This window comes from Dipodomys spectabilis, unplaced genomic scaffold, assembly GCF_019054845.1.
Source record: "Dipodomys spectabilis isolate Male_0828 unplaced genomic scaffold, ASM1905484v1 ptg000342l, whole genome shotgun sequence".
NCBI lineage: Eukaryota > Metazoa > Chordata > Mammalia > Rodentia > Heteromyidae > Dipodomys > Dipodomys spectabilis.
Window position 1 is genome coordinate 1,609,196 of NW_024871019.1, and position 69,979 is coordinate 1,679,174.

The following is a 69,979-nucleotide window of genomic DNA, read 5'->3' on the forward strand; positions in this document are numbered from 1 at the left end:
CTTCCTCTCGGGCGTTCCTCCGTCCTTTCATTTCCCGCAGCGTTCCGACCCAAGTCCACTCGCGGACTCGGTCAGCACACCGCCGAGCTACTCCAGGCCGGCTTCCGGCGTCCTCCCAGGCCGCGTTGCCTAGGCGACGGGGGCGGGGGGAAACGACGGGGGCTGGGGAAACCCTGTGCGCAGGCGCTTCGTCTTAAATCTCGCGGGAGCCCTCAGACGATCGCGAGAACGGACTCCCGGAAGTTCCACGTCAGTGTGGGCGACCGGTCAGCGCCGCCGGCGGGTCTCTGAGGAAGCTGCGTCGCCGGGAGCCAGCGAGGGCGCCGGGGCTCGGACCCACGCCGCCATGGTAGGTGGAGGCCCCAGCGGAGCCCCGCGCGGCCCTGGCCGGCTCCGCGGGCCGCGGCCTGACGTGGCGGTGAGGCCCGGAGGACGCCGGGCGCGGCCCGGCCTGAGGCCCTGCCTGTGGAAGTCGGGGGGGGGTCCCCGGCCCCCCGGCCCCCCTCGCCCGCGGCCGCGCGGCCCTGGGGCCGGTGGTGTGCGGGAAGGTCGAGACGCCGAAAACAGCTTTTTTTTGGGTGGTGGGCGCAGTAAAACCCCGAATTCTACCGTGAAACGGCGACTCGGGTCGGGCCCTCCAGGTGGGGCTGGTTCTTTGAAATGTCGAGCGATGGTGGGTGGACGGACGGACCGACGGACGGACTGACTGCAAAGCGGAATTGTTGTTGTTGTTGTCGGTCTGGGCCTGGTCTCTGTCCCTCAGCTCTTCAGCCCAAGGCCAGCGTTCTACCCCTTGAGCCACAGCGCCACTTCCGGTTTTCTGGTGGTTCATTGGAGCTCAGAGTCTCACGGACTTTGATGCCCGGGCTGGCTTTGAACCGCGACCCTCAGAGCTCAGCCTCCTGAGTAGCTGGGGTGACAGGCGCGAGCCACCGGCGCCCGGCGTGGCAGCAGGTTTTCATGAAAAAATACTCTCGCTCTCGAACATGCGCCTTGCCCCCCACCCCCAACCCCAAATACCGTTGCAGCAGAGCGTTAAGGTAATAAAGGAGAAAATGCAAGACGGTAAGGATACCTTTACCGAAACCGTTATGGGAATCTGTGTACGTGTAAGTGTATGTATGTAATGGTATATAGTGGTACTGAGAGCAGGCGCTCCACCACTACCACACCACACCAGTCTTTTTACTTGGGTTAATTTTCAAATTGAGTGTTGCTTTTCACCCCCAGGTGCACCACCTCTTGAGCCAAATCACCAGCCCTTTTCACTTTGGTCAATTTTCAAATAGGGTCTTGCTTTTTGCCCAAATGAGCCTGGAAGCGCTTCTCCTGTGTGAGCTTGAATCACTACACCCAGCTTTTATCGGTTGAGTGGGGAGGAGGGAGGGGTGGTGTCTCACTAACGTTTTGGCAGGGCAGGCCTGGAAGCAGGATCCTCTCAGACCTCATCTTCCGGGATACCTAGGATTCTGCCCAGCTAAAGTCAGAATTTTGATATTTGAATATTTTTTTTCTCCTTTTTTTATACTTGTTCTGAAGCATGAGCAAAGGTTTGGAGCTTGAGACTACAAGGAACAAGAATTAGAAATGTCTTATTTTCCAGTTAAAACATTAACATTTGTACAAAGCTACTTGTAGGGGAGCTGGGATGAAACAAAAGTTGATCCCTGGGGGAAACTGGTGAACGTTAGGGATATTCCCTTAGGATAACCAGAGAACTGTTGGTGCAAGGAGCATTTAAGCTGTGAATGGTCCATCTTCAAGATGGAAGGAGACATTGGGAGCTGATTCAGTGAACACCTAATCCTTTGGGTCCCAAAGTACAAAAAAGTCGTCACTGACATGTTGAAGGGAGTGTTAGAGCAGAAGCGCTTCCCTGAAGTGATGGTCGGTTTTTTGAATTGTAGTTACATGGTTATTTGGTGGTGCACAGAGGGGTTTCCATTTCATGTCAGGTCACGAGTACATTTCTTTTTTTGGCAGTGTAACCGCTTTGTTTCCCCCTAGTTTCTTCCTCCTGTCCCTGTCCACAGTTGCATAGTTCATTTTCCACATCGTGTATACTGAATACTATTACTGTATTTGCTCACCCTTCTTTCTGTGCCCCTATTTTGCCCCACCCCCATCCACCACCAACAACAAAAACTATGTTTCCATTTCCTGGAATTCATTTTGATAATTTTTTTGTGTGTGGGTTGTGGAGCTTGAATTCTGGACCTGGGTGCTGTCCCTCAGCTCTTCAGCTCGAGGCTAGTGCTCTACCACTTGAGCCACGGCACCACTTCTGATTTTCTGGTGGTTTCTTGGAGATAAGAGTCTCACAGTCTTACCTGCCTGGGCTGGCTTTGAACCTCGATCCTCAGATCTCAGCCTCCTGAGTAGCTAGGATTACAGGTGTGAGCCACCGGCGCCCAGCTGATTAATATTATTTTAAATGTTTAAAGGAGTTGCACCTTTGGGTTTCTCCCTTGGTGCATCCTCCTTTAGTCAATTTTTGTGAATGTGTAGCGTCTGTATAAGTTATCATGTCCACTTGTATTTTAGATCTAGCTTCCACATATGAGAGAAAATAACAGTTTGTTTCTCTGAGCTTGACTAACTTAATGTAACTTGATTTGTTATAGGTCCATCCATTTCCCTACAAATAACTTAATGTTCTTTCTGATGGATTAGTAAAAATGTGTATATGTGCCACATTTTCTTGATCCACTCATCTATTGTAGGGCATCTAGGCTGTGTCCTTAAGTTGTGAATAGTGCAGCAATAAACATGGATATACAAATTGCTTTACCATATCCTGACTTGTATTGTTGGGGTATATGCCCTGGAGTGGTACAGACAGGTCATAGGGAAGTTCTATGTTTAGTTTTTTGAGGAACCTCCAATTGCTTTTTGTGTCATTGGACTAGTTTGCATTGCCACCAACAGTGCAATAGGGTTTCTTTTTCTCCACATCCCCACTAGCATTTGTTGTTATTTGAATTCACTATGTTGGCCAGTTTGGGTGAAATGGAATCTCAGTTGTTTTGATGTGCATTTTTTTTTATGGGCAGGGATATTGAGCATTTCCTCAGGCATTACCATTTTTCTGAGAAGTCTCTCTTTAGCTTCTTTGCTTATTTATTGATTGGTTTATTAGTTTTGTGGGGGTGTTAATTTTTTAGCTTCTTGTATATTTTGGATGTTAGGCTTTTGTCCAGTGGATTGCTGGTAAAGATCTTCTAGTCTGTTGGCTTGGGGTGGGGGGTGGCGGGGAGGGCGGTCATGGAGCTTGCTGTCCCTGAGCTTTTTCACTCAAAGCTAGTGCTTTACCACTTTGAACCACAGAGCCATTTCTAGTCTTCTGGTGGTTAGTTGGAGATAAGAGTCTCAAGGACTTGGATCCTCAGACCTCAGCCACCTGCGTAGCTAGAATTACAGGCATGAGCCAATGGCACCTGGCTGTTGGCTGTCTTTCTTTTTTGTGTGTGTGTGGGGAGGTCCTGTCGTGGGGCCTGAACTCTGGGCCTGGGCGCCGTCCCTCAGCTCTTCAGCTCAAGGCTAGCACTCTACCACTTAAGCCACAGCGCCACTTCCGGCTTTTTTCTTTTTGCTTATGTGGTGCTGAGGAATCGAACCCAGGGCCTCAGGCTTGCAAGGCAAGCGCTGTGCTACTGAGCCACCTTCCCAGCCCCTTTTGGCTGTCTTTCTAGTTTAGCAACTGGATCCTTTGCTGTGCAGAATTTTTTTATTTTGATGCAATCCCATTTATCATTTATCCCATTTCTCTCTCTCCTGTATGCTGTGCCCCTGGGACTTTTTTTCAAAGAGTTCCTGCCTATTCTTATAAGTTCTATGGTTTCTCCCACTCCATTTTGAAATAGTTTCAAAGTTTCAGGTCTGACATTGATCCACTTTGAATTGATATTGGTGCATGGTGACAAACAAGGATCCAGTTTTCTACATGTAGATGTATTAATGGACTTCTTTTTTTTTTTTTTTTTTTAATAACTGGGGTGTGTGCTGTGGAAGTATGTTGAGGTTGTTCGGAGTTCCTGGTCCACTTTCTGAAGCATCATTTTTACCCAGCAATCAACATTGCTTTTTGACAAAATGCATGGTTTACATGGTTAATGAAGGAAAGTATTATGTAGTGGCTGCCACCAAGGTTCCTGGCACAGACACTTTGTGTTTATTGGCTTGGAGGAGTCCAGAAAAAAAATAGTTAAAATTTGTGATATTCATTAGTAGGGGGGAAAAAGTCTGGGATGTTTAAAGTAAAAGGTTCCACTGTCCTTAAATCAGCAATGGCTACATGACAGCTAGGAAGTTTTAGGACAGAAAGATAAAACAGTGGGAACATTTTTGAGGCAATTGATGAGTTAGAGAACTCAGACCCTGTAAGGTAAAAGTTGTGCCTAACGGTGACGGAGGTGTGTAGAGAAGTTAAAAGCAAGTCTGAAGTATCAGTGACCCAGAATTGATAGACAAGCAGGACGCCTGTGAGGTGATCGGCTCAGGATAGTGTTCATCTCTGCTAGATAGGTCTTCACTTTACATGGAAAAGTGACCTTCCATTTCTGCCGCATTCCAGGAAGGGCATAGCATGGGGACAGGATAGGATCTCAGACTTGCCAGAGAAGCTGTTAGCTTGTGTTTAAGACCTGTTGAAGGGAATTTATTTTTATTTTATTTGTGGGTCATGGGGTTTGAATTCAGGGCCTGGGCTCTTTTGCTCAAGGCTAGTGCTCTATCACGTGGAGCCATAGGACCACTTCTGGTTTTTGAGTGGTTAATTGGAGATAAGAGTCTCACTGGACCTTTTTTTTTTTTTGGCCCTGGCTGGCTTTGAACCATAATCCTCAGATCTCAGTCTCTTGAGTAGCTAGGATTACAGGCATGAGCCACCAGGGCCCAGCTGGAAATGTAGTATAAGTTGGTCTTTTTTCAGCTTGCCTGCCAAGACATTTAAACCTGTTGGCCCTAGGGCATCATGATCTGCAACAAATTAATGTTTCTTCTAGAATGGCATCCTGGAGAGAACTGAGAAGATAAGTTATTTTCTATTTTGGTATGCAGAAAGGGAATCTGGTTGAAAAGGGCTGTTTTAAGCTTACAGTTTCATGTCTAGAAAATATTTTTGTTTAAAATTGTTCGGTGGGTTTTTGTAAGTTACTCATTAAAATAGTACAGACATTTCCTTTGACTCCAGAGACCTACATGGACTCATCAGTCATGCACTAGGTACCTAGCTAGCATTTACTAATAATTTTTGCTAAAACGGCTCTTCTGTGAATAGCCAATTTAATATTATGGTTACTATATAATTCTAGGGTTTCATGAATAACAATGAGTAATATTCTCTAATACACCTGTGACTTTGGCACAGTTACGATCTAGAAAGTAAAATTTGTTTAATAGTTTATAAACTACAGGCACTTAAGTGTGATCTGCAGCCCCTTAGAAGTCCCTGTTACTCTTGTAAGAGGTCCACAGATTGAAGCATTTTTCTCATACTAATATTCAATCAGCCGGGCACAGTGGCTCACAGTAGCTGTTACCCTAGCTACCCAGGAGACTGAGATCTGAAGATCGTGGTGCAAAGTTAACCCAGGCAGGAAAGTCCATGAGACTCTTCTCTCTAATTAACCACCGAAAGACTTCAATTGGAGCTGTGCTCAAGTGGTAAAATGCGAGCCTTGAGCAAAAAAGCTCACACATAGCACCCAGGACCTGAGTTCAAGCCCCAGGACTAGCACACACAGATAGAAAGATGCTATGTCAGCTGTTTTCTTTCTTTCTTTCTTTTTAATACTGACTGGTGGTATAGAAGGAAAACCTGCTCATCTGAGCACCAAATCATACTGGGAAAAGAAAAAGATACATATAAAGCTGGTCTGGTAGGCAGTTAGAGAGAGAATGCAGGCCGGAGAGGAGAGAGAGGAGGAGGAGGAAGGGGAAAGAGGAGGGGGGGAAGAGGAAGAAGGAGAGGGAGGGAGGGAAGGAGGGAGGGAGGGAAGGGGAGTTAGTGATTCCAGGGTGGCCTCATAAATACAAGTAGATAAGAGTCCAAGCTGGCCTCAGACTTACTATGGAGCTCAGACTAGCTTTGAACTTGAAATCCTCCTGCCTCAGCCTGTCAATACTATATTTTTGGCTGCCATACTTTTCAGTAAGGCATTGGTGAAACAAGAAAGTGTGATGGTTAAGAAAAAGGTTGTTGCAAGACTCACTAGAAACAATGACAAGGGTGCTGAGACTGGATTATTGGGTAGACATATTCTAAAACTGAAAGAAGTTTACTAGTTCCCCTTACGGTATTTGTTGCTGATAAAGTTAGAGCTTTCAAGTGAATATCTACTATCCTTGAATTGTATGGATTTCTAATGAAAGTAGAAGTGGGCGGGGTAGTGATACAGTTTAACGATATGTCAACATTTGCAAAACTTCCATGCCTGTGAACCAATTCAAATCAGGCAGGAGTAAAAGACCCACTAGAAGCACTGGAATTTAACAGTATAAACAGTTCATTGATGTGGTTTCAGATTCTGAAGTGTATCTTTTAAGAATCTGTTGCTTCCAGAAGTTAAATGTGGTATAGAAGAAAGTCCTGTTCTTTCAGAAATGATCATTCATTTTTCTGACTCCCATTGGTGTGGAGATGGGTGTTTGGTGCTTGTTTTTGGACACAGCAAATTTACCACAGAGTTGGGAAGTGGCTCACATCTGTAATCCTAGCTCCTCAAGAGGCCGAGATCTGAGGATTGAGGTTTGAAGTCTGCCGGGGGCGGGCAAAGACACTCCAGCAAACGAGCAAAAAGTCTGAAGTGGAGAGGCCGGAGTTGGTCCTAAGTGGTAGAATCCAAAAGCTAATGGGCAAAAATGTGAGGTCCCGAATTCAAGCTCCTGTACTGGTACTAACACACACACACACACACACACACACACACACACACACACACACACACACACACACACACACACACACACACACACACACACACACACACACACACACACACACACACACACACACACACACACACACACACACACACACACACACACACACACACACACACACACCTACTACCAAACACACACAGTTTATAGGCCTATTAATACAGGGTTTGTAGTTGAGCTCTCACTGACATGTTTTGTTTGACTCAGCAATTTAGTTTTCTTCTTGTCGTCTCCATAGCCTCTCCGCCTTGATATCAAGAGAAAGCTGACTGCTAGATCAGACCGCGTGAAGAGTGTGGACTTGCACCCCACAGAGCCATGGATGTTGGCGAGTCTCTACAATGGCAGCGTGTGCGTCTGGAACCATGAAACCCAGGTGGGACTTCGCGAGGTGTTTATTAGGAGCAAAATACTGGGTAGTCAGTAGAAGAGCTCTGACAGTGATCCTGCAGCCAAGTGCTGCCTGCATTCCCAACAGTGAGGGCTAGCTCCTGGAAGAGCTGTGTGGGACATGTCACGTACACAGGGTGTTGAGTGAGGAACCTGACGGCTTGCATTAGATAAAGTTAATACTGTTAGTTCATAGTTAATTTTCTATTGTGACTCTTGTATCATTAGAATTTTTATTTTCACTTATTTTTCTTTTTCCAAATATAATGATAGCAGGAAGCTTCAACCACACAGAAATACCTGTTGTCATGTCAGTATGTCACTTCTGGTGACATCCTGGAGTCTGCCTCTTGCAGTGTGCTCACTGCAGGCCACATTGTTTCCCCTACGTATGTAAGGGAGCTGCAAGCCAGCCTATCTTGCATTTGTCACAGTCTGTTAATATTTTTTGCTTCAAACCAGATAGCATATTGGTAGCACTGACCTATACAGTTATGTATTTACTTACGGAGTTGTTAGTCCCAGCTTCCAGAGTGAAATTCTGGAAATCTAGATAAAACTCAAAATTAAGGAATTTTAAGATGGCAAAAATAGGATCAGAGATCCACGGCCAGGAGTTAACCTAAAGCACCTGTACATCTTACACTAACTGCAGTGGTACCACAGTGACCACCTCCAGCCCATTCTGCAGTGTGCTGTCCTCTGCCACATTCAGGGCTGATGACATTGCCTGGCACATAGTAAGTGCTCAGTATTTGTTGAGTTGCTAGAGTAAGGCCATCGCTAATTCAGAATTTCTCGTCAAGTGCTTTTTTTTTTTTCTTTTTGCCAGTCCTGGGGCTTGAACTTAAGGCCTGGGTGCTGTTCCTGAGCCTTTTTGCGATTAAGGCGAGCACTCTACCATTTGAGCCACAGCACCACTTTCAGCTTTTTCTGAGTAGTTTATTGAAGATAAGAGCCCCAAGAGGACTTTTCTATCTGGGCTGGCTTCAAACTGTGATCCTCAGATCTCAGCCTCCTAAATAGCTAGGATTACAGGCATGAGACACGGGCATCCAACAGAAGTCTTTATTTTCTAACTGACATTGGGTGTTGGTTGTTTTTGAGCACGTAGCTTTTCCTCTTCGCTAGAAGCTTGGCTGCCAGGCTGTGGCAACCACATTTGTGCCAATGAAGGCACAGTTCAGTGCTGTTCTGTAACTGGCTTGTTGACTACTCTATATGGATACAGATGGATGTCTTGTTTGAGTCATTTCTGGCTCAGAAATACACCACACACCAGTTCTTGGGATGCATGGTGGAGATGATCTATATCTTTGTTGAGCTGAGAGAAAGAGTGAAGTTAATCGCATAATCATGGCGTATGGTTACAAAGGGAGCAAGTTTCCATGGGTAGGTTTTCCAGGGAGAGGGCCAGGAGTAAAGATGAGACTGGGAGTAGCCAAAGGAAAGAGGCTGAGGTGGAGAGGGAGAAGGGCCAGAGCATGAAGACCTGGGACACTCTCGGAGACATTGCCTACTTGTTTTAATGTCTTCTTTTCAGACCTGTTAAAGGACAGGTGATTGGTCTTTTATTTTCATGTTGGATTTTCATCATTTGGGCTGAGCATTTTAGAGGTGATCTAACTCAGGTGTTTTAAGTACAGCAGACAGATTTTTCAGTTATTTTCTCATAACTCAGTGTATATGTTCTTGTTCAATTTTGAAGACCCTGGTGAAAACGTTTGAAGTGTGTGACCTTCCTGTTCGAGCCGCCAAATTCGTCGCAAGGAAGAACTGGGTTGTCACCGGAGCGGTACGTAATTAAAAGTCACGAATCTTGAGTTGGTCAGCAGTGGTGTAAGCTAGTTGCAGTGTCCTGATGTGTTCATTTTAGTGACTGATTTGAAGCATGGGAGTTAATCTTTCATTCAGCTCACTACAGCAATGGTGATGGCTTTTTCATTCCCACTGCCAGGATGACATGCAGATCAGAGTGTTCAATTACAACACCCTGGAGAGAGTTCATATGTTTGAAGCACACTCGGACTACATCCGCTGTATTGCCGTTCATCCCACCCAGCCGTTCATTCTGACTAGCAGTGGTAAGAGATGACCTCTTTTGGTCACACTGGGGAATCCATTTTCCTTCAGTGACACTGGGCTATTCTTTAACTGCTGTTATACGTAGATTTCTTTTTTTTTTTTTTTTTTTGTCGGCCGTGGGACTTGAACTCTGGGCCTGGGCGCTGTCCCTCAGCTCTTCAGCTCAAGGCGAGCACTCTACCACTTGAGCTACAGCGCCACTTCCGGTTTTCTGGTGGTTTATTGGAGATAGGAGTCTCACGGTCTCTCCTGCCCGGGCTGGCTTTGAACCGCGATCCTCAGATCTCAGCCTCCTGAGTAGCTAGGATTACAGGCGTGAGCCACCAGCGCCCGGCTTGTACGTAGATTTCTAATTCCAGGCAGAGCCTTTAAGCCATTCTTGTCCATTACTGGGCTATTGATTCTGCTCGCTTTTGTATTGTAATGAAATATCAGCTGCATTTAGGATTGTATAGCAGTGGCTTGAATCCTGTCAGAAAAGATCTGCAGGTCTAGATGTTGAAGCCTCTGCTGAACACAGAGCTTGTTAACAAGCTCAGGAGTGAGTTGGCTGATGGCCACAGATGTGGCTGTCTTACCCTATTTCAGATGAGTTTGCTCCGTGGTGGTCTGTGTGAAACAGTAGACCTTGGGGAGTATAATTAAAACAAGTAGTGCTGAGCTGATAATAGCTCTTTGAAACACTCTCAAATTAAAAATTGAAAACTTTTAGCCTGGCACCAGTGGCTCACGCCTGACTGTGGTTTGAAGTCAACTCAGACAGACAAATCTGAGAGACTCTTATCTCCAGTTAACCACCAAAAAGCTGCAAGTGGAATTATGGCTCAAGTGGTAGAGCATCAGCTTTGAGTGAAAAAGCTAAGGGACAACACCTAGGCCCTTGTCAGGCACCAATGGCTCATGCCTATAATCCTAGCTACCCAGGAAGCTGAGATGTGAGGATTACCATTCAAAGCTAGCCTGGGTAGAAAACTGGAAGCAGCACTGTGGCTGAGGTGGTAGAGCGCTAGCCTTGAGCTGAAGAGCTGAGGGACAGCGCCCAGGCCCAGAGTTCACCTACAATCCACCAAGAAAAAAAAGCACCCAGGCCCTGAGCTCAAGCCCCAATACCAGCATGCACACACATACACACAAAATTGAGTTTATTACCAGTCTTAAAAGAGCACATACTTATTCTCTCAATAGTTATTACCATGTTTCAATTATACTTAGATTCTAATAAAACTTGTATTATTGTTTGTATAATTCTTTGAAGCCCACTTAGTTCTTTTATTTTTATGGAATTTGTGTCAGTAATTTATTTTATCTACATTTTTCTACAGAGTTAAATTTGTACCTAGGATAGATAGGAATTGAGAGCAGTTTTTCAATTTTGATTTTATTCTATAAGTCACGAAGTGTGAGATTTGAGTTAGGTTGGCCCAAAGACTCTCTCTGAGTCTTACGTTGCAGCTAACTCGAGACTTTCTTTTGACCTAGATGACATGCTTATTAAGCTCTGGGACTGGGATAAAAAATGGTCCTGCTCACAAGTGTTTGAAGGCCACACACACTACGTAATGCAGATTGTGATTAACCCCAAAGATAACAACCAGTTTGCCAGCGCATCTCTGGACAGGACCATCAAGGTGCGTGTTCTCTGTGTTTGTGAAGTAAACTTGGCCATCTTAAGGTTTGTTTCAGAAGCTCATCATGATCAGAAAGGCTTGTTCTATTGAGAAGAATATTGTGGCAGCTCTGCTTTTACTGAAGGAACATTTCTCTATGAGGCACAATCCACAGTAAGACATTTTTAGCCTCTAGAAACACCAAATTAGAAAAGTTCTTAGTCCTCTCTGTCCTTTCCCGCTAGTGTATACACTGTTGATCTCTCTCATTAATCTCTCTCTTGTATTGAAATTCTGTCAGCGTCCAGCCTTCCTTTCCCCCTACTCTCCCAGCTGTCTGCCTGCTTCGATTCCACAGTCCAGAAGCTGCAGTGTGGAATAAGACCTTATTGTGGGGCTAGTCTAATGTTATGAGAAATCTCTACAACTGTTTTTGCTATTTTCCATAGAACCTTCCCTTCACCAGCTCTTGCCTCTGCCTGCAAGCCTTAGAACTCTACCTGTTTGATTTATTTTTCTCTGGAGAGCTACCCAGCTTTGAGGACTTAGTGTAAAAATCTATTCTGTCAGGCCCCACTGCCTCTAGACTCGGTTTTGCTCGCCTCATTCATCCCATTGCTTCTGCGATGCCCTTTCTTACATGGTGTCACGATTATCCTGTTTGGGGAAGTCTGTACCCCCAAAATACTGGATGTCTGGGGCAGGATCTGTGTGCTTCCTCCCGCTCCCAAGCAGATGTTCAGCAGCAAACAGAGCTGTCTCCCCTCTACCAGGTGCTCAGTGTGGTGAGAACAGTTAACTCCAGTTTCCATGATAAGATTTAAAACAAGTCTAAATGCATCAACTTAAAAGTACATTCACTTTTGCTTATACATTTGTTTATGTAGATATAACATTTTTATTAATTTCTCTCTAGCTTGCACAAACTGTTTCATATCTGATCTTCCCTTTTCTCTCCCTATTTGTGGAATTGTCCTTTTGATACAGGTTGGAATCTTTGAAATTAGCTTTAAATTTTACTAAATTAGGTTTATTGTGAGCACAGGAGTTACCTTTGGCTCAAGAAATGTTTGCATGGTGAACATTTTATTCCCTATCTCTAAGCTCCCCACAGGCCTTTCTGTGTGGAACAATTGTGGGAACTCAGTTGTAACAGTGAAACTCATTAATATTTAAAATTTCTCCAATTAAGTGGTGTTTCCTCCCCCCTCCCCCCAGTACATGTAACTACACCTAGTCTCATTAGGTTTATAGTAATAAGCCTTCCACAAAACCATCACATCGCTTTAAAGTTTTAGCACCAGCTAAATTCACAGTGAGGAAGAAAGCCTGGAAGTCAGCGTTTTCAGGAAGCATTAGTGATTCTTCCTCCTAAAAGTTCGAGTGAATCGAGAAAGAAAATCAACTAATAGCTGAATCAGAGAGCATTCCTTAGCTTCTCTCTGCTGGGCTTTGGCATGTCCTCTGGTCTATCAGAAGGGTGTGGTGGGGAAGGGGGAGTCTCCCATCCCAGAGGGCTGATGTGACTTGACCCTGTTGCTCTCTGCAGGTGTGGCAGCTCGGCTCCTCCTCACCAAACTTCACTCTGGAGGGACACGAGAAAGGCGTGAACTGCATCGATTACTACAGCGGTGGTGACAAGCCATACCTCATTTCAGGTGCAGATGACCGGCTTGTTAAAATATGGGATTATCAGGTACAGTTTCTTCATAACATTCCTTTCTGTGTGATACACGTGGTATTTGCTGTTTCTACTAATGTTTGAATCTTACAACTCCCATGACGTAACGTACGTCTCTATTTAACTAAAACCGTGGTTCCAGAATTCCCCTCATAAAAATTACAGCACCCAGGCCAAGTTCAAGCCCCACAACCAACCAAAAAAATAAAGCCGGGCATTGGTGGCTCATTCCTGTAATCCTAGCTACTCAGGAGGCTGAGATCTGAGGATCTTGGTTCAAGGCCAGCCCGGGCAGGAAAGTTCATGAGACTCTTTTTTTTTTTTTTTTTTTTAACCTTTTTTTTTTTTTTTATTGTAAAGCTACTATACAGAGGGTCACAGTTACATGAGTGAGGTTATGAGTACACTTCCTCTTGAACATTGTTACCCCCTCCATTGTTTTCCCCCTACCATCCCCTCCCTCCCTCCCTTCCCCGAGGTTCTTTTTTTTTTTTTTTTTTTTTGATTGTGATTAAATGATTACATAATTTCAAAGTCACAAGTTCATTCTAACTTCCCTGGAGCAAATTGTCTACCACAGTCTGTAATATATAACAGTGTTCACATGTTATATACCATATTTGTGATCAGCAGCATGAGGATATTTAGTAGTGGTTCAACCAGATGAGCGGGAGTTCTTTGTTTCTTAAGTCCTGTTAGTTTTGTCGTATCACTAACCTTTTGGATTTAGCATCCACTTATGAGGGAGACCATGTACCGTTTGTCTCTTCGTTCTTGGCTTACCTCGCTCAACATGATTCCTTCTAGCTCCATCCATTTCCCTGCAAATGCCATTATTTTGTCATTTCTAATGGCTGCATAATATTCCATTGTGTATAGATACCACAATTTTTGGATCCATTCATCTGTGGTGGGGCACCTAGGTTGTTTCCATATCCTAGCTATTGCGAACAGTGCTGCAATAAACATGGAGGTGCACGTGTCCTTGTATATTGGTTCCTGTTGTTCAGGGTAGATGCCTAGAAGTGGTATGACTGGGTCGTAAGGGAGGTCAATCTTTAGCTTTCTAAGGACCCTCCAGACTGCTTTCCAAAGTGGTTGTATAAGTGTACATTCCCACCAGCAGTGTAATAGGGTTCCTCTTTCTCCACATCCCCTCCAGCATTTGTCGTTGGCTGATTTGTGGATGTGGGACATTCTGACTGGGGTAAGGTGGTATCTCAGGGTTGTCTTTATTTGCATTTCCTTCACCACCAGGGATGATGAACATTTCCTCATGTGTTTCTTTGCCATTTTTATTTCTTCATTTGAGAAGTCCCTCTTTAGTTCCCTTGCCCATTTAGTAATTGGTTTGTTAGGTTTGGGAGGGATTAGTTTCTTGAGTTCCCTGTATATACAGGATGTTAACCCCTTGTCTGATATATTGCTGGTAAATATTTTTTCCCAATTAGTTGGTTGTCTTTCTAGCTTAGTTGCGATAGATTTAGCTGTGCAGAAGCTTTTTATTTTAAGGTAGTCCCATTTGTCGAGTCTCTCTCCAACTTGTTGTGACCCTGGGACTCTGTTCAGGAAGTTCCTTCCTGTGCCTATTAGTTCAAGTGTCTCTCCTACTCTGTCCTGCAGTAGTTTCAGAGATTCAGGTTTAATGTTAAGGTCTTTAATCCATTTTGAGTTGATGTTGGTGCATGGTGATAGGCTGGGGTCCACTTTTAGTTTTCTGCATGTGGCTGCCCAGTTTTCCCAGCACCAGCGGTTGAAGAGGCTGTGTTTCTTCCATTGTATGTCTTTGGCTCCTTTGTCGAATATCAGCTGGCTGTAGGCCTGTGGATTTATATCTGGATCTTCTATTCTGTTCCATTGGTCTTCGGGTCTGTTTTTGTGCCAGTACCATGCTGTCTTTGTGATTATAGCTCTGTAGTAGAGTTTGAAGTTCGGCATGGATAGCCCTCCCATATTGTCTTTATCCCCTAGAATTGTTTTGGCTATTCTAGGTCTTTTGTTGTTCCATATAAATTTTTGGACTGTTTTCTGTATTTCAGTGATGTACGTCATTGGGATTTTAATAGGAATTGCATTGAATTTGTATATTAATTTTGGAAGTATCACCATCTTTACTATATTAAGTCGGCCTATCCAGGAGCATGGGAGGTCTTTCCATTTCCTAGTGTCTTCTGCAATTTCTTTCTTTAACTTTTTATAGTTCTCATTAAATAGTTCTTTTACATCTTTGGTTAGGTTAATTCCTAAATATTTTATTTTTTGGGAGGTTATTGTGAATGGGGTTGCTCCCTTTATTTCCCTCTCTTCCTGTGCGTTATCAGTGTATAGGAAGGCAACTGATTTTTGTGGGTTTATTTTGTATCCTGCTATTTTGCCGAAGTGACTTATGATTTCTAAAAGTTTGGGGATGGAGTTTTTGGGATCGTGGAGGTATAGTATCATGTCGTCTGCAAAAAGGGATAGTTTCACTTCTTCTTTCCCTATGCGGATCCCTTTAATGTCTTTTTCTTGCCTTATTGCCCTGGCTAAGGGTTCTAGGACTATGTTGAAGAGGAGTGGAGACAGTGGACATCCTTGCCTTGTTCCTGTTTTTAGGAGGATTGGTTGTAGCTTTTCCCCATTAAGTATAATATTGGCTATTGGTCTGTCATAAATGGCTTTTATTGTTTTTAGAAATGTTCCTTCTATTCCTATTTTCTCCAGAGCTTTTAGCATGAATGAATGTTGAATTTTATCAAAGGCCTTTTCTGCATCTGTGGCGATAATCATGTGATTCTTGACCTTGGCTCTGTTGATATGCTGGATTACATTTATTGACTTACGTATGTTAAACCATCCCTGTGTCTCTGGGATGAAGCCTACCTGATCATAGTGTATTATTTTTTTTATGTGTTTCTGGATTCTGTTAGCTAGAATCTTGTTAAGGATCTTTGCATCTGTGTTCATCAAGGAGATGGGCCTGTAATTCTCCTTTTTGGTTGGGTCTTTGCCTGGTTTGGGGATGAGTGTGATATTGGCTTCGTAGAATGAGTTTGGGATAGCTCCCTCCTTCTCTGTTTCTCTGAAGAGCTTGAGGAGTATGGGTATTAGTTCTTCTTTAAAGGTCTTATAGAATTCTGCTGTGAATCCATCTGGTCCTGGGCTTTTTTTTGTTGGAAGACTTTTGATAGCTTCCTGTATCTCATTATAGGATATTGGCTTATTTAATTGGTTAACTTCTTCTTTGCTCAGTTTGGGTAACTTGTATTTCTCTAAAAATGCATCCATTTCCGCCAGATTTTCTTCCTTTAGAGAGTATAGCTTTTGAAAGTAGTCTGTTAGAATTGTTTGGATATCTTGGGTACGTGTTGTGATGTTTCCCGTGGCATCCCTAATCCTATTAATATGGGTTTCCTCTCTTCTTTTTTTAATTAATCTTGCCAACGGGCCATCAATTTTGTTTATTTTTTCAAAGAACCAGCTTTTTGTTTGGTTTATTTTGGTTATGGTTTTCTGATTTTCTAATTGGTTAATCTCTGCTCTCAATTTGGTTATCTGGCTTCGTCTAGTAGCTTTAGGTCCCATTTTTTCTTGTTTTTCTAGCTGTTTTAGTTGCAACATGAGATTATTTACTTGGTCTGTCTCCATTCTCTTGATGTGGGCACTGAGGGCAATAAATTTGCCCCTCAGGACTGCTTTTGCTGTGTCCCACAAGTTTCTTTGTGAGGTGTTTTCATTTTCATTGAGTTCTAGGAAATGCTTTATTTCTTCTCTGATCTCTTCTGTTACCCAGGCCTTGTTAAGGAGTGTGCTGTTCAATTTCCATGTATTAGAGAAATTTCTGCGGTATGCTTTGTTATTGAGAGCTAGCTTGATTCCACTGTGGTCAGATAGGATACAGGGGATTATGTCGATCCCTTTGTATTTGCTTAAGTTCCTTGAATGAACTATGATATGGTCTATTTTGGAGAAAGTTCCATGAGCTGCTGAGAAGAATGTGTACTGTGTTGTTTTAGGGTGAAATACTCGGTAGATGTCAGTTAATTCCGCTTGAAGTATGGCCTCACTTAATTCGGTAGCTTCTTTGCCAATCCTCTGGTTGGTAGACCTGTCCTTTGGTGAGAGTGGCGTGTTAAAGTCTCCTAGTATTATCGTATTGGGATCTATTTTATTCTGTAAGTTTGAGAGCATTTGTTTAACATATCTGGGTGCACCGATATTTGGGGCATATAAGTTGATGATGGTTATATCCTCCTCTTGGATTGTTCCCTTTATTAATATGTAATGTCCGTCCTTGTCTTTCTGTACTGATTTTAATGAAAAGTTTATTTTGTCAGATATCAGGATAGCTACACCTGCTTTCTTATTGGGGGAATTTGATTGGTAGATCCTTTTCCACCCCTTCACTCTGAGTTTGTTTGTATGTTTGGCTGAGAGGTGGGTCTCCTGAAGGCAACAGATGGATGGGTCTTGTTTTCTGATCCAGTCCTCAGTTCGTTTTCTTTTAATTGGCGAATTCAGCCCATTTATATTAAGAGAAAGTATAGAGAGATGCATTGTTGTCCCTGCCATTCCGTTTTCCTAAGTTTTTCTTCTTTCCTTTCCTCCTGTGCTTGCTCAGTTAGACTTTGAGTAATGCCTGTTTGGGGCAGGTCCCAGTTCCTGGTTGCTTTCTTCAGGTTGTGTCCCCCCTCTTAGAATTCTTTGTAATGCTGGCTTAATGTTTATGTATTCATTTAGTTTTTCTTTGCTATTAAAAGTTTTCAGTTCTCCATCGAATGTGAATGCTAGCTTTGCCGGGTATATCAGTCTGGGTTGGCAGTTATTGGCTCTCAGGGCTCGTATGGTGCTTTCCCAGGCTTTTCTTGCATTCATTGTTTGTGTGGAGAGATCTGCAGTGATTCTAATTTTTTTCCCGTTGTAGTATAGCTCCTTCTTCATTTTTGCTGCATGCAGGATTGTTTCCTTATTATTCAGATCCATCATTGTTACTATTATGTGCCTAGAAGTGTTTCTCCTGGGATCTTGCTTGTTGGGTGTTCGATAAGCTTTTGTGATGTAGTTAAGATGGTCGTTTTTGAGGTGGGGAAAATTTTCATTGACTATCTTGTTAAATAGGTGTTGCATTCCCTTGCTCTGGAATTCCTCACCTTCGTCCACTCCGATTATGCGAAGGTTAAATTTTTTAGCATTATCTGCTTGCTCTTGAATTTCCCTTTGGTTTAATTTGAGTGATTTTTCCATATCTGTCACTTTTTGGTCCAGTTGGTGTATTCTGTCTTCTGTATCTGACACTCTACCTTCCATTTCATTCACTCTGTTGACCGTGGCTTCTATTGTGGTTTGCATGATGGAAATGGATCCCTTTATGGATTCAATGTTGGTTCTCAGAGTACTGATCTCACCTCTCAATGAGGTGATATCAGTATGCATTACCTCTAATTTGGCGTTTATCTCACTTCTTACTGAGGTTTGTGCAGCTTCTATTTTTGCATCCAATTTTTGTTTGATATCCTGTATATCTTTTGATAGTTCATCCTTGTGCTCTTTCAATTTCTGATCCATTTCTCGCTTTATTTCTTGAGTCATTGCCTCCAGCAACCCTTGGATGTAGTTTTTGTCTTCCATTCCTGCTTTGCTCCCACTGGGGCTCTCCCCTGCGTGGCTGCTGGCTTTTGAGGTGAGCTTGCTGTCCTGGGTAGTGGTAAACCTTGTGATTTTTCTCTGTGATTTTCGCATGGGGGTTCAGGAGACTGCTCTTCAATCTTGTTTTGGTGTGTCTGTCTTTGCTTGGTTGCTGATTCTGTATTGGTAGAGAGAGTCTGTGCCTGATCTGGATTCTGTTGGGAGCCTATTTCCAGCTGCTATTCACTTAGGATTCTCAGCTCTCTGCTGTAGCAATTCCCGCCTTTGGAAGGGTTGAGCAGCCTAGACTGCTTGTGTTTGCTCCTGCGGGTGCTCTTGGGAAGATCAGATGCTCTGGATGCACTCTCCCAAATACTGGAGTCTGCTATGGGCTCCTGATGTGTTTTTGTTTGTTTGTTTTGGGCTGGTTGTGGGCTTGAGCTCTAGGTTTGGGTGCTGTCCCTCAGCTCTTCAGCTCAGGGCTGGCACCCTACCATTTGAGCCACAGCCCCACTTCTGACCCTTTTTGCTTTGTTCAGGCGCCGGTCCCCTGGCCTGGTTCCGGCCCCAGCCTGGAGCGCGCTCGTTAGGCCTGTGCTAATGTGTATACCACCTTGGTTATGCAGCCTGGAGGACACAGTTCAAATTTCTTCTACTGTTGGTAGTCTTGACCCAGGGGCACTGTTCCTGGCTTGAGCATTTAAGCTCCCTTCCCGGGGCGCTCTTGCTCTGGCCTGGCCAGCAGAGTGTGCTCCACCGGCTGGTGGGGCTCTCGAACAGTTCCCAGTTTTAGTGGGTCCTGTGGTCCGGGTGTTGGGGTAGGGAGTCTAGGTCAGGGTCTGGGGATTCCCTCCAGCTCTGGTCTCCCTTGATGGATTCCCTGTCCCCTGATGGGTACTCACCCTGTAGGTCGTCAGTTGTTGTTGCAGTCCGTCAGTTGTTGTTGCAGTCCGAGTTCAGTTGGGGTGGTTGCGGGCTGGGTTGGGCGGCCCCCCGCCGGGTCGTTGCGATCGCGACAGGTCCCTTTGTGGCGCTGCTGGTGCCGGGCGGCTTTGGCGGGATGGAGCCTCTCCGCTCCGGTGGAGAGTGATGGGTGGGGTGGGATCCTCCTGGAGACTCCCGGCTGGTAGGTTTCTCTGTTCCTGGCGATCCGCTGTTCTGCAATCCCGTACCTGGTGATCTGCAAGCAGCCCCCTGTGTCTCTGTGGCTCCGGCAGCCCCCGCCGGGCCGGCTGGCCGGCGGCTTGGCACACTGCCGCGCGGCCAGTAAAGGTTGGGGGAGGGGTCTTCGCTCTTCTCTGTTCTGAAATTCTTCTTTTCCTCTCTTTCTTTTTTTGTTATTTTCCACCTCTGGTTTTTCTCTGAGTGTTCGTCTTTTTGTTGTTGTCGGTCTCTTGGGGAGATTAAAGGTTGGAACTCGAACTCTCTTTTTGGTTGGAGAGAGCTGTGGCGTTTCCCTACTGCCCCGTCGCCATCTTGAGAACTCCACCTCATGAGACTCTTATCTCCAATAAACCACTAGAAAACCAAAAATAGCCCTGTGGCTCAAGCGGTAGAGCGCTAGCCTTGAGCTGAAGAGCGCAGGGACAGTGCCCAAACCCAGAGTTCAAGCCCCATGACCGGCCAAAAATAAATAAATAATAAATAAATAACACCAGCATATTTTTTATTCAGTAACTTAGAAAATTTTACATTGTAATGTAAATTACACATGCTTGACTATTCTAATTGACTAACTTGCATATATAGTGAGTCATGTCATGCCTTTTTTCTCACATAGAACTCTTGTAAATGCAGTTATGAGCTCTCCCTACCATGTCTTCTGTCTCTAACCTTTCCCTATACTTTTTTTTGTATCTCACACCAAAAATTCCTATGAACAGTTAATAAAGTTAGGCCTAAAAAAACAGGTATGCTTTGAAACTTTTTCAAGTTCTTAAATTTCGAATGAAAGTATTACTAGCTAAAGCAGCTCTATCTTAATTCATAGATGGAAGGGTTGAAGAGTGAGGAGAAAGCCGTAAGAGTTAGAGAAGTTATGTTTAGGTGAAAAACATAAATCTCTTGATCCTTCTTCAAACACGATGATTATATGTACAGTAAGTCTTAAATATGAATACAGGAGGTAATAAGTTGTTTTGTATTGGATCCATTTAGGTCACCATAATCACTATCGTTTACATAGTGTCTCTGGGTTAAGAAAACTGAAGTTGTACAACGTGTTCCACTAGTGAACTCTTCCTCTATGTCATGTTACAGAACAAAACGTGCGTGCAGACACTGGAGGGCCACGCCCAGAACGTATCCTGCGCCAGCTTTCACCCTGAGCTGCCCATCATCATCACGGGCTCCGAAGATGGTAAGCTGCAGCGCAGCGCTCTGTGTTTAAACCAAGTGGTGGCCCTGAGCCACGGGGGAGGATTCCGATGATTATTCAAGTTCTAGACTTACACTATCAGAGCATAGAGGGGCGGCATCATCATCATCATCATGCTAATGTGTTTTTGTCTCTGTCACTTACACAAGGGGACACCCAGGGGTTCTAAAGAAAAACGGAGCAAGCATGTGCTTGGGAGACAACCCTGGGTTTGTTTTCAGGCTCTGCCCTTTGTGAATGTGTGGTTTGGGCACTTGCTATGATACAGCACTGTGGGCCACCGCCTAGCTTTCTAGGCCCACACCCAAAGCAGCTGGCACACAGCACTCTACCCAGAGAGCCCCGTCACTACTTTACATCTAAAGTCACTTTTCTAGTTTTGGCTTCTTGCAGGTTTTCTACTCTCGTGTTTCTGTTGCTTTGTAAGTCCTATAAATAGAGTATTAGACCATGGTAAGGAAGTGCTTTCTCCTGGAATGGGGAATCTTCCATGAAACCTGACATAAAAAGTTCACCTGACACTTGATTGATGGCTGCTCACATCTTTTTAGGCACGGTGCGCATCTGGCACTCCAGCACCTACCGGCTTGAGAGCACACTGAATTACGGAATGGAGCGGGTGTGGTGTGTGGCCAGTCTGCGAGGGTCCAACAATGTGGCTCTGGGCTACGATGAGGGGAGCATCATCGTTAAGGTACTGGTGCTGCTGTCTCTCGCAGACGACAGGCGAAGCCATCGCTGTCCTCTTTCATCACGCACTAGACATCACTTGCCTGGCAAGAAGGGCGTAGACCTCTCTGAAGGTTTGTTTGTGGTGTTTTCCTTTTCATTGCTAAGAGCCATCTGTAACTCTTGCAGCTCGGTCGGGAGGAACCTGCCATGTCCATGGATGCCAATGGGAAGATAATTTGGGCCAAGCATTCAGAGGTCCAGCAGGCCAATCTCAAAGCAATGGGAGATGCCGAAATTAAAGATGGAGAAAGGTTGCCTCTGGCAGTGAAGGACATGGGCAGTTGTGAAATATACCCTCAGACCATACAGCACAATCCCAATGGGCGGTAAGCCATCCCCAGCGGTGCACATGAGCTCCTGCGGGTGTTAAGAGCAGGCGCTTCCACTAATCCCCGCTGCCTTTTCCCGGGCCTCAGCATCCCCACCAGATGCAGACGGCAGGGCCAGCTGACATAGACAACATGCAGGTGGACAGTTCAGTGGGGTTGCATGTTTATTTAGTGCTTCACCACCTCAGGTACTTAGTAGATGCTCACTAGCACTTGCTGACCCCGTGCTCTTAAGAAGGTTGGTAACTGTTGGGGAAGGTGGACTAACTTGAATACATTCTGCAATGGGTAATAAAAAATGGTTTTCCTTCATGTATCTTAAAACTGTTGGCAGCCATCTGGTGACCGCCATTACAGTCTTGTGAAAAGTCTGAGGAGAGTTGTTTATGTCTACTGGGAAATTCCATACTGCAGTCTACTTTTCCCATTGTTAAACCGTCCTGCTAATTTTGATGAATTGAACAGTCTTAAAAAGCCGAGGTACTTTTATTTACTGCGATGACATCACAGAGGGGTTACAGTTCCAAGGTATGAGTGCTTCTTGGTCAGCATCATCCCTTTTTCCCCTGAAGGTATTTCTAATAAAGTCGTTAGTGCCCTCTTGTGGTGAGGTCTCCCAGGCAGTGTGCAGGGCATCTTGGTGCCCAGCCCAGAGCACTGATGGTTAAGTCCTCCACCTGTGTCCACTGCGCTCCTCCTCCTCTCCCCAGTCCCCTTGCTCCCAAGCCAAGGCCACTGCAGTGACTCTCTCCACAGCAACTCCATGTAACAGAACTTTAGTCGATTCTAAGTTGTTAATAATTGGCCAAAATAGCATGTAATCCAAACTGTTTACCCTAAATGAGAATTACTGCTTTCTAACTCCTCTGTCCTCTTCCTCCCTGCCTTGTGTAACTTGTAGGTTTGTTGTGGTCTGCGGTGATGGGGAATACATCATCTACACAGCAATGGCCTTGAGAAACAAGAGCTTTGGCTCTGCCCAGGAGTTTGCCTGGGCTCACGACTCCTCAGAGTAAGTTCACACTGCTTGATGTTCCATTTGCCCCAATTGTAGATGGCTGTCGGGAGCCGCTGTGTAGAGGATGTTTATGGTTCAGTAGCTGCCCAGTAGAAGGCAGCTGGTGTAATCAAGAGCTTTTTGTCCTTTCTCCATTTAGTATGAGCTGTCAGGCTGATCTAATAGCACACTAAAATTGGGGCTCAGCACCGTTTCTACGATGAAGCCTATGGCAGGACTGGGTGCTGACGGGCTCAAGTCAAAGTAGGCCTGACATGACAGGTTCTAGGTGTCCGTGGTGCTGCCTTTCCCCAGCTAGGTTGGAGAGGTGCTGTATGGATGGCATCAGTGTGTCTTTCAAAAAAGCCACCCTCTGATGTCACCACCTCCTCCTCTTCACACATTTCTGTCTGAATCTGGGATACTATAAACCGTTCTCATGGATGGGGAAGCACATGACTAACGTGCCAGTCACTGTTCCCTTGAGAAGCCTGTCAAGTTCGTGTGACACAGTTGGGGCTTTGGCATCTCCTGTGTCTTCACGGTGTGGGCAGATGTTCTGCTGCTTCCTGCTCCCAGCTGTAAGGTGACGTTAGCCAGAGCACCATGTAAGAGATGCATTTAAGATGCTTAACACAACCTGTACTGAAGGAGAGCGCCGTTGCGATCGCTTCATATCCCCCATCAACGCACTGGTGGACACGCAGTTCTCCACACTGTAGGGAACCTTGTGGTCACTTCAGCACGGCGTGGCTCGGGCTCCTCACTTCTCAGCCCTGTGCTGGTCCCACCTTTCAGCTTTGTCCTCAGTGCTTGGCATCTGTCCCAAGCAGAGCACTCTGCGTAGAGTGCACACCTCACATGGTCACAGACATCCAGGCAGTCCTGAAGACGGCAAATGGGGCGCTGTGGCAGGCTTCCCGTCAGGCATACACACATTTCCAGGATTTGGACAGATGTATGTAATTTATCATACACAAAGTACAGAATACAAATTCATAGAGCACTTCTGTTGTCCCCTGCATATACCTTAACCATCAACCCATTTCCATACCCACCCCAGGCCTCATCAATCTGCTTTTCTTACGATCTAAACCATGGTCTTGGAGTTGTGCATTAGTGGCATCCTGTGCATGCTGGCCCTCTCCACTCAGCCTCCATGATGGGCCCCTGTGTGTGAAGAGTGCACCAGTCTAGCTGCTCACCCATTGGTGTTGGAGCCTTCTCCAACTTTAAGATGGTTTGCAAGCCACTTATGATTGAAATGAAGTAACTATTGAGAGTCCTTTCGTATTTTTTCATCATTACTGAAAAGTATTCAAAGGCATTTCCCATGTTTCATGGAGTTAGGGTCTAGTATATAACATGCTGTTTGCCTTTTCCCCCTTCAGATATGCAATAAGAGAGAGCAACAGTGTTGTAAAGATATTTAAGAACTTCAAGGAAAAAAAATCGTTTAAACCAGACTTTGGAGCTGAAAGTGAGTACTTGATTTCTGACGCATTTGTAGAAGTGTGGCAATGGCTCCAGAGCATCTAACTCAGTCTTCCTCTGTCCTTGGAGGTATCTATGGAGGCTTCCTGTTGGGGGTGAGGTCTGTCAATGGCCTAGCCTTCTATGACTGGGACAATACAGAGCTCATACGCAGAATTGAAATTCAGCCCAAACACGTGAGTTTTCCTCCCCTTGCTGCTTGTAGTGTGTGCATCTTTGCTTGCTCTCCCTAACCCCTGGTGTTCAACATGATGCCAGGCACCTCAGGATGGTGGCATTTGAGTGAGTTGGTGTTTGAATGAGGCAGTGAACACTGGATATTCTGAAAAGCGTAAAAAGTTACACAAATTCCGTTCCTATTCTAAATGGCTTTTGGTGGAGTAAAAAAAACATGTGCTTCGAAGACAAAGCCAAGGAGTCCCTGAAAGGCCTGAGAAGCTCCCAGCAGCTCAGCAGCACTTTTGACCCACAATGGGTGCTTAAAGTCTAGGTGACAATTCTCAGTTCATCTGTAGCTTTGAAATTTCATTACAGGCGGTGACTAGGAAGGAAATCTCTAAAGACTCTTAAGGGTTGGAAGTAATGAAAATTAAGGGTAAGCAGCACCATCTAGCGCGAGAGGAAACAGGCCAGCCCTCCAGAGCACGGCAGCTTCTGGTCTCCTCTTGGGTCTTCCCACTGCCGAGCTTGAAAGGAACAGCCCCGCCCGCGCTGTCTCACATGTGTGTGCGCCAGTACTCTACATAGCATGTGAAGGGCATACTGAAGGCTCCGTAAGAAACTAATGCTTACAGTTTGTCACACCCACTCAGCCAAATCACTTGTCTATTTTTTGGTTGTGATGTGACAGATTTTCTGGTCTGATTCTGGAGAGCTAGTCTGCATTGCCACCGAGGAATCATTCTTTATCCTGAAGTACCTGTCAGAGAAAGTCCTGGCTGCACAGGAAACCCACGAGGGAGTGACAGAAGATGGCATTGAAGACGCCTTTGAGGTAGTTTGTTCTAGAAAGGCTACATGTTCTTAAAATGGACATTTCATTGTAAATAGGTTTATGGAGGTTATGTAAGGAGTTTTGGTGAAAGGTGAAAATTAAAAATCTTGGCTCGAAGACCAGAGTGTAAAGGTAAATAGTTTTAAAAGAAATTTGTGCTTTAATTTTAGGAGGTCTTTAGATTTCACTGTGACCAACGTTTCAGTAAGGAATCATGAAACTGATCTCTGATTCTAAGACTCTGTTTAGCTGGAATGATTTCAATGAACTCTCAAATGGAAAAGATAGGGGCTGGGAAGGTTGCTCAGTGGTAGAGCGCTTGCCTTGCATGCATATGAGGCCCTGGGTTCGATTCCACAACACCACATAGGCAGAAAAATTAAGCCGGAAGTGGCGCTGTGGCTCAAGTGGTAGAGCGCTAGCCTTGAGCTGAAGAGCTGAGGGACAGCGCCCAGGCCCAGAGTTCAGGCCCCATGACTGGACCCAAAAAAAAAAAAAAAAAAAGGAAAAGATAAACCACACACCACAGAGATAGGGAGATGAGATTTACATCACAGTTAGGACCCAGTAGTAGATTTAACATTACAAGGAGTCACCTTAGTATCTGTATGTGTATGTATGCACATGCATGCCAGGATGCTAGTACTTAAGGTTGTCACACTACCACTCAAACCACACCTCCACTAGGATGTTTGTTGTTTTTTTTGGGGGGGAGGGGGTGTCCAGTCATGGGGCCTGAACTCTGGGCCTGGGCGCTGTCCCTCAGCTCTTCAGCTCAAGGCTAGCGCTATACCACTTGAGCCACAGCGCCACTCTTGGCTTTTTTCTTTTTGCTTATGTGGTGCTGAGGAATCGAACCCAGGGCCTCAGGCATGCAAGGCAAGCACTCTACCACTGAGCCACCTTCCCAGCCCTCCACTAGGATGTTTTTAAGATAGATTTTCCTTCTTGGAATAATTTTACCTTACATTCTGTTACCTTAGCACTCATTATATTCAGCTTCTCACAAATGACAGCTTTACTAATGCTGGGTAAGATGGTAATAATCCGTTTTCTTTCTCCCAGGTTCTTGGTGAGATCCAGGAAATTGTGAAAACAGGGCTGTGGGTAGGGGACTGCTTCATTTATACGAGTTCTGTGAACAGATTAAATTATTATGTCGGAGGAGAAATAGTCACCATTGCCCACTTGGACAGGTAGCTACCATTCTGTTTTCCTCTTTCAGATTTCTCATTTTAAAAATATGCCTTTAAAACAAAACCTGCTGATTTGCAGCACTGATAAGTAGATTTTTTTTTGTATTGAGGTTTTAGGAAGCTGCCTATTGTAACCAAAATCACGTTGATTTTGAGGGAGGCATTTTCATGTGTAACTGAAGGTGTGGGCCGCTCTCGCATTTATCTTTTTTTTTTTGTCCTACCACAGGACGATGTATCTCCTGGGTTACATTCCTAAAGACAACCGGCTTTACCTGGGGGATAAGGAACTGAACATCGTTAGCTACTCCCTGCTCGTGTCAGTCCTGGAATACCAGACAGCCGTCATGCGGAGAGATTTTGGCATGGCCGATAAGGTTCTTCCTACCATTCCAAAGGAACAGAGGACCAGAGTAGCACACTTCCTGGAAAAGCAAGTAAGTTATTCCTTTTCGTTTTGAAAGAATTGTTAGGGCTGGGAAGGTGGCTCAGTGGTAGAGCGCTTGCCTTGCATGCCTGAGGCCCTGGGTTCAATTCCTCAGCACCACATAAGCAAAATGAAAAAAGCCGGGAGTGGCGCTGTGGCTCAAGTGGTAGAGCGCTAGCCTTGAGCTGAAGAGCTGAGGGACAGCGCCCAGGCCAGAGTTCAGGCCCCATGACCGGACCCAAAAAAAAAAGAATTGTTAGTATGCACTGGCCATCTTAAATTGTCTTTAAAAAAAAAAAAAAGAAAAACAGTAGACCTCGTTGCTGAGAAAGCTACAGCCACAAGGCAGGCAGGAGACAGGGATATGGTTTCAGGCTGGCGAGGGCATAAATGTTTGAGACTCTACCAAGGGCTCTGTGATGGAGTGCACCTGTCTCAGCCAGCAGGGAAGAGGAGGCAGGACCACCACGGTGGCTGGGCCCAGAGCAAAATGGGCATCGTGTAATTGAATATTTTATCTTCCAGGTTTATCAGTTAACTCCTTAATTTGTCTAATCAGTATTTTATCTTTATTTTTTGTGGGTCGTGGGGCTTAAACTCTGGGCCTGGGCGCTGTCCCTGAGCTCTTCAGCTCATAGGCCAGCGCTCTACCACTTGAACCACAACACCACTTCAGGTTTACCCTAGTGATTAAGTGGATGGAGATAAGTCAGACTTTTCTGAATGGTCTGGCTTTGAACCACAATCTCAGATCTCAGCCTCCTGAGTAGCTAGGATGACAGGCGTGAGCCACTGGCACCAGGCTTGATTAGTATTTTATTTGCTTCTTTTAAGTTGTGAGACTTGTCTGCAGAGGGATGAGCGTACACTGTATTCTTTGAATTCTTCAGGGCTTTAAGCAGCAGGCTCTGACTGTGTCCACGGATCCTGAGCATCGTTTTGAGCTTGCTCTCCAACTTGGAGAGTTAAAAATTGCGTACCAGTTAGCAGTGGAAGCAGAGGTATGTACTGCTTCATAAATTTTTTTAACTGATGGGAAATAAGTACGTTTGGTTGAAAAAGATTAGTGACTTACTTGGTGAGTCATTTTGCCTCTAAAGATGCATTAATTTTTCCACAAATGAATTAGATTGTGTTCAAAGTAGCCTTGGCATTGTAATTTGAAGTGTTTTCTGGGATTAAGATTGTTTTATGAGAGGGGGAAAAAAAGATTTAAGGTAATCTGGGAACTCTGACCAAGAACAGGAAGAATAGCAGTGTGCCAGTGTCCTGAAATGGCAGGCCGGGGGTTGCTTTTACAAAAGGGCTCTGACCTTGACAAGACAGTTCAGCAACGTTGTGTACTGAAGTCTAGCAGTTACTCGTAAGTTAATTTTAGACTGGGCTGCATAAATCCTAGCTATGCTGTGTTAAAATCAATCACTTGTGGAACTCTACTTCTGAGAAGCTGTACATAATAGTAAACACTTAAGGACAGTTTTTCTCTCCTTTTAAAAACATGGTATTTGCTCATGCAGGTGATTGCAAGGTAACTATCATTTGTATTTCCTCATCTTAATTTATGCCTTGTTTTGATAGAACTAACAAGTTTCTTCTGTCGACATCCATCTCTATTAGATATATGATATACCTGTATTTACTCATTCATGTCCTCACCACTGCCAGCATGTTCAAGACTTAAAACTGAGTCATGTGGGGACGTCAGACATTTTAACATGCAGCTCTTTCTTGCAGTCAGAGCAGAAGTGGAAACAGCTCGCTGAACTCGCCATCAGTAAATGCCAATTTGGCCTAGCCCAGGAGTGCCTGCACCACGCCCAGGACTACGGGGGCCTGCTGCTCTTGGCCACTGCCTCCGGAAACGCAAGCATGGTCAACAAGCTCGCAGAGGGCGCAGAGAGGGATGGCAAGAACAACGTGGCGTTCATGAGCTACTTTTTACAGGGCAAGTAAGTATAAGCCATGGTCTTGATGCGAGGACGGGGGGAATGGTGGGTGGCAGAAGGCCGTGCTGCCTTGCTTGCAGTGACCTTCAATCTGTGCTCTCCAGCATCACATCTAACTGGGACTAAACAGCGCAGGGTGGGAAGGCTTTGGAGCCCATTTCTCAGCAGCCTCCCAGTGACGGCTGCAGCACTGCATTGTGCAGCAGGTGACTACCCAGACTGGACGGCCTTGGCCTGTTCATGGCAAGCACTAGGGAGGGTGAAGGTCCAGCCATAACGTGCAGAAGTTGCACCTCAAACTGGCAGCTAGTTACATTGGTGGACCTGCCTGCCACCCAGTAAAACTCAGTGGCCATGGTAGAGAGAAGGGAGGGAGGAGGAGGGAGAGACAGGGAAGGGGGGAGAGGAGAGAGAGGGAAGAGAGGAGAAAGGGGAAGAGGAGGGAGAGAGAGGGAAGGGGGGAGAGGAGAGAAGAGGGAGGAAAGGGAGGAGAAAGGGGAAGAGGCAGAAAGAGAGAGGGGGAGGGAGAAAAGGAGAGAGGGAGGGTGCAGAGAGGAAGGATGCCATAGTGCTGCCTTTTTTACCTTAGGCTTGATGCATGCCTAGAACTCCTGATTCGAACCGGAAGACTGCCAGAGGCTGCCTTCCTGGCCCGGACCTACTTACCCAGCCAGGTTTCAAGGTAAGACTTGCATTATATTCCAGTGTTTCTATCTAGCACAGCCAGTGCACACTTACTTGGTGCCTGCTTGGTTCACAGGGTGGTGAAACTCTGGAGGGAGAATCTTTCCAAAGTCAACCAGAAAGCAGCAGAATCTCTCGCTGACCCAACAGAATACGAAAACCTTTTCCCTGGACTAAAAGAAGCCTTTGTGGTTGAAGAGTGGGTGAAAGAAACGCATGCTGACTTGTGGCCTGCCAAACAGTACCCACTTGTCACGGTGAGTAGCAGCACAGGACCTGGGGTCTGGGCGGCGCTCCTCCGTCAGGCATGACGTGAGAGCCAGCATGCATCACTGCTCATTTCCTCACAGCCAAATGAAGAAAGAAACGTTATGGAAGAGGCAAAAGGATTCCAGCCCTCCAGACCCACAGCACAGCAGGTTAGTGGACACTGTCTCCTTTTCCCAGGGAAACCTCCTTTGTCTTCATAAGTACCTTTGCTTGGACTTTCAGGAACTGGAGGGAAAGTCTCCCTCCCCCACTCCAGTTATCTGCACCTCCCAGACGGCCACCAAGGATGAAAAGGTGGGTCAGACTCCCCCCCTTCTCCCATAGCAGCAAAAAGCTTCTGCAGCTTACACAATCAGTTTCTGAGCAGGGCTTTGTGGTGGGATGCTGTGAAGGAAATTTAGTTCTGTTAACCCAGTACTATGTAACTTCCTTTTTCATTTGCAGAGCTTACTTGAACTAGAAGTGGATTTGGATAATCTGGAATTAGAAGATATTGACACAATAGACATCAATCTGGATGAAGACATTCTGGATGACTGATGTAATCTTACTCCTTTTATTATTATATAAAGGCATTGATCCCCACCCTCACCTCAGTGCTCAGAACTCTGAGAAACTCCCTCAATTTTTGTATGTAGGCGCAGTCAGCCCAAAGGGTCAGCTCAGCCTCCTCTTAAGAGGAATTTATGTGCAGCATTTAAATTACTATGTTTCTTTGTTAGACCATATCCCATAAACACCTTTTGAATCAATGAAAAACTTGTTTCCTCCTTTCTGAACAATGGAAATCTGCTGTGGTCTGTGCAGCTTGGCTGGCCAGGGAGCTTAGTATCCCCTGACTCATGTCCAGTATTTTCTGGAACATTTCTGCAGTCAGCGACTGTCTAGTCTTAGCAAGCTGCTTCTCTTGTATACACTTTCTGTGCTGTCTTTTATTATGTAGAGCAACAGTTTATACTTTTAGAAAGGAAGTTATAGAAAACTACAAAAGAACATTTTAAAAAGAGGACATATTTAGTGAAATGTATCTTCTTACATATCTTCAGGAAGCTGCTGATTGGCTTACGAAGGCTTCTTGGTAAGTTTGTAGTGTTAACTCTAGATAGGCTCCCTTCTGTGCTTCTGTTTTTGCAAAAACCTGTTTAAAATGGTGTTTAAAACCGTGTTAAAGCAGTACGGTATCCACTATTGATACAGCAGTGTCAAGTCATGATTAGCATTTCTCTAATAGGAAAAAAGAGCCCATTTAGGTTCTTCCATATTTCACAGTAATTGTCCCTCTTAAAATAGAGCAACACAATCACATAATGCTAATTCTAAGCCTCACTGCCTGAGAGGATGAGAACTAGTAGACTCCAATCTTCTCCATAACCCATGTGACCATCACCAATTCTACCTGGCTGCCAGTGACATCATTCTGACCTTAGTAAGGAGAGCTGTGTTGCAGAATGCAAAACACTATTGGAAAGCCCATTCCCCAAAACCATGTCTAAGCTGAGCCCTAGAAAGATTACTCAGGAATCTCCCCTTCCTGAAAATACCATCTGGCCTCCAGTAGACAATGTAAACCCAAGCCAGACCCCTCCCCTGGTGAAAGGTGCCCAGGGTGAAGGGCAGGAAGCCATTCCTGGCCATCTTCTAAGCCTCCACCCTGCCCTGCTGGTAACTTGGCTACCTCAGATGCACCTGCCTATTTTGATTGTCCAGGAACTAGAAAAATAGGGGCTGTAGCCATACAGATGTCCCATGTTCACAAATCTACTTTGTTACTATTAAATATGGCCCACTTCTGAATTTTTCCCAAATCAATTATCACAAGACAGGGCACCGTGAAAAGACGCTTTACCTTAATTAAGTTTACTCCCTCAGCAGCCTGCTCTTTGGCCTCGCGGGCTGACTGGCCATCTGGATGCAGCATGTGATAGAGCTGGACTAGGCTGGTGGCATCATCAACTCTGAAAGTGAACAGGTTAACGTTATGGGAGGAGGGAGGCCTCATTTGCTTCAGTCCCCTGAAAGTGTGCGCCAACTTCAAGCTAAGCTGTATTTGAGATTTCCCTCATGGCAGGGGGAACTCATTCAGGGAAAAAAAAAACTGACTAATCTCCCTTGCCATGAGGTAGGCAGGGGGCTAATTTATGAGGGGAGCATATTCTAAACATTGCTGTGTTCTTTTTGGAACTGGAACATCCTTTTCCAAAGACGCAACATTCTATAAGGTTAGATGATGTCCAGGCCAGCCCGCTTCACCAACACTGAAGAGTACAATACAACCAGACGAAGAGACAGAGGGTCCTCCAAGTCACCTGCTGTTAGTGGCACACCTCTGTAAGGACCCCTAGAATCCCAAGAAAAGACCCTAGACCAGTAGAACACCCACAGGACACTCTACTGCAGTCTTCCTAGTGAGGCAAACCGGAAGTTGAGCAGGTCAGACACATCAGCAGCCTATCTTGACTGAGTCTGAAATGGTTTGTGTGGAAACGCACTGCTGTCCGGGACTTTGGGCTGTAGCGCCCACTGCTGAAAACAACCCAGTGGGGTTCTGTACTCAAAGCTCCCTCCCAGCAGATTAAAGTTTACAGATGTCACCACCTTGCAGTAGAGAACGTTAATTTTCAAACTGAGGTATTTCTGAGTTACTCTAATGCTTACGAGAGCATATGAATAGTAAGCTTGCTAAATAGTCAATTCATAAAGGCAGCCCCCATCACCCTGGGGGGGCATGAAGGAATACATACCTCCACCCCCACACCCACCCCGGCCTTCTGAAATCACACTACCAGAGAAGCACTGGCCTGGCAGTCACCACAAACAATGCTCTATGAGATGTGGGCTCCACCCTAGACCACACAATGCACCTTCTGGTCCCAAATGCCTTGCCTGCCTGTGTACCCTTAAGTTAACCAGACTCACTTGTCTGATGACGTAGGAATTTTGCAAAAGCCAGGGTAATCCAAAGCAAAAATAATTTTTGTAAGTTAAATGACAATTTTTACTGGAAAATCCTGTAACTATTTCTACTAGAAAACGCCACCTGTTAGAGCTCACATCATCTTTATATTTCCTCTCAAGAATCTTGAAAGTTCATGGGTACCCAGGAGAACTGGTAAACCCAGGGACAGTCAGCACAGAGTACACTGTCCAGAACAAAGCCACTGTTCTTTCAGAGAACTTACCCCTTTGGGGCAAACAAAAAGCAGGCCAGGCAAGGAAAGGCTGAGTAATGCCATACACAATGAAAACCTCCATCTGCGGCAAAGACGCCATGGCTGAACGTCAGATGTCAGATGTGCTGTTTTACTTACTCAGCCCATACTTACAAATCTCTTTGGATCTGGTCAATCAGCAAACCGTCAATCATTTTCTTATTGACAAAGTACCAGGCCATTCCACCGAAGTGCCTTGTTGAGCGTAACAGGTCATACTTGCCGTGTCTGTCTATGTCTTCATAGGTCTGGTGATGAATCTGTCAGGTAAAATGCACTTCAGAGACAGGTAAACAAAAGGGAAGGAGCAGCATTCAGTTTGCACTGACTGGTGAGTGCTCGCTCGTGAGGAAAGTGACTCCAGCTGCCTCCACCTCACCAGCCTCCACCTCACCAGTCCACCGGAGGGAGGAGTCGTACCACTCCTCTCAGCCACCTTAGCTTAGCAGGGGAGCCTCAGTAAAGAAGCGCTGGGCTAGATGACGGCCAAACGCCAAGCACGCCTGGCCTTGTCAGATCTAAGGCAGCCATACTCCAGGTCCCTATAGATCGACCACTGGTAACAGGCCACCATCTCTTGGCCAATGGGAAAAATCTTTTTTCAGCTGGGCACCAGTGGCTCATGACTGTAATCCTAGGTGCTCAGCTAGGATCAGGGTCAGGCCTGGGCAGAAAACCAAGACTTATCAAAAATAACTGGCAGGGGCTGGGAAGGTATCTCAGCAGTAGAGTGCTTGCCTTGCAGGCATGAGGCTCTGGGTTCGATTCCTTAGCACCACATAAGCAGAAAAAGCTGGAAGTGGCGCTGTGGCTCGAGTGGTAGAGTGCTAGCCTTGTCCCTGAGCTCTTCAGTTCAGGCCCCATGACCGAAAAAAAATAACTGGCAAAAAGCTGGACAGGAGGTAAGACTCAAGTGGTAGGGAACCAGCAAAGCAAGCAGATCCTGAGTTCAAACCCCAGTACAGCCTAAAAGTAAAAGAATCTACCCTTATCTCATGTTATCTTACTAAGTAATGTCCCTTCAGATCTCCTTCCAGATTGTTCTTCCTAAACAAGGACTCAGATAGGGAATGCCTCTGTTTAAAAGGATTCAAAAGACCAGGCACAAGTCCTGTAGTCCTAGCTATCTGGAAGGCTGAGATTGAGGGGATTGCAGTTGGAGACCAGCTTGGTCAGAAAAGTTTGCAAGACCCTCAAGGGGAAAGCTATACTATATCCTAGCTATACAGCGGGACACCGCACTGAGGCAGGTCACTGCACAATGCTATCCCAAAAGCAGCAAAAATCAGGGTAGGAAGCATGAACTCCAGTTCAAAGAAAAAAGGCCTTGAAAAGCCTGACCCAAGTGCCCTACGCCTGCCAAGGTCGCCTGTGGCCCCATCCATCTTCCCATTCCCTGACTCACTGACAGGAAAACTCGGGTTGCCAGCTGCTGCTCATCCACTTGCACCTGAAATACCTCTGCACTCCCTGCCAGGGTTCCCGTCCTCCCACGAAGTCTTCAATACCACTCTGAGAGCATTTGGTGACTCATTACCTAACATTGTAGGCCTGATATGACGATTATTGCATATTTTCCCAGCACCTGGACCCAAATAGTCATGCAACGGCAGATTCTGACCCAGCACCCCACCTACCCATGCTACCACCTTACACACACAAGGCACCATGAACACAAGCACCGTTGTAAGACACACATGCAACGTGGACAGTGTAAACAGCCTTGCTCCTGTGGGGGGCACTGTCAACATGTGGCCCAAACCTACCACCTACTTGCAGTGCAGCTGCCAGCGCACTCAGTTCTCCAAGCCTCAATTCATCCTTAAGGGTTGACTGATAAAATACACACCCGGCACGAATCTGTACTCAGTAAGTTTTCAGACACTTCCCCATTTCAAGAACTCTAGACTAAAAGTCTTGCTCTAACAGTATTGAAGCCATGCTGTAGAAGGTATAAAATGCACTCACTTGGATATACTCTTTGGAATCTGGTTCAAATTGGGCGACACAGAGATTGAGGACATCAGCGTGCCGGTCCTGGTTGTACATGGTCTGAAATCACAGGCTGGGATCAGAAGGAATTCCACAGTTTACACCCCGCTAGGCCCACCCAGAGGCATAAAGAAACAACACAGGCTGCAACGGCCACATCTGGATTCAAATCACACACGAGCCAATTGTGAGAGGTGGCAGCTGTTCATGCTACCATTAGAATTCACACTCATCAAGGCAAACTGCCAAGCACCAGCATCCACAGATCATCCCCACTGAGCCTAGAATAAACAGCTCACATACCTTAATGTTCTCTTCCTTGAAAATTACTGGTGGCAGAACTCTACGGCCTTGTTTTGGGAAATAAATTTGTATCATCCGGTCCCTTTCTTCCCAAGAGGCTTTGCGCAGTGTGCCACTTGGTTCTCTGACAACAATAAAGCGCTCCTGAAGTGGAAAGCATGATTGGTGATGAGTGTGAGGATTTAGTTTAGCTCCTGTGTCCCACGAAGTCACTAAGACTGGTTTGCAGTCACAAATATAAAATGCAACTGGAACAGAAATGCAAGGTACAATCAGGGACTCAGCAATTGTACATCCTGAAGGCACGGCGAGGTGTGATGCCACTTTCGCTGGTCAGGACGCACACCTGTCTAGCCAAAACGAGAACCAAGAATGTTTCGTTCTAACGTGAGAGCAGTGCGTGAAATGATGCAACTAAAACTGACTTGAGCTGGAGCTGGATGGTGGTGGCTCACACCTATAATCCTAGCTACTCAGGAGGCTGAGATCTCAGGATCACGGTTCAATTTAAAGCCAACCCAGGCAGGTAAATCCATGAGACTCTTACTTCAAACTACTCAAAAAAGCCGGAAGTGGTGTTGTGGCTCAAGTGGTAGAGCACTAGCATTGAGCAAAAAGAAGCTCAGAGACAGTGCCCAGGGCCAGAATTCAAAACCTAGGACTGGCAAGACAAACACACAAAACAACAACCTGACCTAAGAAGGCTCAAGGGAAGTCTGAGGGGTAGGGAAATAAATATAATCAAAGTCCTTATACGCAAGTATGAAGCCAGAATAATAAAACACATTAAAAACTGTCCAAAAGGAGGAGATTTTTAAAAAGGAGAGGATAAATTTGGTCAAAGTACATTAATGCATGTATGGAAATAAAACAATGAAACTTCTTTGTACAATGTTAATAAAAAAAAATGTTTTAAACCTGAGATCCACTCAAATCCATTTTTTTGGCCTGAACTCTGGGCCTGGGCTCTGTCCCTCAACTCTGCAGCTCAAGGCTAGCGCTCTACCACTTGAGCCACAGCGCCACTTCCAGCTTTTTTCTTTTTGCTTATGTGGTGCTGAGGAATCAAACCCAGGGCCTCATGCATGCAAGGCAAGCACCTTCCTAGCCCTCCAAATCCATTTTTTTTTTTATGTGTGTGCCAGTCCTGGAGCTTGAACTCAGGCATCCTGCTTTATCACTTGAGCCTTAGCTCACCTTCTGGCTTTTTGCTGATTAACTGGAGAGAAGAGTCTCAAGAATTTTCCAACTCTGGCTGGCTTCAAACTTTGATCCTCAGATCTCAGGCTCCTGAATAGCTAGGATTACAGCCATGAGCCACCAGTACCCAACTAAGACTTTCATATTATTCCCTTTTTCCATCCCAGTGTCTCACCGGGACAGATTTTACCACTTTATAGTCTATGCTGGCTTGGGGATAAAGTGAACAAATTCACTACCACAGTCTTACTTCTGCACTTCTGTGACACCACATTCAACAGTACATCAGAGATGCCAGCTGGTCCGCCGGCGTGGTCTCTCCGCTCCTCCAGCCACGCCCTGCCACAAGCTCGCTTCTTCCTGTGGCACCAACACACACCACTATCTGTGCCATGCGCCTGGCCATTTGTGATGTACAAGATTCCAGACACCTCTCCAATACTGCCATGTGACCGGAAAGGGACAGGAAGAGTGAATAATTCCTGGCAATAACCAGAACTCTCTTAAAAGATACATGCAGAGCTTTGCAAACTGCGAATAACCAGTTCATACCTGCTAATGCATAAGTGAAGCAGATGGCAGACCCTACCTTCACAGAAGCGTGAGTCTCTGGATGTGTTGGGAGGATAAATTACAAATTTCATCACCGCTGCAGAGTAGGTCAAAGCTAAACATGTGTCCCCAACAAGGATCCTGTAATCACAGTGACTCAGGAGCTTGCTCTCCAAACCCAGCAGCCTTTCATCTCCTAGTGCATTTTGAGTAAACTGTAAATTACCCTTTTTATTCTTTATGCTCAAGGCTCAAATACAAAACATACACATTGGAAGTTCTGGTTAGTCAGGCACCAGTGGCTCATGCCTTTAATTTTAGCTACTCAGTAGGCTGACATCCAAGGACCAGTGTTCATAGCCAACTTTGGCAGGAAAGTCCAACAAACTACTCAATAAAAGTGGAGCTGTAGCTTACAAAGGGATTGAGTCCAAGGACCAGGACCAGCATGCATTCTTTCGAACTGGCAATCAAAGGAAGATGAGTAAAGAATAAAAAGCAGTGGTCTGGGATCTGGAAAAGGTGGCGCAGTGGTAGAGTGCTTGCCTTGCATGCATGAGACCCTGGGTTCCATTCCTCAACACCACATAAACAGAAAAAGCTGGAAGTGGCGCTGTGGCTCATGTGGTAGAGGGCTAGCCTTGAGCTGAGGAGCTGAGGGACAGCGTCCAGGCCCCATGACCAACAAACAAATTGTGGTCTGAAAACTATCTGAAAAACAACTGTCATTCTTATTGCGAACTGAAAATCCACTGGAAGCCTTCTGATCTTAGCATCAAGAAATCCATAGGAAGCTGGGCGTGGCAATGACACACCTGTAATCCTACTCAGGAGGCTGAGATCTGAGGATCAAGGTTCAAAGCCAGCCAAGAAAAGAAAGTCTGTGAGACTCTTAGGTCTAATTCACCACCAAAAAGCGCAAGTGCAGCTGTGGCTCAAATGGAAGTGTCAGTCTTGAATGGAAAAGCCAATGGATAGCACCCAAGGCCTGAGTTCAAGCACCAGTCACCACCCACTCCCCCTCACCAAAATCACTCCACTCAAAAGTCTCAGCAGAGGAGATCAGTATAACTTAGGCAAAAATAATTTCCTTCCAATAGTGCCTTGTTTTTGTCTATGTGAGGCTTGTGGATGGGTTCTGTCTCCTGTAAGTGCTTTGTTCTAACTAAAATTTGAAGGGAAACAGTAGCAATGACGTGCACTAGTCTGCACATCATGTCCTTATATTGTATCTTCCAGAAGACTCTCACCCAGTCCCAGGAACTCTGGTTTTGAAACTTTAGAGACTGGCAGGTCACAGCATCCCTCAGCCCCATGGCCAAGGGTATTTCAGACGAAGATCGCTGTGCCATTAGGCACACACTCACCCGGTGTGGTATGCTGTAGGATATATCGGTAAACACATATCTGTTTGTTTCTGTTCCTTCCAAAATCTTGTCCTCTGCTAGTATGTCATTTATTGGTGTTCGTTCTTCCAGAACTGGTGGCATTTTTAACTGTACTCTGGCTACCTCAGTCGCCTTCCTGGTCGCCTACAGAAAAGAAATGTTTAAGGAATGTCAGCAAAATGACAGCAAAAGAATTTGTAGCCAGATACATGGTCTCCCTGATAAGTGGATGTTAAATCCAAAGTGTTAGGTGATATGACAAAATTAACAGGACTTAAAGAAAGGACTTCCACTCTTCTGGTTGAATCACTACTAAATAACCCCACGCTTCTGATCACATGGATGGTATATATGTGTACACCAGATAGGAACAAGGAAGACGACACAGAACTAGAGGGAATCAGGGAAAAACATATAATAGCGGGACCCATCAGCTGCACTGGACATTGATCAAAATGAACTAAGCAACTCAATGGCAGCGATGGGAGGGAGGGAACAAGTGGGAAAGAGGGAACAGCTGATGCTATGCAAAACAAAAGAAATGTACACATCACCAAATGTGGAAGAGATAACTGTATGACAAAGCTCATAGAACTCATAAATGTTATAGACCGTGATAAGACAATCTGCTCCAGGAAAGTTAGAATGTGTTTTGTGACTTTAACTGAGCATCACTATCCCACAATACTGTGAAATTTAGGAAATTATGTAACCACTTAATCACAATAAAAAATGTGAAAAAAAAAAAAGAATTTGTAGCTAGAGATGGGTGAGTGCAAAGCTACACCTGAGCAGGTGGGCACTGGCCCCAAGTGCCGGCTGTAGACTTAACCATGTGAACAGCAGAGCAATGCAGCGTGACTGCACCAGGATCATGGGCTGCCCAGATCCACCTCCACTTGCTGGGAAAGGAGACACGAGGTAACCTGTAGGAAGCCGCAGCCACGGGCTCTGCTTCATGTCATATTACTGAAGCAGTCCTGTCCGAGAGGAGGAAAGGGGACTCCTCCTTCATATGATCAGCTATTGGATGTTTTAACTTTCTGCTGTGACTACTAGTTGACGTGTTCACATGTCAAAGTGTAGTGCACAAAGGACTCAATTGCCATAGCTCGAAGAGTGGTGTCTGACCAGATGCTGCTCAGTGTGATCTCACAGCATCACCAAAGCTCATAGATATTTCTCCTGAAGGAACTTAGAGTGACAGGGGAAAGGACGCACAGGCTGGGATGGGGCAGTGGGGGACTGTTTGGACCCCCACACTTGACCAGAGCCCTTGAGTCTGCTCAACTAGTTATGCTCCTGCCTTCTATCAGCCTTCTACTCACATTTCTTGTTCTGTGCCTGGACCACCAGGGCCTGAGGAAGGGCAGCTGTGTTAAGAATCTGTGGAAGCTGGGCTGGGAAGGTGGCTCAGTGGTAGAGCGCTTGCCTTGCATGCATGAGACCCTGGGTTCCATTCATCAGCACCACATAAGCAGAAAAAGCTAGAAGTGGGGCTGTGGCTCAAGTGGTAGAGCACTAGCCTTAAGCTGAAGAGCTGAGGGACAGGCCCAGAGTTCAGGCCCCATGACTGGATGCCTCTGGAAATCTTTACTCCTTAAAAAAAGGCATTCTGCCAACATCTGTGTTCACGTACCTCTTCCAGCTGTGCCTGGGTCATCAGCTTATAGGTTGGCGGCTTCAGCTCTTGTATGGCTGGCTTAAAAATCTTCTCCAGGTCCAAGCCTGTCATCTTGATGAGGATACTTTGTACTTCCTCATCCATAAATGTTGGTTTCTTCATCTCTGAGCTACCTGACTCTGCAGAGATAGATTTTAGCAAATAACACTATGGCAACTATGACAATCTAAGATCTCCCACTGACACAGAATGTACGGCCTGCTGTACCCCATTAACCTGTTTAAAACATTCATTCCCACTACCATTTTTCTAGTCAAGACCATTCTCAGCCCTCGCCTTAGTCTCCCTTACCTCTTTCTGGCCTCACCACAAAGCACAGATTACTTATTACTAATCTCCCAAAAAGAGCACCAAGCTGGGTTCTCCTGTTTGAAACACGCCAGTGGCTTCCAGAATCACTCAGAAACAAGCTAAAGTGGTCTGCCTGCTCTACCCAGCATGCTCTCTGTACTAACTGCCTCTCTTCCATGTCCTGCACAGGAGCTCAGACAATCCCACCCACTTACTTCAGTTACCTTTTTTATTCTGATAGGCCTTAATTTTTTACCTAACTACCCAAATCTGAAAGCAGCTCAAATGTAACAAATCAGAAACAGGTTTCACTATGCCTCCCTTTCCATCTCAACTCATCTAATCTTGCATTGCTCCGGGCCTACACACTTTTTTTTTTTTTTTTGGGTGGGTCCAGTCTTGGGGCTTGAACTGTGGACCTGGGCGCTGTCCCTCAGCTCTTCAGCTCAAGGCTAGCGCTCTACCACCTGAGCCACAGCGCCACTTCCAGCTTTTTTCTTTATGCTTATGTGGTGCTGAGAACTGAACCCAGGGCCTCATGCATTGCAAGGCAAGTGCTCTACCACTGAACCACCTTCCCAGCCCTGCTACACACTTCTTGACCTGGGAATGATAATGCTGTTCAATTTGAGAAACTACCTTGACTTTTACTTTGTTTTGGGGGGAAGGGGGGTCCTGGGGCAGGGCCTGGGCGCTGTCCCTGAGTCTTTTGCTCAAGGCTGGTACTTTACCACTTGAGCCACAGCACCACTTGTGGGTTTTTCTGTGTGTATATGGTACTGAGGAATCGAACCCAGGGCTTTATGCATGCTAGGTGAGCGCTCTACTGCTGAGCCACCTTCCCAGCCCCTCAACTTTTACTCTCAAACCTAAAGCTATAATCAAACCTCCCTCCCTCTTCCCTCCTCACAGCCTGGTCCTCCCCCCCTCACGGCCCTGTCCCCCCTCACGGCCCTGTCTCTCCTCACGGCCCTGTCTCTCCTCACGGCCCTGTCCCTCCTCAGGGCCCTGTCCCCCCTCACGGCCCTGTCCCCCCTCACGGCCGTGTCCCCCCTCACGGCCGTGTCCCCCCTCACGGCCGTGTCCCCCCTCACGGCCGTGTCCCTCCTCACGGCCCTGTCCCTCCTCACGGCCCTGGCTTTCCTCACGGCCCTGTCTCTCCTCACGGCCCTGTCTCTCCTCACGGCCCTGTCCCCCCTCACGGCCCTGTCCCTCCTCACGGCCCTGTCTCTCCTCACGGCCCTGTCTCTCCTCACGGCCCTGTCCCCCCTCACGGCCCTGTCCCTCCTCACGGCCCTGTCTCTCCTCACGGCCCTGTCCCTCCTCACGGCCCTGTCTCTCCTCACGGCCCTGTCTCTCCTCACGGCCCTGGCTCTCCTCACGGCCCTGTCCCTCCTCACGGCCCTGTCTCTCCTCACGGCCCTGTCTCTCCTCACGGCCCTGTCCCCCCTCACGGCCCTGGCTCTCCTCACGGCCCTGTCTCTCCTCACGGCCCTGTCTCTCCTCACGGCCGGGTCCCCCCAATTCCGCCCGGGGCTCCAGTCCCCCAGCCGCCCATATGTACACGAGCCCGGACACGTAGCCGGCCAAAGCCTTGCGAGAAAGGGGCTCACGCGAGGGCGGCAAGCGCAGGTGCCGGCCGCGCCGGGCCCCCGGCGGCGACTCACCGGCCTCCGCGCTGAGCCGGCGGCGCGGCGGGCCCGCCTCGCCCGGCCGGGGCGGCGGCTGGAGCAGCGCCCGGCCCCGGGGCCGCTGCGGGCCGCGAGGACCTCGCAGGAGCCTCCAGAGGGACGCGGGCACCCTGAAGGCCGCCATGCTTCGCTGAGGCCGCTGGGAGCCGGAAGTGGTCGGCGGGACTTCCGGCCCTCGGCGCTCCGTTCGCGAGGCATTGTGGGGAATGTAGTCTCGCGGCAGGCCGAGCGCGCCGGAGCCCGCTGGGCCTGGGACGGGCTGGGCCCGCGCTCCCGGCGGTGTGGAAGGGGCTGGGCAGGTGCTCTCTCCCTGGAATTCTATTCCTCCCCATGGCGCCACACGACACACGTCCGCACCTGTCCAAACCTTCCCAGATCAAAGCCAACTTGCCGTCGGATGGCTCCAGCCCCACTTGGCGAGCACACGCCCATCCCGGCGTGGCCGAGCCCTCGCACACGCACACGCACACCTGACCTGCCCGAGCCCGCCGCTCCTCTCAGCACGCCTCTTCACAGCCCGGCCGCACGGAGCTGCCCAGGGTCCGAGCTTATCACCCCACGGCCCGGAGCCTCCTCCTACCACTGCTGCAGACACAACTCAGAACCCACCACAGCCACCCGCCCTCCGCCGCCCCGGCAGAGCGCAGGCCTGCCCTGCCCTGCCCTGCCCTGCCCTGCCCTGCTGCCCTGCCCTGCTGCCCTGCCCTGCCCTGCTGCCCTGCCCTGCCCTGCTGCCCTGCCCTGCTGCCCTGCCGCCCTGCCCTGCCCTGCCCTGCCCTGCCGCCCTGCCCTGCCCTGCTGCCCTGTCCTGCCCTGCTGCCCTGACCTGCCCTGCCCTGCCCTGCCCTGCTGCCCTGCCCTGCCCTGCTGCCCTGCCCTGCCCTGCTGCCCTGCCCTGCTGCCCTGCCGCCCTGCCCTGCCCTGCCCTGCCCTGCCGCCCTGCCCTGCCCTGCTGCCCTGCCCTGCCCTGCTGCCCTGTCCTGCCCTGCTGCCCTGCCCTGCCCTGCCCTGCCGCCCTGCCCTGCCCTGCCGCCCTGCCCTGCCCTGCTGCCCTGTCCTGCCCTGCTGCCCTGACCTGCCCTGCTGCCCTGCCCTGCCCTGCTGCCCTGCCCTGCCCTGCCCTGCCCTGCCCTGCTGCCCTGACCTGCCCTGCCCTGCCCTGCCCTGCCCTGCCCTGCTGCCCTGCCCTGCTGCCCTGACCTTCCCTGCCCTGCTGCCCTGCCCTGACCTGCCCTGCCCTGCCCTGCCGCCCTGTCCTGCCCTGCCCTGTCCTGCCCTGCCCTGCCCTGCCCTGCCCTGCTGCCCTGACCTGACCTGCCCTGCCCTGCCCTGCTGCCTTGCCCTGCCCTGCCCTGCCTGGCCCTGCCCTGACGCCCTGCCCTGACGCCCTGCCCTGCCGCTAGGTGGGCTTGTGACTGCCCGGCTCCCACCTCCGCCTCCACCATCACGCCGGCATGTTCTCTCGTGTCTGTGCAAAGGCCCCCGTGCGTCTTCCGTGTCACAGGCACGCGTGTGCCTGTATCAAGCCCACCTTGATAATAAAAGACAGTCTCCTCGTTTGAAGATCTTTAGCGTCCTCACACCTGCCAGGAGCCTACTGCCCAGATACGGCAACCTTCCCAAGTTCCCAGGGCTAGGAAATAACTTCTCTTTGAGGATAAAAGAAGGAAGAGAGGCATTTCTCAGCCTGCCCAGCTGGCCACGCACCAAGCAGATTTCTCTTAATCCAAACTAAGAGCCACAGAAACTGGAGGTAGAAATTTGAAGGAAATTACGGACCCAGCTTTTTTTTTCAGCAGTGAGCTTGCTGACGGATGAGCAGAAGACAGTCTACAGCAAAAAGCAGAAAAATGGAGCCTATCTCAGAAGCAGAGAATCCACAGAGATGGAGTGAGAGTCTGTCTTGCCCAGAAAGCCTTTCACTGTCCTTTCACAAATCTTCCTTACCAGGGGCTGGGAAGGTGGCTCAGTGGTAGAGCACTTGCTTTGCATGCATGAGGCCCTCGGTTCAATTCCTCAGCACCACATAAGCAGAAAAAGCTGGAAGTGGGGCTGTGGCTCAAGTGATAGAGCGCTATCTACAGCTGAAGAGCTGAGGCACAGAACCCAGGCCTAGTTCAGGCCCCACGACTGACCAAAAAAAAAATCTTCCTTACCAGGGCACATCCAGTTTTATTAGTTGAGATGGGATCTGGATCACTTTGTGCCTGGGGCTGACCTTGAACTAAGATCCTCCTTATCTCTACCACCCAAGGATTATTACAGGTCAGGTGAGAATAAATTACTGTGAGCATCTGATGCCAAGTTTCTCACAGAGGGAGTGTATGATGGGTAACCTTGACCGTCCATGTCCTTGGCTGAGAAGACGTAAGGTTGTGTTAGCAGCTTCAGGAGTGAGAAGCTTGGAGAGTATCCACTTGATTGTGGCTGAGATGCAACAGGCCAGGTAGTAGGATAATGAGTAGCAGTGCCAAGCAGAGCCAGGACCTGCTGGACTGTTTCTGATAACCCTAGAGAAAGAGGGAACACATCTGAAGATGTGCTTGGGCAAGCCTATTTGTGCACAGGAAAACCTTGTCTAGTGCCGGGGATGGTGAAAGATATGGTTAACTACTATAGCATCTTTCCATCTCGCGTGGAGAACACTGGCTTTTCACTGGCCCTGCTGGTCTTCGTGGCCAGCTGTTTAAGCACACAGGGCATCGCTGTGTCACCGCCATCTGTGTGTTTAAGCTGAGGCTCTTGGGCTAAGGGTTTGCCCAAGCCTGCTCAATTAACTCAAAACAAAGACTATACTCTAGGGTCTCTGGAACTTTTATGGTGCAAAATCTGTTCCACATGTGTTTCAGGGGGAACTCGCTAGGACATCCAGAAATTATATAGCTAGTCCTTTGGGTCAGAAGAGAAGGAGGGAGAGACTTCCTCCGCCTGGGGTAGGGTAGTCCAACCCTGTTCATCTCCAAACTGCATGGGACATTGACCCCTCTCCTGAGAGCACCCACCAAACTACAATTCTGTCACAGACAGCACGTGAAAAGCAGAAAAGCATCACCAGAGGCTGAGGCTACATCTGTCCATGCTGAGAGACGGACGCTCCCTCCCAGAGCACAGGGACGGGAAGGCGGAGAGGCACCGAGGCTGGCTCTGTCCTGCCACCCCGGCTGCCCCCGCGGCGACCTGAGCCCGGCGTCCACCCCGTGTCACACATTGCAGCGATCTGTAATAGACAGCACTTGGCTCCCCTCTCCTGAGAGCTGGCCGTTGTCAGGTCTGGTATGTGGAACGTTCTGTCTGAGGGATGCTGGCCTGGGTTGAAAGTAATTCCTGTCCCCGCACAGCCGGGTGGTCTGTCACGAGGCTGTTTTTCAGCTCAGTCAGGACTTGAGAGCTGGTATTTGCAAAGGTTAAGGAGCCCGTTGGAAATTTCTTTCATGGGGGAAAAAAAAAACCAAAAATGTGATGTATCTGATGGCCTCGAGCAGGCTCAGGTCACTGGCCTGAGCTTAATTCCATCTCACACAAGATTTCTGGGATCTGGGGTGGGAGAGGCTGGTGTGGGGAGGGGTAGGGGTGGGGGAAGTACCTTGGTTGCTTCTTGTGGATGTAAAGCTGGGTGCTGGTAATCCTAGCCACACTCAGGGGGCTGAGATCTGAGGATCACCTTCCACAGTGGTTTGTGGGGAAAAGGAGCAGCTGCTCTGGGGGTGGCTGGGCAGCAGGGGTGGGGTGGGTGGGGTGATGGACAGAGGGCCACTGGAGGTGGGGAGGGGGTGAAGAGGAGGCGAGGGGGGGGGGGGAGCGGGTGGCTGGTATTGAGCCTGTGGGTTCCAGGGCAGCGCCCTCCTCTGCTGGGCAGGCTCTGCCAGATGGGCAGTAGATGGCGCTGTGGGACCACAGTTGGGTCGCAGGAGAGAAGACTTTTTCCGTCCCTCCTGAGTGCCAGATGCGCACATCTGCACGGACACACCCCCTTTCCCCTCTCCTTTCCCCCTCACCTACTCGAACTCAGCACTGCGACTTAGCTTTTTCACTCCAGGCCGGCGGTATAGCTACCATCGGAGCCAGGCCTCTAGCCTGCCTTGTTCTGCTTAATTCTGAGATAGGCTCTCACATTTCATGATCAAGAGCAAAGTGACGCCACCAGCAGCAGCTCGTGTCTGTAATCCCAGCTACTTGGCAGGCAGAGAGCTAGACCATCAACCATCAAGGTTCTAAGCCAGCCAGGGCTAAAAGTTCACCAGATCCCCGTCTCAACAGAAAAAGCTGAGCGTGGTGGAATACACCTGTCATCCCAGCTAACACGGGAGGACACTCTGGGGAGTCATGGTCCAGGTGGGCCCAGGTATGAAATGTGAGAGGAGGAGGAGGAGGAGGTGGAGGAGGAGGAGGTGGAGGAAGAGGAGGTGGAGGAGAAGGAAGAGGTAGAGGAGGAGGAAGAGGTAGAGGAGGAGGAGGAAAGAAGAAGAAAGGAGGAGGAAGAAGAGGAGGAGGACGTGGTGGTGAAGGAGGAGAAAAGAAGAAAAGAGGAAGAGGAAGGAGGAGGGGGAGGAGGGGAGGAGGAGGAGGCGGCTATCCAGCCATGAGGCCTTAAGGGAACAGAAGGAATGCTTCCCACCAAAGGCTTTCCCTCTCGTCGCCTCCTCGTTCTCCTCAGTCTCTCTGCCTCAGTTGATCCAGACACATCAGGTGGAGGGGCCTCCACCCTGGGTGACGGTGGGGTCAGACTCCCTCAAAAGGCGCTCAGAGTGAGGCTGTGCCCTGGAGAAGGTGGAGAGGGAGGCTGGGGGGGTGGGTCCGGCGTGCCCTTCTGTGTTTAATTTTCCCACCAGTCAGCTCTGATTATGGGGATGGCCTCATGTTTCATGTATTCTGAGGCACGTTGTCAGAGCACCTGTGGGGGTGGGGAGCTCCCCCCAGCTGGCAGGCGGGGGAGTTGGGCAGAGGGGCGGCTGCCCACCGGCTCACCCCCAGCACGCATGTCTGTTACCTATCAGGTCTGGTTGGAAGAATGACCTCGCTGGACACTGAGCCCCACCCCTTTCAATGGACAGCACCCCTCTAGTGAGCCCCAGCGCCTCTCCAGCTCGTGGGGGTGGGGCTGGGGCCCCACTACGGCCGCCTGGGCCCTTCTGAGAAGTGGGTGAGCTACACCTCCATACACCTTCTAGGACCTGCTCAGCTGCCACAGACTGAGTCTGCTGGTTTCCAATGCCCACTCCTGGCTTCCATAAAGACAAGATGTCCAGCTCTTGGGCTGATCTTACGATGAGCTGTCGTGAACAGCGCCACCTGCTGGGTGGTCAGCAGATGACCCTGTCCCTTCAGCCAGTTTTCCTGCCTCTGGGTCTTCCACAGGCCCACAAACCAGTGCAGCACGAGCCACGACCACTCTGCATGCAGCTCTACTCCAGAGGGATCCACTTGGCTGGGAAGCACAAGAAAGACTTCCTGGAGAAGGTGGGTGGACTTGGCGTGGGGGAGAGGAAACACGGACCTTTTCACCTTCCCAGTGAACTGCTATATGACCTTCCGTGCCCACTTGCAAAGGTCCTCCCCAAAGTCCTGCAGACACTGCTGACACTCTGAGGCCGAAGTCCCTCAGCCCACCTACTCCCGTTCTTGCCTCTTCTCCCCATACACAGACCCATTCAGAAATTGCACAGCCCAAATACCCTACCCATGCAGGTGGGAAACGCACAGGAAAGTTGTGTTCAATGGCGCTGAGGGCTGAGGGGGCAGGCCCTCCACAGGGAAACAACTCGTTAGATGAAGCTGCTCAGTCTATCGGGGCAGGAGAAGAAGTTGACTTATTCACTTGGTCTGCGGGTGGAAGAGAATTGTGAACCCTAGTGCTCTGAGCAGGCAGCTATGGGGTTCCACAAGCTGCCCCCCTCCCCCGACTCAGTGATCGTCTGGCCTCTGTGGGTCTTGGCTGATAATGTACACGAAATCTGGGCACAGTGTGGATATATGGCTAGCATTCAGGAGGTGGCTGGCAGTGTCATAGCAGGCACCCAGAGAGTATGAAACAAACGAAGGCCGGAGAAGCCATGGAAGAGCTCTGCAGATCTGTGTGTGTGTGTGTGTGTGTGTGTTAGTGTCTATGTGTATAGTGTGCATGCATGTGGTCCTGTGTAATGTGTTTATGTGTAGTGTGGTGTAGGTGTGCATTGTGTTGTATGCATATATGTACTATATGTGCATAGTACTGTACAGTGTGTGTATATGATGTGTGGTGTGTATATATGCACGGTGTGTGTGCGGTGTGTGGTGTGTATATATTGTGTGGTGTGTGTGGTTTGTGGTATGTATATGTTGTGTGGCGTGCATATATGTTGTGTGGTATCTGTGTGCATTGTGTGGTATATGTTGTGGTGTGTGTGTGGTGTGTGGATATGTTTTGTGGTATGTGTATATGCATGGGATATGTGTATGGTGTGGTGTATGTATGGTATGTGGTGTGTGTGTATGCACGAGGTATGTGGTATGTGGTGTGTACATATGTTGTGTGGTGTGTGTGTGTGCAGTGTGTGATGTGAGGATATATTGTGTGGTGTGTGTGTGCAGTGTGTGGTATGTGTATATGCACGGGGTGCGTGTGGTGTGTGGTGTGTATATGCATGATGTGCGGTGTGTGGTATGTGTATATGTCATGTGATGTGCGTGCAATGTATGGTATGTATACATTGTATAGTTCATGTGTATGGTGTGTGATGTGTGGATATGTTGTGTGGTGTGCACATGGGGTGTATGTTTCGGGGTGACATTGAGATAGTCCCGTAGAGGGATCTCAGAGCTGGAGGAAAGCCTGGGATCGGGAAATGAATTGCACATGCATGTGACCTTCTCCTGGAGCTTGCTGGGCGCTGGGCCTTCAAGGAGGAAACACGGAGCTGAGCCTCTAACAACAACAATGGAAGCCCTCCACCCCAAACTACCTGGACCCTGGCGGGAGTCCTTAGCATCAGAGAGCATCCTGGGGGATGCTGCAGTCCACACAGATCTGCACGGTGTGGAGGCTCGGGCCCTTTCGAAAGACCCAGGACCGCTGTGCATCATGATGAGAATGTAGCTGGGAGCCAACAGCCCCACCTTGAATTCCTGCTCTCCGTCTACTAGCCGTGTACTTAACCCAGGGCAGCTGGTCCTCTCTGGGCATCCTTTATGGGATGGCCTAGCACAGTGTCTGGTAAACAGCAGGTGATTAATGATGGCCAGCTCAACTCCCCGCTTGGTTTCCTGCCTGAGCTGCTTGAGGGTCCCTGGCAGGGTCTTCCTCTCCTCCCCTCCTCTCCTTCCCCTCCTCTCCCCTCCTCTCCTCTCTAGAAGAATTCAAAGGGCCCTGGGAAGTTGTTTATTAGGAAAAGCTGTGGGAGCCGCCCTGACTGGGGGAGGCACTGACCTCTCCCGTCCCTCCCCACATATTTCTCCCCAGCGCCATCTTTTCATGTTCCTGCTCACTTGGGTGAGTCACAGATCTGTAAATCCAGACCACAGAACAGCTTGGCAGAGCCTGTGAGGTGTTTATGGAGAGGGGAAGGAAGGAGGACAAGGATCAAAACATTGGCTCTAGGTTGGGAAACTTGCAAGAGCCAGTCTTAAAAGTCTATGTTTGAAGCATCTAAAAAGATTCATGGAGCCCCCCTCCTGAAAACACAAGCCATCATGGGAATAAGATCATATACTACTTCTCAGTAGAGCGGGGCGCCGGCAGCTCACGCCTGCAGTCCTAGCTACTCAGGAGGCTGAGATGCTGGGGATTGTGGTCCCAAACCAGTCCGAGCAGAAAAGTCTGCTGCGACTCTTAGCTCCAATTAACTACCAAGAAGTCGAAAATGGAGGAATGGCTCATATGGTAGAGCACCGGCCTTGAGTGGAAAAACTAAGGGGCAGAGACCAAACCTAGTAGCAGTACACACACACACACACACACTCGCAGTTACATCTCAGAGCTGCCTTTATATGGTGCCAGAAATTGGAATAGAAACTGAGAAATGCAATTCCATGTTCTGCTCTCCTGATACTGTGCAGTACCATTGAGATGCGGCCTCACCAACCTGGACCTCCGGGCTTTGGGCCTCCGCATTCCCGTGCTGCCTTATGTCTGTCCGCATGTCTTTCCCCACTGTCCACAAGTCCATCTCACTGGTCCTAGCTAGGGCTGGGAAGCCCTCGCAGAGCCAAGGGGACAGAGCGATGAGTCAGACTTAGCTCCTGACAGATGTCTCTGCAAGGGAGACGGGAGGCCCCCGCTGACCCTTGGCCATGAGGATGAGTCCAAGGGAAAGCCTGGGTCACGTGACTCTGTTTGTCCTTTAAAAGCCAGCTCTCGTCCCCTCTCCTAGGAAGTGTCCCCTGGTGGTGTCGGGCACTTTGTCCTCACCTCGCCCCTGTAACAAAACCATTCCCCTGTGTTATTTATCTGCCTGTCCTGATGGGATTTCTCTTCTGGGTCTCTGACTTGTAGCATCGCAGGTTCATTTGCATGGTGTGTGTTTTGTTGTTGTTGTTTAGAAGCTGAGCATCACCCCCCCGCCCCCAGCCAGCAGGAAAAAGTAGCACGTGACACTCTGAGAAGCCTGGAGACCGCCACACCTGAGCCCCACGGGCCGGGCCCCATCTCTCCATGCCTCTGAACCCCAAAAGGGTCTGGGGAGGATTAACCCCTGGATCTCGGGCCTCATTCCAGCATCGTGGTTCGGTGATGGTAGTGGGGGGGCTGTTCAATCAAGGGAGAAATATGCTTTGAAATGAAAACGCTTCTCTTTCTGATGTGCCTGGCTGCTCGCGCACCCCACCTTCTTAGTATGCATGTATTCAGCCCCCATTTTGAGACCCCACCCTCCGCGTCTTCTCGGCTTTGACCGGCTGAGCTGGGCTCCTTCACCCCCCCCCCACTCCGGTCCCCTCCAAAGACAAATTGCTTACATCTGTCAAGGCTTTTCTGATTAATAGAGGACTACGCCGTGGGATGTCATCGGGGGTTCAGAGGCTTTTGATCAAAGGGGGAGGGGAGCCAGGCCACACATCCCCGCTAGCTCCTCCATCAGCTCGGCGGGCACCTTCTCCCCAAGCGCCTCCTGGAAAGGCCACCATCAGCTCCCACAGATCCCAGAGGGGAGCTAAAGGCGATGGCACCCCAGAAAGAGCCACAGGAAGCAAGAGACAGGGAGAGAAGAGCGGAGCAAATGGGGGGGGGGGGTACGGTCTAGGTTCTTGTAGCAGGAGACCGCAAGTTCTCCTCATGCCTAGAAGCCACTAGAAAGATAGAGGGGCCTAGCGGGCAAGTCTTCCAAAATATGGGGGTGGGGGGGAGGGGCGCTGAAGGGAGGGAGGGAAAGATTAGTAAGTAAATAACAGAGTGGGACAGCCAAGGGTCTCCGGAAGGACTGGATTAAGGGACCAATGTCTGAATGGACTCTGGATGAAGCAGAGCAGGTTCACACCATCACGCCAACCAGATGGGAATCTGGCCTCCCCCTCCACTTTGGTTCCCCCGCCCCCAGCACCCCCAGTTCCTGCCCTTGTGGCCCATGTCTGGTCCACAGTGCGCCCCCCCCCCCCCCGGCCTGCATGAGGGACCCGAGGCCTGGAGAGGTTGAGAGCTCAGGAGAGGTGGGGACAGCACAGGACACCGGTCTGCCTGTCCGCTCCGCTTCCTCCGGCATACCCACGTCCCCGAGGACCCGCTAGGTATCTCTAGAGGGCTCCGGGGGTGTCCCCTGGGGGTGAAGGCCAGGCCCACCATCCTCCGAAGTACCCCGGTGCTGAGAGCTCTGCCAGGACAGCTGCAGGGAGCCGCGCAGAGGTCGCGGCGCAGGCTGCGAAATTGGGCTCTGAGGATTTAGATTAACCTAATTTAATGACACGGCTGGCTGGCTGGATTGAAGTTCTTTTACTACAAATTTTTTTTTTTTTTTTACCCCTTTCAACTTGCTCGACAATGATTCCCCTCAAGTTGGTTGCAGATGCAGCCTGCCTGGGAATTATAATCTGTTCCTTACTGAGTAGCCGGGAAACTGGGGGGGAAGGGGGCAGGAGATGCTGGCCACGTCCACACGCACGCCACCCAGGCAGGGGCCAGAGGGAGGGCAGCGCCAGGGGCCGTGTCTATGCCATGACTCAGACCTTGTAAGGAAGGTCACTGCAAGGCCTCATGGGCTGGGCTGGACCGGCTGGGGCCAGTCCAGGGGGGACAGGGTGGCTGTCTCTACCTCATTCTGCTCCCCACACCAACACCAACATACACGGGAATGCACACGGGGATACAGGATGAGAGGCACAGCCATGGGACACACATGTGCGTGGATTCATACACACCAAGCCCCATCTACCCTAACAATTCAGCTCAGTCCAAGCAAGTGAGCCTGGAGTGCTGACTGATCTGAGTTCTCCGTGGCCGGACCAGAGACTGACCCGTCATACCTGCCTGTCCTCACAGATCTAGTGACAGAGAGACATCATTCTATAAAAGGAAAGGGCGGTTTCAATAACGGTTTCTGAAGTTTTGTTCTCAAAGTTTCTTGGCTGCATTGTTGGGGTGGGGTGGGGCGGGGTGTCACGGTGAGGAGCAGCTGCTTCTGCAGAGCTGCTCACCTCCTGGCAGCTAGGAAGCTGAGCGAGGAGCGTGTCTCTCAGAACCAAATACCCACACGGCCCCAGCAGCCTACCTCCTCCAACACGACGCCACCTCCTTAATTTCCACTGTCTTCCAAAAGGGTCACCAGCTGGGGATGAGCATTTGCCGGGTGCAGGGGAGGGGAGCGTATTTCAGGTTAAAACTATGTTAATCTTCCAACAGCTGAGAAAAAAAATAAGACCCAGAGAGCCCTAGCAATGGCCACGGCCTGGGAAGTCACTGAGCCAGGACCAGAACTTGTCTCCTCCCTGGGACCCGTCTCTCACCCACGTGTCATATTGCTGAACGCTGCAGCCAGTGGAGACGGTGCTGGTCTCATTGCTTTACCTGGACGGTAGTTTCCAGTATGCAGAGACCACACCTGCTCCTGGGCCTCCCTGCCCCAGTGCTCTCCCCTCTTCCTGGGAGCCCAGGGTGTCCATCAAGAAGGCCTTGCCGAGGGAGTAATCTGAGTGAATGGAATCTGAGTGGATTGACTATTGGTCCCCTACCTGCCCCGTTTCATATGCTGAAACGCACTGTGATGATATTTGGAAGTAGGACTTGCAGGTACTGCAAGTGTGAGATTTTCTAAGTGGATTAAGAGAGCCAGAAGTAGCTCACTCTCCTTACCCCACGTGAGGCCACAAGCAGAAGGGGCAGTGTGCCACGTGGGAAAGGAAGCCTTGGAGAACCCAGGCATGCTGGTACTTGGGATTTCCAGCCTCCAGAACCATGAGAAATGAGTTTCCGGTTTTGATGTCACTTGTTCTCCGGCCCTCCGTTACAGGAACCTGAATGGATGGAGACACTGAGTCTAATGTAGGGAGGGTTTTCTTGTTTGTGTTTCTTTGTCAAGAAAATCCAATCGAATAAAACAGAAGTGATGGTCATAAATTCAGTCTCCATGATGCCTGGGCTCTCAGCTCTCCTGTGTTTACTGCACTGAATGAACATCTGGAGAAGCCAGGCTCTGGTGGCTCACGCCTGTAATCCCAGCCACTCAGGAGGCTGAGATCTGAGATCTCCCATCTCAGACCCAGCCTGGGTGGGAAGCCGGTGAGGTTCTTATCTCCAATTATTCACAGACTAAGGTGGAAGTGGATCTGTGGCTCAAGTGGTAGAGTGCTAGCCTTGAGCAAATGGAGCTCAGGGATAGTGCCCAGGTCCTGAGTTCAAGCCCCAGGACTGGCCCCCCCCAAAAAAAGTCTAGAGAATGTTGAACCGAGGCAAGGTCAACTCCAGCAGAACGGGAGCTCAGCCAGCAGTGGCCCACCCTCTTCTGGTCCCCCTCAGCATGGCATACCCCCTCCCGTGGCTCTAATCAGTCTGAGCCTCAGACAGTGAAATTCAGTGGTGACACTGATTCTTGTTCAAAGAGACATGGACACGTGAATGGCCAACTACAACCCACTTCATACCTACTACTGATGAGAATATATACATAGACACCCAATAAATAGTAACTCAAAGTAGGGAGAAGACTGAAATACCATGCTCAGGGTTTCCCTGCTACTCACAGCCAAGATTTCTTCCTCCCTCCTCCCCCAACCTTGGCGCCCCACCCCCCAAAGCCCCATCTCTATCTAATCTAAAGTACTAAGAAACAGAAACAAACAAATACAGCAAAACCAAAACAGCGGGCCACTGGGAACCTGGTCACTGCTCCCGAGCATAGCTGCTACTGGGGCAGGGCGGCCACCGCAGGGGGCAGCTCAAAGTCCTGCTGGGAGCCAGCGAAGCTGGCCTGAGATGGCGCCCACAGGGTGAGGTGGGACAGCCAGGGTGGGCAGGGACCTGGGTATGGCCAGGAGGTGGCATCCAGGGTGATATCAACCTGTTCTGGAAGCACAACATGGCTCCTGAGTTGGGTTGGGGGAGGGAATGGGACTGGGGCAGGGGGTGAGAGCCACAGGCCTAGGCTGGGCGGGTCCCAGGATGCTCTAACAGAGGTCATGTCTGCCGGAGGTCATCCTGTGAACCTCTATGTGGGCGGAGCCCACCAGGGCACTAATAAATAGAGCCGCCATTACGGCAGGTGCAGAGGGGGCCACAGTAGTGGGTATACAGGGTTTTCCTTCCTTTCTTGTGATGGCTGACTTCTCCTTGTTGTTTTCCTCAACTATAGAGTGCAGCTAAGTATGTAGAAGATTTTACAAACACCAAAACTGCAGAGGGAAAGACACCAGTGGGATGGCATTTTTGTATTTCAGTCAACACTGTCTCTTACCTGGCTCGTTTTCCTTACAGAATGGAGATGGTAAGGTATGTACAATTTGACTTGTCTGTACACGTGCCTCACCACTCCAAATTTTGTTTAACACTATCCAGACTTTTCTCATGACAGTGAAGTCCAGTGGCTTAAAACTCAGAGCCTGGGCACTGTCCCAGAGCTTCTTTTGCTCAAGGCTAGCACTCTACCACTTAAGCCACAGCTCCACTCTGTCTTTTGGTGGTTAATTGGAAATCAGAGTCTCATGGACTTTCTTACCCAGATTGGCTTCGAACCATGATCCTCAGATCTCAGCCTCCTGGGTAGCTAGGATGACAGGTGTGAGCCACCAGTACCCAGCACAAATAAGCATCATTTCTAATAGCTGCATGGTTTCCCCTATGGGGAAGATGTGTAGATGGTGCGCATGTGTTTGCTCTGTGGTATTTGTATGTCACTTGCATTTCAAAGTCGTTCTTTCGGTAAGGTGTAGCCACGTGTGTAGGTACCTGGTCCGGACTGCCCAATCACGTCAGGGAGGACTGACAAAAGATTAACAGAGAATCCAACACCTGGTGCCCAGTGCCAGAGGCAGACAAACCTCAACCGCAGATGGCTAGCTTTTATCTTGCCACCAGAGATTTCCAAACATGAATGGCCACCTTCCCCCCAAAACCTGAAAGACTTCCAACATGTTTGCAAATAGCTCTGACCCCAAATAAGGTTCCTGAGCCTCTCTGATGCCAGGAAGCCGGTTGAACTCAGGCTTTCATGTCCACATGGGTCTGGCAATGGACTTGAACCAGACGGTCCCTGATGCCACTTGACCTGTGACAATTTGGTGGCAGAAGAGTCAGAGGCCCCGGCTGCAGTGTCCAGTTGCTTTGCCCCTTGCCAAAAACGTGACACTGGGGAAAGTGATTTAATTGGACTGAGCCTCATCTGTATAATCTGCAAAACGGGAATAAAGGAAATTATTAGCTGGTCACAAGGACTGAATGTGATTACATGTGGAGTGTTTGTAAGCGGGGCCTTGGCCTAAACCCAAGATGAACAAAGGGTCCGAGGATGTTACATTTAACTCAGAAGGGGCCTTGAACATTGGCGCAAAAAATGACGGAAGGGAAAGGAAAAAGCTCCAAGATTTTTAGCAGCTGCCTTGCTCTGGCCTGAGCAGGACCTGGTCCCTGCCTCCCCTGTGATCAGAAGTCCGGCTGCGAACAGGCCTCAAGCAGGCAGCTAAGCAACAGCTAAAACACCAGGCTCCGTGGGAGGAGCGTGGGGAGGCCGAAGGCTGCCTGGCCAGGTGGCTACCACAGCTCCACCGGCCCCAGAAATCTTGGGAACCTAATCTCCAGGAAGCGATTGCCTGAACTCGGCTGGCTGGGGAACAAGGACACGGACTCCGATAAGCCTTAACAGTAGCCAAAGAGGAACTGGACCTGGGGGTCTCGGGGAGGCCTCCTGACTCATCGTGTAGCCATTTCCTGGGGGCTCTGCTGAGCGCCAGCATCCGGACCCACACTCTCAGTGGGAGGAGGTGTGCAAGGGTGGAGAAGGGTCAGGACAGAATCCCGTCTATGGATGAGGATGGAGAGGAAGAGTCAAGGTCAAGGTTGGACACACGCCTGGCATCCGGGTCCTCCAGGGGTGAGTGGTATGAAGCCCCTACTTCTGGACTTCTGTGAGGGGCGCAATGCTGGTCAGTGTGGCCCTCTGTATCCTAGTCAGTGGTGTTCAGGTAGAAACCAGGGTCCAGGAGCCTCTGGGACAGGATGTCCTCCCAGGGGGGATGGGACGTGATCTGCCACCTGGAGTTTCCCCAGCTGTCACCCAGAAGCGGGAGGAGGCAGCAGGCAGAGAAGGCAAATGCCAAGCCACTCCTGATCAACTAGGGAGGGACCCTTCAGGCCCGGCGCCATGATAGGAAGTAAAGAAGTAAAGCCATGTGCCTAGTAGGAATCCCACGTCCGCAGAAACCCACTCCCTGCTTCTTAGAGGGGTGTCCCAATGCAGGGCTCCCCTATCCCCTTGGCCATGCACGGAAGATGTAGGTAAGAGGATTGTGACCTGGGCTGGCTCCGAGAGAAAAGCCTGAGAGTCGTGTCTGAGAAATAACAGAAAGCACAAAGGGCTGGGAGGTGTGGCTCAAGTGGTAAAGTGCTTGCCTAGGAGGTACAAGGCCCTGAATTCAAACCCCAGCACCCCCCCACCCCACATACACCACAGAGTGACAACACCCCTTCAAGGCCATGCGTGCCAGCACCAGGGCAGCCTCTGCTCTGTGAACAGATCGCTTGGTACTATATAGAAGGGCAGTGGGCCCAGGAGAAAGCCGTGGAGGAGGCCTGGGCAGGTGCAGTGGACTTTCCCTGCCCTTCTGGAAGGCCAGGTGTGGAGGGAGAGAGCCACAGAGACCAGCAGCCCTGGCTGGCGGGAGAACGGCCTGTCTTTGCTCAACAGCAACCTCCACATTGCACAGGGACACTTGAATTCAGTGGTGGCAACAGACTGACATCTCTGTGGGGCACAATTAGCACGTGTGTGTGTGTGTGTGTGTGTGTGTGTGTGTGTAAGAGAGTGAGTGAGAGAGAGAGGTGGTACTGGGTTTGAACCCAGAGTCTGGGTGCTGACCCTTAGCTTTGCTACTTAAGGCTGGAGCTCTACCACTTGAGCCACAGCTGCACTTCTGACTTTTCGCTGGTTCACTGGACATAGGACTTTCACCAACATTCCTGCCTGCAATCCTTTCAGAGCTCAACCTCCTGAGCAGCTAGGATGACAGGCGTGAGCCACCAGCGCCCAGCCACAATTAACTTCAACTGCAAATCCAGAAGGCAATTACAACAGGAAGCAGATTTGCCTTTTATTTCTGGCACTTTGGTAACTCTACAAAGTCTTGAAAGATGCAAATGGTTTGTCATTTCAGGAAAATCCCAGCCCCTCTCCAGGCTGCAGCCCCGTTTGCCAAGTTCCTATCCAGACAGCCAGACATCTCTGCTGTGCATCGTTACCAACCAGAGCACAAGTCACCACTTACTGCTGAGCCTCTCAGATGGGGGTGGGAGGCCACATGGCCAGGCTTACTACTAGTCCCAGTCCCCCCTGAAATCCAGGGCTACATGGCAGCACTCCCGCTGGGGCTGTCCCATTCAGATTTAGGATCCAACAGGGGGCACCAGAGACTGCTCACAGCAAACTCAGCAGCCAGCAGCTAGGAAGATTCCAGTCTTTCCCAGCAGGAAGGCAAAGATGGAAGATGACTGCTCACTCCTCCTGAGCTTACCTCCCTCCCCCAGCCTCAGAGCAAGATGTAGGGCAATAGCAGACTTGCAGATACTCCGTCCTTACCCCTTGGCCAGAATATTACAAGTTTCCAAGCCATCTCCTGGCCTCTAGGCTGAGATGGATCAGTAATGACCATCAGGAACACACATAGGGGACTGACCCAGCCCAAGATTTACCCAGTCTTGGGATCCATATTTAACTAGGGCTTGTTAGTTCTAAAGTTATTGTAATCAAGGCAGCCTTTGTCAAAAACCATGGTTGGGCGCCAGGCGCCCATGGCTCACACCTGTCATCCTAGCTACTCAGGAGGCTGAGACCTGAGGATCGAGGTTCAAAGCCAGCCTGGGCACAAAAGTCCTTGAGACTCTTATCTCCAATAAACCACTCAGAAAACTGGAAGTGGCACTGTGGCTCAAGTGGTAGAGCACTAGTCTTGAACTGAAGAGCTGAGGGACAGGGCCCAGGCCCAGAGTTCAAGCTCCACAACCTACAAAAAAAAAAAAAAAAAAGGGAGGCCAGGGTTGGTATCCAAGATCCTTCACAATCAGTATCTGGCTTCTTCAGTCAGTATTAACTTGCATCTATTTCTCTCTCTCTCTCTCTCTCTCTCTCTCTCCCTCTGTGTGTGTGTGTGTAGGTACTAGGTACTGGACTTGAACTCAGGGCCTAGGCACTATCCTTGAGTTTTTAGCGCTCTACCACTTGAGCCACAATACCACTTCCAGTTTTTGTGGTAGTTAATTGGAGAGACAGAGTCTCGCCGACTTTCCTAACCCGGCCCGGACTGGCTTTGAACTGCTATAGTCAGATCTCAGTCTCCTGAGTAGCGAGGGTGATAGGCATGAACCACTGGTACTGGCCAGCTTGCATCTATTCGCCCTCTGAACTCCAGCTTCCCACTTGCCGTCCATGTTCTCAGTGAGCTGTGCCTCACTCACTAGGTTCCACCTGTCTGGAATGCCCTCTCTTTCCACTTCCAAAATCGACCCGTCTTACTCCCTACCTCGGCCTAAGTCTGCCCACCTGCCTTTCCTGCAGGGAGAAGATAGGGCTCAGAGCAGATAATGTGGTGGGTGTAAAGTCACACCACTGAGAAATGCCAGACCGGGGATTCCATTGGGACCCCAGTCTCCTTGAATTCAACTCCACCCTTCCTTGGTCTTGCTCCAGGATTCCTGTCATGGAGAGCCCCATTTACCCAGAGGGCCTTGCAGAGAACCACACCAAACCCAAGGGTGGGGGGGATACCCAACATTTAGGAGACATTCAGAAAGTATTTAAATTCTGCACGGCCAAGCTTTCCTAGTGAGTCTGGTCTGTGTAAGCAGGCGGTATTGGGGAGTGACCTCCCTCCCCGCCCCCCAGATCTTACCTCCCAGGTGACCACCTGTGGTAAGCTAGCCCAGCCGGTAAGCCCCCCTCCCCCCCAATACCACATTTCTGCCCTTTGATTTCACGCCTGTCCTTTTCTTCCACCCACAATCCTGGAGAAATCAGCCTCGGGTTGCTGCAGCTGCTACCCACGGAGGACACTTCCAGCGCCCAAAAGGAGGACTGCAGTCCAGCCCTTGTGCCCTTGGGCTATCTGCCGGGCCACAATAACCCAAAGGACCTCCACGCTCCAGGCTGACTGTCTTGACATGTTTTTGTTTGGTTTTGTTTTTTAATCAGGCATCAAATTGTGTCATTGTTTTGTTTAACATCGAAAGGAGTTAAACGGCTCTGAATGTTAATGCGCCAACCCCCCACCCCCCCCCCCCAAGTAAACCATTAGGTCCCTTCTGTGTTCTTGACTTTATAAGCCTGTTTCCCTCAGAGGAACATCTGTTGTATACTTAAATGACCTTAGTTCAAAGGCACGCTTAACAACAAAAAAAAAAATTCCTAACTCCACTAGGAAGAAAACGAGAAGATCGTTTTCTCTGAGCTGGTCCACAGTATTCAGGGCTCCTCTATTAACAGCTGAGGACATCTGTCCGGGCGGCCAGAGGCCTCTTTCTTTCTGCACATCATTAAAGATGCTCAGACCTGCCTTTGGGCCTCCTTCCCATCCTGACCCAAGCAAGCGAGTCTCGCCAAAATCTCTTGTTTTATGGGCATCGATAGCCAGGCTTCTACTCAAGATGTGATTTTTACCCTTGGTGCAGAGCGGTGTGATAAAAGACACGAAGAACTCTGCTAACCCTTGGAAAGAACATGAATGGGCATTAGGGATTTCAAGCAACTTGACAAATGTAGAAGAAACCAGATTGCTCTTAGCCAAACGCGGAAGAATTCGAGGAGAAAAAAAAATAGCAAAACAAAAACCAAAACACAAAATGAGCCTGTTGCAGACAAAGATTACAAGAGAGACACCATCTTGCAAGCCATAAAAGTCATGTTGGAAACAAAGCGAAGGGTAGGCAGCAGGCCTCTTCTGGCTTTTTCGTGGATTAGCTCATCCTGATGTTACCCCATTTCACAGATGTGTCAGCAGGCACTGGGAGCTCTAGATCTGTCAGAGGAGAACCCGGGCTGCCAACTCCTGCCAGCCTGTTTCCTGGGCGTTTCCTGCACCGAGCTCCAGTGAGCCAGACCACACAGCTCGTAGAGCTGAAGATAATGAGGGCATGGAGGGAACTGGAGATGTATATTTAAATGTCGCCTCTGGAGAGAGCATGGCTGTCAGAGGGACTCATGAAGCCAGCTGAAAAGTCTCTTTTGTTGGTGCCGGTTCTAGCGCTTGAACTCAGGGCCTTGCACTAATCCCTTAGCTTTTTCACCCAAGGTCAGTGCTTTACCACTTTGTCCACACTTCCAGATTTTTTTGGCTGGTTAATTGGAGATAAGAATGTCACTAACTTTTCTACCCAGGCTGATTGTGAACCATAATCCTCAGACCTCCACCGCCTGAGTAGCTAGGATTAAAGGCTAAAAGTCTCCCTTCTCCTTCCCGCCCTCCCCTCCTCCCTCACCCCCCAAGGATTGCTTAGACTTTTCAGGAAATGTGACTTTTCAAGGATGCTTTGAAGTCTGGTTTCCAAACATCAGGAAAAGTACAACACTGAGTTTCCCTGGGAAGTGTGAGGAGAGGAGCTTCCCAATGGGGCAAAGCTCAGTTTGCTTGGAGGTTGGGAGAGCACCTTGTCCAGACTGGTGAGGGCTGGGGGGCAGAAGGGGAGTGTTACAGAGACAGGACAGAGACTTGGACCTCTTCCTTAAGGGTGGTCCTGACTCTTGAGGCACATGTGAAATTATTATTATTATTATTAAAAGTTAACACTTTTCCACAAGTTGATGCTTCTGTGAGTTAACACTTTCCTGTCATGCTGGCTCACGGAGCTGGGCCTTCTTGCAGTTGGGAAATCGCTGCTAAAAATAAAGGAACATGGAGTTTTGCCTTATTTGGACAAGATTGGCTTGCACTGTCTCTCCTCTTTCCCATGTTATCTCTCAGAGTAAATCGTGGGGCTTTAATCACGACGAAGCGTAGATCAGATCAAATCCAACAATTAAGACTTTCAGAAGCTGCCTCAATCTGACAGGCCAAAATATGGCAGCTTTTTTGTTTTTCAGTACTAGGGTTTTAATTCAGGGACCAGATCCCCAGCCCTTTAGCTTTTAGTTATGCTTCAGACAGGGTCTCACACTTTTGCACAGTGTGATCCTACTATCGCCTCTTCCAAATAGTATGTAGCCTATAGTGCTGGCAGCAGTGGCCTTCCACCTCTATTGTTAAGAACTTGGAGCTGGGTGCTGGTGGCTCACACCTGTCATCCTAGCTACTCAGGAGGCTAAGATCTGAGGATCATGGTTCAAAGCCAGCCTGGGCAGGAAAAGTCCGTGAGACTCTTACCTCCAATGAACCAATCAGAAAACTGGAAGTGGCACTGTGGCTCAAGTGGTAGAGCACTCGCCTTGAAGAGCTGAGGGACAGCACCCAGGCCCAGAGTTCAAGTTCCATGACCAACAAAAACAAAAAACTTGGTTTGACTTTGTTTCATTTCAATCATTAAAATATTAATTGAAGTGGGATGTGGCTGTGTTGTTCTTCCATTTGTCCATTCATTCATTGGGTCCACTGGAGATCATGGAGGACAGCTAACACCAAAGTGACCCAGCCTCCGCTGTGCACGGAAGCATATTGCCACCTCGCATCAGAGGGGGAAGGGGACCGGTGGTCCCAGCCCTGGTGCTCTGTGTTGTAGAACATGCTAGGCTTGCAGAGCATGAGGAGGAAGGGAGGGGTCTGGGGAGGAAGGGAGTAGTTCCAGAGCTGAGATTTACAGGGATTTGGAAGGATGCAGGGGAAGAACAGATGAAGGGAAAAGGAGGAGAGAGAGAGAGGATTCCACGCAGAGGAGATGGTGTGTTGGAAAGCCTGCAGGGCTCTGGTGGAGAATGAGGCAGCCACATCGGGATGTAGAACCAGCACTAGGGTGAGGTGGGTGGCGTTAAATAAGTCAGGGTCTGCCTTGCACTGGGTATGGGCGGGCGGACAGACTGACTGATCCCACCTGCCTTGCTGCTCAGTCCACATCATCATGAACATTTTGCAATAGGACAACAGCCCTGGGGAGGCCAGTCTTGGCCAGTGTGAGACCCTATTTGAGAGATCACTAAAGGACTGGGGATGTGGGTTCAAGCAGTAGTACACCTTCTTAATGGAATATTAATCACAATTGCTCAGAGATGAGCTATGTAGACAGAGCAGGGGAGCCCACAACATTATGTACCCCCTCACATCAGGAAGAGAACAGGTCAGGGGCAGCCTGCAAGTGCAGATGCTCCTGCTCAATGCCTGGCGGCCTCTCTTGGGGTAAACAGCAGGTAGGGAATTCCTGCCCCTCCCCCCCAGTGGTGGGTGGACAGGGGCAAGCACAGGAGGGGGTCAGATCACCTAACAGCAGCTGTTTAGGGTCACTGAGCCCTTCTGCTAACTCCTCAACACTAAAATTGTGACCCCAAAAGGCAGGGGGCCCTTGTGGGGTTAACCTCCCCTCCCCTCTTCCACCCCTAGGCTCTGGTGACCTAGGATAGGAAGCCTCTGGGGACAGGACAGGTCTCCAGGGATGACACCCGGGGCTCAGCACAGGGGCACAGAGACACATCAGCAAACAGGTGGGAGGCAGGAGGAGGTCTGGTCCCCATTAAGGGCCATTTGCTTGTGGTGGACTGCGGGCTGGTTAACAGGCATGGCCACAGGCCGCCGGGAAGGAGCCGCTGCCTTGAAATCGCCTTGATTGGCTCTAATTTCCCCTGCTCCATGCAGGGGGCCCCAGGGGCAGCCTAATGTGGGGTGGCAGGCGTGGCGGGACCGAGACAAGACACCTCTCCCAACTTACAGGGAAGGCTTTCTCTCCTAGACAGACCAGAACCTCCACGGATCACATCCTACCTCCCGCAAGAAGCCCTCCTGGACCCTCGAATGCTGGGGTTCCGGGTTCAGGTGCAGCTGCAAGCCCCGGTCTCAGGTTATCAACAGAATGGACAAGCAAGAAGACCGCCCCCCCTCCAGCAGATATGTGGGGGCCATGAGGGTGACATAATGGAGGGGGGGGGAGGACAGGATAGGCCCAACTTCCAAGACTAGCTGGGGGACGTCAGAGGTGAATCTCCCCCTCCCCACATTCCTGCTCCCTGCTCCTTCTCGCATCTCCCCCCACACCCTCCTCTCTCTTAGGTCATTTATCTGGTGGCTGGTTCTCCTCCCTCCCTCCCCCCCCCAGTTCCCCCTGTTTCCTGCCTGCTGCACGCCAAGGGCTGTGCTAGGTACTGGATATAGAAGGTGGTAAGAATCTGGAATATTCTATAGATAATAGCCTCTGCTTTCTGGCTTTTGTTTTTGGTAATCTTCCCTCAAGAGAGGAGGTGATGGTCTCCTCACTTGGGTTAGAAGGGAAATGACTGCCCTTAGCCACAGAGAGGATAGACAAATCTCAACTCTTGAAAGACCATCGCCCACCCCCCACACACACCTGCCTGCCTCCCCCTCTTCCTCCCTTCCACCTTCCAAGGGCTGCACACTGCATAGGATGGTGGGGGGCGGGCAGTGAGCACCTCTTTGCTCCCCACCTCCGTTGAGGGATGGCACGAGATGGAAAATCCAAAGGGATACGGGACAGGAGGGGCTGAGGTCACCACCGAGTCAGGCTCATAAAGCACTGCGCCCCCCCTCCCCAGCTGGCCAGCAGCCCCGCACCCCCACCACCATCTCCAAGAGCTTGATAAACAGCTTGGCAGCTCTCTCTCTCTCTCCCCCACACCCGCAGCCCAGGGCTGGGAAACGCGGCTTCCTGGCAGGCTGGCGGCTGCACACAGGCTGAGGTGCTCCTCTGCTGGGTCAAGGTGCTCCAGGCTCCATTCTCAACCGTTCCCCCACACCCCAATCAGCTGCCAGAAGCCGCTGTAAATACGCCTGCCCTGTAAGCCACATCTGCGCACAGCTGGGGGGGGGGGGGGACCCACTGGGAAGCATGGAAACAGCCCTCCCGAGAGCCCACCGGGCACATAGAGTCTCATCACTGCAAATACCTGCCTTCCCTTGGAGAATCACACAGCCACGTGGGCTGGAGGCCAGGCAGGGAAAGCTTTTTCAACTACAAAATAAAATATAGGCGAAGGAGATTCTGAAACAGCTTTTAAAACAACAACAAGAAGGGGAAAATATATAGTGGAGGGAGCTAGCCAACATCTTATGCTCCTGATGCTATCTGCTGGGACTAAGCTCATCCAGGGCTGGGCTCCTTGAAGAACTGTACCCAGCCTGGGGTGCAGGAAAGCTGGGTCCAGGGCGGGACCTCGAGGGATGGAAGCAGCCCTGCCCAGGCTGTGCTGGAGTCTTCTCCAGGCTCTGCCCCGATCCCACCACCAGCCGCTGATGATGCTGATAGACATGTCCGTCCTGAGGGGGCCTGCAGAGGATTGTGGGCCTGCCATGGGGTTTGGGATCAAATCCTGACTCTGCGGCTGGCAAATGGGTGATTGCATTCTGTCCCGGTTGATCCTTCTCTAAAATGGGTGCGAGAATCCCATCTCGCAGTTGGCATTGTAAGGATTTCATAAGATCTGTGGGTAAAGTAACTGGGATGCAATACAAACTCAATCCATGTTAGCCAATGTTAGGGCTCTGCTGCTTTAATTCTGATGAAATTGGGGGGGGGGCTGGGCACTGTCCCTTAGCTTCTACCATTTGAGCCACACCTCTGCTTCCAGCTTTTGCTGGTTAACTGGAGATTAACCAGGCTTCCTGGCTGAGTTGGCTTTGACCACAGTCCTCAGATCTCAACAGCCTCCTGAGGGGCTAGGGTAACAGGGGTGAGCCGCCAGCACCCAGATGGGTTTTTGAGGCGCTTGGCCTCCTTGGTCCAGTTAGCTGGCTTCTCTTATAGGGAGAGCGGAGGCAAGGGCTTAGGGCAGAGGTTCCTTCTAGACTGTGGTCTGCAGACCAAGCGCAGGAGCATTGCCTAGAAAGCGGTTGCAAATGGAGATTCTGATCCCTATCAGGTCAGATTTGGGCTGGGTTTCCACCAGCCTATAGAGCCTTCCCTGGACCCATCCAGTCTGAGATTTGGCGAGGGCCAGGGCACCCCTCCCACCCCACCCCTACCCCCGCTTAGGCAGCCAAACTCTATGTCCACCTCCCTTAGTCTTTTTATGGTTGCTACTTAGAAACTTCTACCCACCAGCTCCGGGCGAGGGTGAGTCCTGGCCCCTGGCACACACACCGTGCTGCTGTCTGCTCCCTCTTGGGCATGCAGCTCGCCGCAGACCACCTGTGCCAGCCCTACCACAGCCACCACAGCAGCAGGCTGGGGTTTTCCTGCCCCTGCTTTTGGCCACGTGCACCCCAACCTCTGCCCTGCAACTCAGCCTCAGTCCAGCTGAGCCGGGGCCCTGCCTGAGTGGGAGACACAGCGCTGGACTTCAAAGCCTTGTCAGAGTGAGCCTGGTTTGCAGTGGTCAGAGATAAAGCAAGGAATAACTCGGCCAGAATTGGGGGTGGGGGGAGGCTGCTAGGGGAGCCAGGAGGAAAGGTGACTGGAGTTCATTCTCAAGAGGACAGGGAGCTGCCTGCACCTGGGAGGAGCCACACCCCCTGGGTAGGTGGTCAGACAGAAAGACGACAGACAGACAAGATAATCCCACCCTCCCCCAACTTCTCTGCAGGAGTTAAAACTCTAGTCACACGGTCTGACCTGTTACTACCATGAGTGATATATGGCCAGAGCTGGGACTGATGCCTGATTCTACCGAGGAGTGAGCTGGTGGACGGAACCCAGCGGAGGTGGGGGTCGAGTTCGGGGGGGCGGAGGGGGCCTTCCAAGCCTCACCACAGTCCCTTGCATGTCCATGCCCGCAGCTGTGCCCAGGGCCCTCCCATCAGGAGTGCCATCGGGAGCACGGGACAGGGAAGGCCTTCAAGTTCCACGGGATGCCAGGGTGATGGGGCAGAGGGCCCCACAGAGAACAGTTGGCTTGGGTGAGCCCCAAACCAGGCATAGGTCGCCATGACTGGGGGCAGAGTGGGGGCTGCCGTGGACCCTTAAGTCTGCCAGGGCCCCCGTAAGAAATAGGGCTTTTCCTTGAGCAGTGGGGGCGGAATTATTGATGTCCAAACAGGGGGTTGAACTTGGGACCTTGGGCACTGGTCCTGAGCTTTCTCGTTCAATGCTAGCATTCAACTACTTGAGCCACGGGCTCCACTTCCGGCTTTTTGCTGTGTAACTGGAGATAAGAGTCTCACAGGCTTTCCTGCGTGGGCTGGCTTCAAACCACAGCACCTCAGATCTCAGCCTTGGGATGACAGGAGTGGGCCACGGGCGCCCATCAACACTTGGATCTTTGATCCTGTACAGATGACCCCACGTGACCATCGTGCACAAGGCGAGGATAGGCCATCTTCACCATTGGCTCTCATTTCAGGTGAAGGGGGGGTGGCACGTGGGGCTCTGTGGATCCAGCTCAGACTTGGATGTGCTAAGATGTGAGCAGTTAGGGGTCCTGAGGAGGAGCAGGGCCTGCCTTGGCCCTCCCAGGGTTCTTAATTCACTGCTCTCCCCAGAGGCAGCCATGGCTCCTTCCCGAGCTGTTGACGGCGTCACCAGACACCCCACAGTGGATGCTGGTGGTGGAATATGGTTTTCTCTGCAGGAATGCAAGCTGTGTGGTCATTTGCTCCCAGACGCCAGATTCAGTCAGTGCACAGTCAGACCCCATCCGCCTGCAGGCTGCTGAGGTGGCAATGGGGATGTGCTTTCTGGGGGTGCTGGCCTCCAAAACGGAGGCCCTGCCTTTAACCAATGCCCAAACGGGAGGCTCAAGGCAGGAGGGCAGGTGAGTGGCAGAGGCTGGCAGAAGCCTTCTCAACTTCAAGTGGCACCAGTTCCTGTTTCCATGTTGTCTAGCCAGCCCCGTATGAAGATGCTCCTTCCCCTGCCCACCCCCCCGCCCCGCCCCTCTGCACGGAGGGACTGGAGCACCTTGCCTGGGGACATGCCAGACCTCCCCAGCCTGGCACAGCCTCCTGGCAGGTGTCCTGGCCTGGCTGCCCCCGCTCTCCTCCCACAGGGTGGCTTGCACGCAAGAGGCCTCCAGCTGCAGGCCCTGGGCTCACCTCCATCTTTCTCCTACTCTGCTCTGGGTAATAGAGAGCAGGGCCCATGGCCGCCGCTTCTCTGCTGTTGTCCCCACTTTCCTCTTTCCCTTCAGTTAGGGCTCAGTCCCCCACCCCCATGCTCAGTTCTTCCTCGGCTCTGCTGGGGTGGTGATGTGTAGGCTGCTTTGCTGCTCTGAGCTTTGGATCACAAAGGTGTGCAATGATAAAGCTCCTGGCCACCAAGGACCCTCAGCCTGGCACACCCGGGGCATTTGCTGGGGCCTGGGGAGAGAGGAGGCTCTCGGCCTGCCTGGCCTCCGGGCCCTGCACAGACGATGCTTCAATGGCAGGGGCCTGGGCAAGAGTGTGCGGTGCGCATCCTTAGGGGGCGGTACAGCCCTGCAGGGAGACAGGGTGAGCAGAGACAGCTGCTGACCCTCTGTGGCAGGGGGCCTGCATTGAGGAGCCATCGCCCTGATAATTGGGAGATGTCCCGGTACAATGACAAGACCCACTTCCAGATGGCACCGAGGGACCACTTAGAACAATTAGCCAGGGGGGGAGATGACTCCACCTGCTATTTTTAGAGGGAGCCACATCTGGAGAGGGTAACTTTGGGCTGAAGATGTCTGCACCCAAAGCCAGGGGACTTGCCTCATCTTCCGTGATCGACTCATCAAGATTTCGCCACCAGGTCTTCCGATTTTTCGGATGACAGATCACTCTGCTGGGTGCTCCAGTCCCTCCATGCAGTCCCTCTGTGTGTAATAAAGCGAGCCCTGGAGCCATCTTCAGACACAGCTCCTAACGGGTGCTGGGTGCAACACTGGAAACTGAGGACGGGGGCTGTAGGTTCCATCCACGGGGCTGAGGCTGAACCACAGGGGATCGTGTATCAGGCAGGGCTGGGCACGTGTCTGGATTTGTGGCTCTGCCTACTGGCAACGTGGCTGATGTGCAATCTCAGGCTCTTGGGGCAGCAAAAAACGAGGACAGGGAAACCAAAGGGACAGACATGGACTTTGGAGGCTGATGGATGCATGTTCAAATCCCAGCCCAGTCACTTGTGGCCTTGGGTGATGGGGGTACCAGCTTTCGGGTCCAGAATCTTCACATCGAAAACCTTGTCCCAGCTTCACCAGTCCCAGGGGGAGGAGGGAAAGTCCAGGACCCCCCCCCCCCCCAATACCCACACATCTCAACAATAAGCTGTGTGTGAGTGTTCATGTGTCCTCTCTGGGGAAGCAGACAGAGGTAAGAAGATCACAGTCCAGAGCCAGCCCCCGGGGGGGGGGGGGGGGGGGGGGAGCACAAGACCTTATCTGTGAAATCCCAAAACAAAGAGTTGGAGGTGGGGCTGAGAGCTGGAGAACCGCTGTCTTGTCAACTCACTGTCTGTTATAATATTCTCTGAGGTGCCCTGGTTGTCCCTGGGAAGCGTGGCCTCCTACTGGATGGGCCGTCACCAGTCCATTCATCCCAGGAACATTGGAAGAATCTCACCGGGGTCTTGTACTACCAAGTCCTGCTCCCAAGGTGCAGTTGGTCAAGCAACAGAGCAGTAGTGATAACCTGAGGAATTTTCTACTCTTTCTTTCCATCCTCTAAGTGGCCCTTAGAAGATTGTCCTCTTCTGTCAAGAAATGCTTCCATTCTTGTTCCACAAATGACTAACGTCCAGAGACGAGATTTTTCCTAACACAAGTAGGTGAAGACTCCGGAGTGAGTCCAGGCCTTCTCAGTGGGTCCCTGGGAGATGAGTTCACATGGAGTGGCCGTCTCTCACATCCACCGCCCCGGGACACGGTGTCCACAACACTAGGGAACTGTGCTGAGAAGGCGCTGGGAGGCATGGGGCAGGAGAAGAGGCTACCACAGTCATGCAGTCAACAGAGAGGGAGGTCACAGACCTCCAGTTCTGCGCACAGCCAGGCTGGACCACAGAGAGAAATCAATGTGGGTTTCTCCCGCTCCAATCTGACAGGTAGAAAGAGCTTCTTTCTGGAGACTCCTACATAAACAAGCTTGTTGAGAGCCTCTGGCCAATCTACCGGGAGGGGGGTGAAGGGGGGTGAGAGGTGGGGAAGGGGCTCCACAGACCCCCTTACTCTTCTAATTCAGTCAGGCCCTCTCCTAATTCTCTCTCTTTTTTCCATTTCATGCCTATAAGGTATTAACATAAACAACGGTGCTGACAGCAGCTCAGCTCACGCGGGCCC

At 49.7% G+C, this 69,979-nt stretch overlaps 2 protein-coding genes across 3 annotated transcripts; one reads left to right on the forward strand and one right to left on the reverse strand.

Moving 5' to 3' along the window:
* Positions 1 to 241: 241 nt before the first annotated feature.
* On the forward strand, positions 242 to 30,509 carry Copb2 (COPI coat complex subunit beta 2). The gene is made up of 22 exons (XM_042665699.1): positions 242 to 349; positions 7,181 to 7,318; positions 9,041 to 9,127; positions 9,290 to 9,416; positions 10,897 to 11,045; positions 12,574 to 12,720; positions 20,569 to 20,668; positions 21,238 to 21,380; positions 21,545 to 21,744; positions 22,649 to 22,759; positions 24,136 to 24,224; positions 24,308 to 24,414; positions 25,089 to 25,232; positions 26,298 to 26,428; positions 26,658 to 26,865; positions 27,746 to 27,856; positions 28,590 to 28,804; positions 29,391 to 29,483; positions 29,562 to 29,742; positions 29,836 to 29,904; positions 29,978 to 30,049; positions 30,200 to 30,509. Exons 1-22 carry the CDS (start codon positions 347 to 349, stop codon positions 30,293 to 30,295), a joined length of 2,721 nt encoding a protein of 906 aa, XP_042521633.1. The 5' UTR covers positions 242 to 346; the 3' UTR covers positions 30,296 to 30,509.
* Positions 30,289 to 42,199, reverse strand: Mrps22 (mitochondrial ribosomal protein S22). 2 transcript variants are annotated; one of them, XM_042665701.1, is made up of 8 exons: positions 42,042 to 42,199; positions 40,039 to 40,202; positions 38,379 to 38,543; positions 35,260 to 35,403; positions 34,933 to 35,016; positions 33,079 to 33,224; positions 31,602 to 31,710; positions 30,289 to 30,893 (listed from the first exon to the last, which is right to left on the reverse strand). In XM_042665701.1, the coding sequence occupies exons 1-8, from the start codon at positions 42,187 to 42,189 to the stop codon at positions 30,798 to 30,800; spliced, it is 1,056 nt and encodes a 351-aa protein (XP_042521635.1). In that variant the 5' UTR covers positions 42,190 to 42,199; the 3' UTR covers positions 30,289 to 30,797. The 2 variants fall into 2 exon arrangements, with proteins under 2 accessions (XP_042521635.1, XP_042521634.1); XM_042665700.1 differs by having other exon boundaries at positions 40,039 to 40,205.
* Between the last annotated feature and the right edge of the window lie 27,780 nt (positions 42,200 to 69,979).

Excerpts from the sequence above, each read along its gene's own strand:
- Copb2 (XM_042665699.1), top strand. Across the intron at positions 11,046-12,573 it reads CTCTGGACAGGACCATCAAG|GTGTGGCAGCTCGGCTCCTC; the intron begins GTGCGTGTTCTC and ends TGCTCTCTGCAG. Across the intron at positions 29,905-29,977 it reads CCAGACCCACAGCACAGCAG|GAACTGGAGGGAAAGTCTCC; the intron begins GTTAGTGGACAC and ends TTGGACTTTCAG.
- Mrps22 (XM_042665700.1), bottom strand. The coding sequence starts at position 42,189 with ATGGCGGCCTTCAGGGTGCCCGCGTCCCTCTGGAGGCTCCTGCGAGGT. Across the intron at positions 35,017-35,259 it reads TCAAGGAAGAGAACATTAAG|ACCATGTACAACCAGGACCG; the intron begins GTATGTGAGCTG and ends CTGTGATTTCAG. Across the intron at positions 30,894-31,601 it reads AGGGAGTAAACTTAATTAAG|GTTTTTGCAAAAACAGAAGC; the intron begins GTAAAGCGTCTT and ends CATTTTAAACAG.